Source organism: Schistocerca gregaria, chromosome 1 (genome assembly GCF_023897955.1).
Source record: "Schistocerca gregaria isolate iqSchGreg1 chromosome 1, iqSchGreg1.2, whole genome shotgun sequence".
In the NCBI taxonomy this organism is placed as follows: Eukaryota; Metazoa; Arthropoda; class Insecta; order Orthoptera; family Acrididae; genus Schistocerca; species Schistocerca gregaria.
The window spans coordinates 720,808,215-720,880,303 of record NC_064920.1 but is presented as its reverse complement, the minus strand read 5'-3'; positions in this window follow the sequence as shown (position 1 = coordinate 720,880,303).

The following is a 72,089-nucleotide window of genomic DNA, read 5'->3' as shown; positions in this document are numbered from 1 at the left end:
ACAGCTGCAGAATGAAATGTTGAATCATAAATACCTCAGTATACGTTGTAATATCGCAGCTTACCTTTGCCTGCTTAACTGCGACAGCTACGGCCATTAAACAGTAATTAACTGAAACTGCAGTCGTTTGGAGCACATACTAGATTTAGATCGTTGAACTTTGACCGTGTACACGGGTTACCACCGTTCGACTCTTGTATTATTAAGCTGTGTTCCCACGGGGCGTGGATGCGAAAGTGTGTCACGCTTTCGTACCAGCTTTCATGCAAAAGGTGACGGAGGTGACCCTACGTCTTAGGTCGTGGGTTGTTCACATGGACTGAAAAAATATCTACGAATACGTGACACAGTTGAATGCAGAATGCCGGCTGCGAACGAGTTCCTGATAGAAAGTAGTGCTGAGGTGGGTTCACTTTATCTGCAGAGAATTAATCGGTTGGTGCAACCAGAAAAGAGGTTGATGGATTAACAAGTGCATTCCCAATATGATATCAGGACAATTTAATGGGCACACAGATGATTTCAAGTACCTAGTACGAGTGCCTGAACATCAATTTGATTACCATCTGGAACGCGTTTCAAGACTAATTTCCGAATTAGACAGTAATATGACATTGCAGTGCCTGTGTTGATAAGAAGATCAATGCAACTCCATGCATGTCCGAAAGAACATTGCATTGTTCTTCTTAACAACACAAGCTTGCAATATCCTATTTCTCCGCCGATAACAGGCAGTGACTTTCAATTTAAATGTTCTCCCCTGTACGGTAATTACATAACGTGTGTGCGAGTACAGGTTGTGACGTAGGAACGAAGACTTACGGATGTTTGGGCCTGGCCGTGAATCGTGCACGGATAGCCATAGCGGTTAAAGACGACCGCTCGCGTAAAGCGTCATTCCATTATATAGCTGATGATTGGCCATATTAGCAGCAGCGAATACATTTAAGATATTAATTGCACAAGCTGTAAGTGCAAAAATAAAATTCCAGATGACCTAACGCTGGTTAAAGGTAGGAGACTGAAGAGTCCCAAACGATTATTTCTTGTTCCAAAAAGTAGAATTGGTAAAGTCATGCCGAGAAACCATCCAAAGGACAACTCATACACATATATGAATTTTTTTCACTCACCAATTTCGATTGTGTGAGTCTCTGCTAAATAAACGGGCGAATGAAATGATTCAATTGATGGAAGTAGAGCATTTGTAGTGTATAAATGTCATCAGTGAAGGATCTTAATCACTCGCTACCAGATATCGTCTTCAGTTCCCAAAACCAACCACAGAAGATTTTAAATTTTGAAATAACACTGGAAATTCTCTTTGCGCTGTCATATTTACGTCTCATTCTCTGTAACATTAATACACTACTGACCATTAAAATCGCTACACTACGAAGATGACGTGATACAGACGCGAAATTTAACGGACAGGAAGAAGATGCTGTGATATGTAAATGATTAACTTTTCAGAGCATTCACACAAGGTTGGCGCCGGTGGCGACACATATAACGTGCTGACAGGAGGAAAATTTCCAACCGATTTCTCATACACAAACAGGAGTTGACCGGCGTTGTAAGGAGGAGAAATGCGTACCATCAGGTTTACGACTTTGATAAAGGCAGCAGTTAAGTCCCATAGTGCTCAGAGCCATTTGATAAAGGTCGGATTGTAGCCTATCGCGATTGCGGTTTATCGTATCGCGACATTGCTGCTCGCGTTGGTCGAGGTCCAATGACTGTTAGAAGAATATGGAATCGGTGGGTTCAGGAGGGTAATATGGAACGCCGTGCTGGATTCCAACGGCCTCGTATCACTAGCAGTCGACATGAAAGGCATCTTATCTGTATGGCTGTAACCGATCGTCAGCCTCGTCTCGATCCCTGAGTCAACAGAAGAGGACGTTTGCAAGACAACAACCATCTGCACTAACAGTTGGACGACGTTTGCAGCAGCATGGACTATCAGCTCGGAGACCATGGCTGCGGTTACCCTTGATGCTGCATCACAGACGGAGCGCCTGCGATGGTGTTCTCAACGAAGAACCTGGGTGCACGAATGGCAGAACATCATTTTTTCGGATGAATCCAGGTTCTGTTTACAGCATTATGATGGTCGCATCCGTTTTGGCGACATCGCGGAGAACGCACATTGGAAGCGCTTATTCGCCATCGCCATACTGGCGTATAACCCGGCGTGATGGTATGGGGTGCCATTGGCTACACGTCTCGGTCATCTCTTGTTCACATCAACGGCACTTTGAACAGTGGACGTTACATTTCAGATGTGTTACGACCCGTGGCTCTACACTTCATTCGATCCCCCCGAAACCTTACATTTTAGCAGGATAATGCGCGACCGCATATTGCAGGTTCTGTACAGGCCTTTCTGGATACAGAAAATGCTCTACTGCTGCCCTGGCCAGCACTTTCTCCAGATCTCTGACCAACTGAAAACGTCTGGTCAATGGTGGCCGAGCAACTGGCTCGTCACAATATGCCAGTCACTACTCTTGATGAACTGTGGTATCGTGTTGAAGCCGCATGGGCAGCTGTACCTGTACACGCCATTCAAGCTCTGTTTGACTCAATGTGCAGGCGTATCAAGGCCGTTATTACGGCCAGAGGTGGTTGTTCTGGGTACTGATTTCTCAGGATCTATGCACCCAAATTGTGTGAAAATGTAATCACATGGCAGTTCTAGTATAATATATTTGTCCAATGAATACCCGTTTATCATCTGAATTTCTTCTTGGTGTAGCAATTTTAATGGCCAGTAGTGTATAGCACTGGTTGAGTTGTATATAATTCCAGAAAGCACACACTTTCATTTCCTTGACATTTAATCACTTGACCCTTTGTTGAGACGCTTGGCTGTGACGTCACAGGTTTTGCCACGACACTCCGTTCACGTGGGTCGCAGTCCGCGAAACGCTGCTCGCGCTAGCGTGGCATGTCCCGTGGGAACGCGCCTTCAGTGGGGTTCTTCTGTTTCTCGCCCACTTCTCCTTGTGGCATACTCGTGCTTTTGGTGTCAGAGGGTAGATACACTTCGACTGAGGCTACCCGCCGTTACATTAAGCGTCGTACACTGCAACCCGTGAGCAGCAGGCCAGCGGAGAAGAACAGGTGTTGGGTCGCTGTCCGCATCCGCCTTCCGCGAGGCGTGTGGCGTCTTCCCGGCAGGCTGGGTTGCGCCACGACACGCCGGCGACCCACTTGCGGGGGCGGCAGTGCGCGGTGCGCATGCGTGCCTCCGGACCGGCGCAGCGCCAGCCGAAGATGTGGCGGCTGCTCCTGGCACAGGCTCTGACGCGTCGGCGGCCCAGCCCACGTCTTGAGCGTGTCTTCCGACGTCGGCGGTATTACCAAATAAACTGCTCGAAGAGGTTTTGCCGTACCTGCATCTCCACGAACGCGTGTCAGGCAAGATTCAGGATGCAGCATGGAACGGAAAGAACATCTCTTATGAAACAAGAAAAAGGGAGACACAGGGTGGCGCACGAAATGTGTTACCATTTTGTTTTTTAATATAAACTTTATCGTCAATACAATCTGAAAGGGACATATACTGTAAGTAGGCTCTTTAGGTTTTTATATTGGTAACGCCACGTAGCGCTCTGTATGAAAATCACTGGCTGTGTGGCATTGTTGGAATTTGCCATTGTAGTGTAGGACAGTTGGCTGTTAACAGCGCGCAGCGTTGTGCAGTTGGAGGTGAGCCGCCAGCAGTGGTGGACGTGGGGAGAGAGATGGCGGAGTTTTGAGAGCAGATGATCTGGACGTGTGTCTATCAGAGACAGTGAATTTGTAATACTGGAGATCATGAGCTGATATATATAATGACTTTTGAACACTGTTAAGGTACATACATTGTTTGTTCTCTATCAAAATCTTTCGTTTGCTAACTATGCCTATCAGTAGTTAGAGACTTCACTAGTTAGAATCTTTTATTTAGCTGGCAGTATTGGCGCTCGCTGTATTGCAGTAGTCCGAGTAATGAAGATTTTTGTGGGGTAAGTGATTCATGAAAGGTATAGGTTATTGTTAGTCAGGGCCATTCTTTTGTAGGGATTATTGAAAGTCAGATTGCGTTGCGCTAAAAATATTGGCTGTCAGTTTAGTGTTGATCAGAATAGGTAAAGAGTGAAATGTCTGAGTACGTTCAGTTGTGCTCAGCTGTTTGAAAATCAAATAATGTAAGAGGCTTATCAGCACAGTAATTCATTTATTTTCCTAAGGGGACGTTGCAATACTATAATGAAGAGCCGTCCATGGAGATTTGTTCTAACTCAGCTCATGCTCAATATGTCCACCATTTCGTTTCCTGACTTCCTTCAAACGAACACTGAAGTTAGTGATTACCTTACGGCACAGGTCTTCCGTAATTTCACTGCAAGCTTGAAGAATAAGTCTTCTGAGCTCCATTAAATCACATGTACGTTTCGGGAAAATTTTCTCCTTTAGGTACCCCCAAAGAAAAAAGTCACATGATTCAGGTTGGACTATTGGCAGGGGGGCTGGGGGGGGGGGGGGGCAATTTTGTCCGTCATTGAAGCGACCTGGAAACCTGAGTGAAATGATCCGCATGTAGAAATACTCGTGTAAAAACTCCAACACAGTGTTTGCAGTATGTGGCCTTGCTCCATCTTACATGGACCACTGCGTGTTGAAGGGCGCGGCAGTAGCAAGAAGCTGTGGAATGAAGCTATTGCGAAGCATGCTCAAATAACGCTCGCTATGCACAGTTTCTTCAAAGAAAAAGGGTCCAATAAGTCCGTAACTGGAAATTGCTGCCCACGCTGATCTCCTCGGAGCATAATGTTGACGTTCATGAAGCTCTTGTGGGTTTTCAGTCGCCCAAAAACATAAATTTTGTTTGTTAAGCACACCGTCTAAATGAAAATGCACCTCGTCTGAAAACCAAACGTTGTTGAGAGTTTCTTCCCTATCCTCGTGCGGTAACGTTCAGGCGCCCGGGTGCCCGGGTTCGATTCCTGGCGGGGTCAGGGACTTTCTCTGCCTCGCGATTACTGGGTGTTGTGTGATGTCCTTAGATTAGTTAGGTTTAAGTAGTTCTACGTTGTAGGGGACTGATGACCATAGGTGTTGAGTCCCATAGTGCTCAGAGCCATTTCATGTCAACCTATCCTCTGCCCACTGAGCAAACAGTAGCCTCTGCTGCTTGTGTTCTTCAGTGAGCTTCTGTGCACACGCCATCTTGTATGGGTACATATGGAGGTTACTTTTAAGAATGCGCTGAAGGGAGCGTCTGGATATTCCCAGTTGCACTGCTGCCTTTCTACACGATTTCAAATGGTTCAAATGGCTCTGAGCACTATGCGACTCAACATCTGTCATCAGTCGCCTAGAACTTAGAACTAATTAAGCCTAACTAACCTAAGGACACCACACACATCCATGCCCGAGGCAGAATTCGAATGTGCGACAGTAGCAGTCGCGCGGTTCCGGACTGAGCGCCTAGAACCACGAGACCACCGCGGCCGGCTTCTACACGATTTCCAGGGACTTCTCTGTACAGCAACTCGTACCGCTTCAATATTCTCTGGCGAACAAACAGGCTTAGGACAAGGTCGCTTCGCTTCCAATACTGTACCTTCCTGTACAAATTTATCGTAAAACCTGTGGATGGTCTTCTTGCAAGGGACCCATCGTGTGTTGAACTGTTGTCAAAAACGCCTCTGAATCACAATAGGCTTTTTTCATTTCATGGAAAAGTAACACGATTGGCGATCGTTGCTGCCTCGTCAGTCTTCCATTGTCAGCCATTGCTGCTTACTAGTCTCCTAGCGGCAGTATCGTGAATTACACGTCATTTCGTAACTCATTTGTTTTTCAAAGCTCCGCTGGTACTGCTGTAGAGATGCCAGCGGGATATCTAATGTGCATCGTAAATTGTGAAAGAAACAATTGGTAATACGTTTCGTGCACCACCACGTAGATCGAAATGACACACCATTGCACATTTATTAAATAAAAATCTGCTGCTGGGTAACATTCAACACCATGGTGTTCCGTCCGTGTACAACGTGCATCGAACCGTGCTGGTATCTTCCTTGGCATGCTGTCCACAAGGTGGTCGATATATAACTGCTCAGCTCTACCCACTCTCCAACAAGGGCGGATCTGATATCGTCCGGCGTTCCTGTGACAGTTGGTACTGAGCACGCGCAGCAGGGTTTGTGTCTGGTGATCTGTGCATACGTATGAGCCCAAGTAGTATAATACACACTATTCTTGTTTTGAGAGGTTTAATGGCCTACTAAGATTCTTTCAAAAAAATGTGCAGTAATTTTTGTATTACTTCTTTGCCATATACGCTGTCAGAAAAGTTTTTCTAACTCACATTAACAATTTTAATTTTATAGAGATGATGTAAGGGTCCAAATGAAGTTAACCACTTTTTATGCAGTATGTCCCAGGAGGAACGGTCCGTAATCAGGATATAACAGGAGCGGTCATTCGAAGCAAAAAAATCGAGTAAATACGGGAACTATGAACGCTTCATCTTTGCTGCTGTGAAACACATCTCTTTTAGTGCAAGCTCGTTGCTTTTCGTATTTTGGGAGGAGGTAGTGTTCAAATGGCTCTGAGCACTATGGGACTTAACATCTGTGGTCATCAGTCCCCTAGAACTTAGAACTACTTAAACCTAACTAACCTAAGGACATCACACACATCCATGCCCGAGGCAGGATTCGAACCTGCGACCGTAGCAGTCATGCGGTTCCAGACTGAAGCGCCTAGAACCGCACGGCCACACCGGCCGGCGGAGGTAGTGTGGACCAAGCTAAGTAAAAAAAGCATAGTAAACGTGGGCTGTGAAATACACACCTTAAGAGCTACTAGCACTTGTTCAGTAGAAAAGATGTGTTTCGGAGTTTCGAAGATGAGCAAGTGCTCACAGCTTTTGAGATACGATGTGTACTTTAGAGCCCATGCCGGCCGAAGTGGCCGAACGGTTCTAGGCGCTACAGTCTGGTTGGCTCTGAGCACTATGGGACTTAACTACTGTGGTCATCAGTCCCCTAGAACTTGGAACTACTTAAACCTAACTAATCTAAGGACATCACACAACACACAGCCATCACGAGGCAGAGAAAATCCCTGACCCCGCTGGGAATCGAACCCGGGAACCCGGGCGTGGGAAGCGAGAACGCTACCGCACGACCACGAGATGCGGGCACTACAGTCTGGAACCGCGCGACCGCTACGGTCGCAGGTTCGAATCCTGCCTCGGGCATGGATGAGTGTGATGTTCTTAGGTTAGTTAGGTTTAAGTAGTTCTAAGTTCTAGGGGACTGATGACCTCAGTAGTTAAGTCCCATAGTGCTCAGAGCCATTTGAACCATTTAGAGCCCATGTTTACGGAAAGTTTTTCTTGTTGTGGTCCACACTACCACCTCTGAAAGTATAGAAACCGAAAAGTTTCCAGTAGAAGAGATGAAGAAGCGCTCTTAGTTTTTAAGGTATAGAGTTTAGAGCCCATGTTTACTAGACATTTTGGCTTCGAAGGATCGCTCCTCTCATAGCCCTGCATACTGTCCTTTCCTCCTGAGACGCTCTGTATAAACAACGAAAATATACGTGGCAGTCAGCAATAACATAGTTACACAGTTTTACACAATATTTGTTACTGATTGTCACTACTATCATTTCCTTCCAGTAGCGCAACATCTTTAGCGTTGTCAGAAGTAAGAAGACACTGGACGTAGTGGTGATGAACAGGCGGAATGAAGGGCAAAAGTTCTTCCGTGTCGCTCTTCGTCTCTTTTGTAACAGAACGTGTTACTGTGTACAGATTTTTCTGACGTATGGTGGAAAATTGTGGGTCCTTTTTTACATCCTGGCTTGAGTTCCAGCTTGTGAAATCCCATGACTCTTCAAAGAGTTCTCAGGAAAAAAAAACAATGTGAATGGATCTATTCTGATATCGAATCCACTGCATCCTTAGCCATGACACTGCAAGTTTTTCAGTGTTAGTTTTCCTTTTGCTGACTGACTTCAACAAGTTTTACTCCGGCAAGGAGGTCATTGTTTGTCATTACATGTGAGGGATTTTTTTCCCTGACTTGGCAATATTATTGTACCAACCATTGGGACGAAATGTCTGTTATGTTTTGTGGCAGTTTTCTATTGAGGCAAAATCACCGTCATTGTCCAGATAGGAGTGGCCATTTCTTCATGAACTTTTAGTGTATGAATTCAGTGCTATTCTTTTCACTTAAAACTAGTTGCATTTATCACCTGTTCTGTCCTGTACAGTATCAATGTACATTACCACATGTTTTGCGGACGGTGCTCTTGTTTCAATGTGTTTTACTAAATAGGCATAAATTTCTTGGGTACCTCGAGACTGTGTCACTTCATCCCAGCAGCACATGAATATTGATGACATCTCGTGGCAAACGAAATTGTTATCATATAACTTATGTGATAAGCTACACTACAGGTCAGCCTAGGAAAGGACAAAGGATTTTATAAATCAAAAGAAAAGGGACAGCAGGAGCTACCATATACTGATTTTTTAGTGTCCACTTCGATGGACTTCCAAGTTTTTTTTGTTTTATGCACACGCTTTCGAGGTCATGTTGTACATCTATTGCATATTCGAGATTGTTAGCAAACATATCATACTGTATACAAGTGTCCTTGTGAGGAGCATGGAAATGCAAGTTGAACCGTTAGAAATTCTACAATAAATATTATCTGCAAATGGCTCTTTTCCTTGAATTTCATCACATTACTTGCACAAATTACAGAGCAGGGAAACATTTAAGTTTCGTGGTAAATGTGTTATGATTCGGCTCTGAGATCTTCTATAGCATGAATGATAAGATGGGAATGATTCTGTGTGGCCACGCACTACGAGTATTAACATTTTTCTTCTGAAGTTTTGTTACTAGGAACTTTCTTGCATCGTTTATCTTCACGTGGAGTCTCCTTATAAGTTTTACCTTTTTTATGGCTCTGGTCATTCTACCAGAGATTTTGAATGTTTCTTAAAAGTACTTTTTTACACAATGCTTCACATCTTCTATCAACAGTCTCTTCAAAACATTAGTTGCAGTGTTTCTTTTTATTTTTACTGACGTTTATTGGAAGATGAAATTGTGGCGTTTTCTGTTTTATAAGGGCACATAACTGCGAAATTTTCTACTTCTGTTATATCTAAGATGTACTTTATTTTGGTAAAAACATCCAAACACAGCAAACTGTTAACTTTGACGTAAAGTAATAAGATAACAGAACATAAAAACACTGAGGAAAACTGGATGACTCTGAATGTTATTGAAGACATTCATCGCTGGATCCACTGTCATCCCAAATTATTGGTTCCATGACGCTGTCTTTATGAGCACAGCTCGTGGTAGATTAGACAGAACACAATTCAAACAGTTAATCAAACCGTACTACTGGAACAATCAGAAGATCGAACATCCACAATGAACTGAGAAAACTCAAAACAGTAACAACTACAGCTGTACAGCAGATAGGTGTCTCTACTTACAGCAGAAACTTGTGCCACTACATATGTCGTTGCTATGCCAGTTACGAATTACACCATTTGCACTGTTAACGGAATTCCACTTGTTGAACAAGATTCTGACATTATTATAAAATAATAAAAAGTGAGTTAACATCTTTGGTGTTTTATGGCATCATACACTGTAAGGAAAAAAAGGAAAGAAAGGAACGACGCACTACGAAGAAGTTATGCAAATTTGTCACAGATTGATGCACAGGTACCGACGGGAAACGCAAAAAAAAGGCTCTGAGCAGTACGGGACTTAAGATCTGAGGTAATCAGTCCCCTAGAACTTAGAACTAATTAAACCTAACTAACCTAAGAACATCACACACATCCATGCCCGAGGCAGGATTCGAACCTGCGGAAAATGCAAAATTGTAAACTTCGGCGGCAGACGAAGAAATGCGTCACGTTGGAGCCCAATTTTACCGCGCAGCTGGCCAGGATAGAAAACTAGGGGCATGCCGATATCAGGGCAGGAAGTCTTTGCGAATTTCACTCCGTGTACTCAGTTTGGCGGTAACTATGGTTTGCACACAGCCGCAAGCACAGAAGTCAGCGTTTGACAGATCTCAAACAATCCGGTTGGAGTAATCTGTGAGTCGCTCGACAACTGAATAACAGCGATACCACTATTCGACGACGTTGGCAGGAATGGCTGAGCCATGAACGAATACAGAGTCAAGAAGGAAGCTGTTCACCTAGAGAGACAACAGAATGAGAGAACAGGGTAATAGGAAGAAAGGAAGGAAGACTGGGTTTAACGTCCCATCGACATCGAGTTCATTAGAAACGGAGCACAAACTCGGATCGTGTCAAAGTTGGGGAAGGAAATCGGCTGTGCCCTGTAAAAGAAAACATCCCGGCATTTGCCTGGAGTGATTTAGGGAAATCACGAAAAGCCTAAATCGGAATGGCCGGAAGCGGGTTTGAACCGTCGTCCTACCCGAATGCGAGTGCATTGTGCTAACCACTGTGCCGTATCGCTCGGTGACCGAGTAGTAGTCAAAGGCACTTAGAGCCACCGATTCGTCATTATCATAGATCCAACCTGCAACTGGTACTTCAGCGACCACAATAATCTTTAATAGGTGGCTCACTAAAAGGCGGCTAAGCTCAAGGCGCCTACATTGACCTCTGTACACCAACAAACCTATTTTCAGCGGTTTCGGGCGCATTCGGCCTGGAATCTCATTGACTGTGGTAGAATTGTCCTCAGTGATGAGTCTCCTTCGATCTGAGCCCCGCTGACAGCGGAAACCTGTCTGGAGGCCCCAGTCAGTGGTGGGGTACCATACTGCCTATCGCCAGCCATAGAGACCGACAACGAGGAGTTATGGTTTCATTTCCTGACAGGACCCCTTTGGTTGTCATCAGTGGCATCCGTACAGGGCGGCGGTAAGTCGGTAACAGTCTACGCCCCGTTTCGTTGCTCTTCATGGCAAGCAGTCAAGATAATAACCGCTCTCACACTGATGTAGTTTGTAATGCTTGTCTTCGTGCTTGAAAAACCCTCTCGTCCATTAACGTCTTGAGAATTATGGACAGGGCCTCCAGCCACTTCTGGATTTTGACTATCTAACGTACCAGTTGGACAGCATCTGGCACGATATTCCTCAGGAGGACATCCCACAACTGAATCAATCAATGCCAAGCCGAGTAACTGCTTGTCTAATGACCAGAGGTGGACAAAAGCGTTATTGACTTGCTCGTTACATCGTGTCAATAGTACATCATACCAGCAGTGTCGATTTTCTTTCCTATTCCATCCGCGTTCTCAGCGAGAGCGAGGTTCAAATCAAATGGCTCTGAGCACTATGGGACTTAACATCTGAGGTCATTAGCCCCCTAGAACTTAGAACTACCTAAACCTCAATAACCTAATGACGAGAATGAGATTTTCACTCTGCAGCGGAGTGAACGCTGATATGATTGTCAGCCAGACCGAGACTCGAACTCGGGACTTTTGTGCTGTGAGGACGGGGCGTGAGTCGTGCTTGGGTAGCTCAGTTGGTCGAGCACTTGCCCGCGAAAGGCAAAGGTCCCGAGTTCGAGTCTCGGTCCGGCACACAGTTTTAATCTGCCAGGAAGTTTCATATCAGCGCACACTCCGCTGCAGAGAGAAAATCTCATTCTGGAAACATCCCCCAGGCTGTGGCTAAGCCATCTCTCCGCAATATCCTTTCTTTCAGGAGTGCTAGTTCTGTAAGGTTCGCAGGAGAGCTTCAGTAAAGTTTGTAAGGTAGGAGGCGAGGTACTAGCAGAAGTAAAGTATAGAGGACGGGGCGTGAGTCGTGCTTGGGTAGCTCAGGTGGTAGAGCACTTGCCCGCGAAAAGCAAAGGTCCCGAGTTCGAGTCTCGGTCCGGCACACAGTTTTAATCTGCCAGGAAGTTATTTTAACCTAAGGACATCACATATATCGATGACCGGGGCAGGATTCGAACCTGCGACCGGAGCAGTCGCGCGGTTCCACACTGAAGCGCCTAGAACCGCTCGGCCACACCGCCCGGCAGAAGGCACTGTTTGCATGACTCTGTACACGCACTAATCTTTCTTATTTTATTCTCATGATCCCTAAGATTGATAAACGATGGCTGAAGCGTAAAAGTAGCACACTCTTGTTGGAATAGTAGTTTCCTAAATTGACTCCACAGAGTTTCGCGACAATCACGTGGTAATTCATTCAAGGATTACGGAGCTCTACCGTTAGACTTTTGTGTGAGCTGTACTGACCTGCTACGACGCTAGCAACATCTGTAGTCGTGCCTGCCTAGTAAGATCTCCAATCGACGGAACAGCATTTTAGAATTGGTGGCAGCAGCGTCTTGTACGCTAAATACTTTACAGATGCATTGCATTGTTCCTACAGTTTCATTCATTTCCCTAATATTGATCATCTCACTTCAATTTTTTTTTTTTAGTACAGTCCCTAAATACTTGCACTACAGTCATCAAGTAAGCTTGGCGTCCAATTTAAAGATGGCAGGAAGAGAACATCCAGCCATGGAAAGGTAGTAGTTGTTACTGAGGTGGCTACCTAAGCACGCAGCAACTAAACAGCTCCGTCACAGCGAAAAGTAAGTATGAACATAAATATAATGCTACACAGATTAAGATAAACTCAGTAGTAATTTATTAATAATATTAATACGTCACTTGAGTATTAAGATATCAGGGATTTAAATTTGAACACCTATCTGGTTTTTGACTGCAGCGAACGATGAATAACTAAAGTAATAAAAGTCCGGTCTAGATCTGTTGGCTTGACGATAAACAGGTTGAACATTAATAGAACTGCCAAACTGCAGGGACAGATTTATGACTCGAAATGGAGGAAAGAAGGTCCTATGAAATGGAGGAAGGAAGGTCCTATGAACTTGTGTCCGGATATGCACCGTTGCCATGGTAGGTGGCGCTGACGAGTGACGGGTCGTCTGACCACGTGCCGTGTGCTCCTTGTGTGTTGCAGGCTGTGCACGAAGCAGCGTACTGTCAGCAGCAGAATGGTCCGGTATCCATTTCTGGGAGAAGTCGAGAAGATATCTGTGTACTGCGAAGCAAATGGAAACGGTCGAGAAGCAGCACGGCTGTACCAACACAGGTACCCTCACAGACGTCAACAACACCACATAACGTATGAAGCCCTTCTTCTGCGTTTGTGTGATCGTGAGTCCTTTCAGAAAGAGGCACATACAGAGAGGAGGCGGACTGTGCGTTCACCAGATTTGGAGTACCAGGTTCTACAGAGTACTGACTGTGAGACGAACGCTATTACCAGTTCAGGCAAGTCGCCCGCCAACATGGTATAAGCTACAGTACCGTCTTGCGTATCCTGCGTGACCCTGGATCCCATAGAGACCACTTTGAACATCTGTTGTGAAATGGATGCGATGCAGCTCTGTACTGTCTTCCGGGAAGTTATTTTTTTTCCCCACACCACTTCCGGTTCAAAATGGCTCTGAGCAATATGGCACTTAACTTCTGAGGTCATCAATCCCCTAGAACTTAGAACTACTTAAACCTAACTAAGGACATCACACACATCCATGCCCGAGGCAGGATTCGAACCTGCGACCGTAGCGCCTAGAACCGCTCGGACACTCCGGCCGGCTCCACTTTCGGACACATGTTCATAGGACCTTTCTTCCTCCATTTCTGGCCACAAAGACGTCGAAAACCTTTTACATGAGTCACCTGACTACAAATGACAATTCCTCCAATGCACTGCTCTTCTATACCTTGTGTACGCTATACTTTCACCATCTGTACGTGTGCATATCGCTGTCCCACGACTTTTGTCATCTCAGTGTAGACATTACCTTGCATATACCAACATTTAACGAGAGCTGCTATTCATTGCGCGAAGTGGAAATTTTGTCCAAGTCTCCCTGTAATTTCTTAGGATCGTCCAGATACTATTCTTTCCTGTACATAACAGCATCGTCAGAGAACAATCTTATAGCGCTCTGGTCCTGTCTGATAGCTACGGTCGCAGGTTCGAATCCTGCCTCGGACATGGATGTGTTTGATGTCCTTAGGTTAGTTAGGTTTAAGTAGTTCTTAGTCTAGGGGACTGATGACCTCAGACGTTAAGTCCCATAATGCTTACAGCCATTTGATCCTGACTCATAAATCTTTGATATATTTTGAAAGCATTAGACGCCCTACTTGCTTCCCTGCAGCACACCCGATGTTACTTTTGTTTCCGCGTAATATTCTTCGTCTGTTGTAATATACTAGGTACTATTAGTCTTCAAGCTAGTCACTTATTTACTTTGATTAATTTGTGCCTCTTCGAGAAAGATGTTAACAGGGTGTACCTGCTGTGCTCGTCGATTATCGTCTTGAAATACGAACCCATCGACAAAATGCTGAGTGTAAGACTGGTCAAGGCCTTTTGATATCCTGTCCACCACCTCCAATCCTCACATACCTCACGCTTGTTTTACAAGCTGCGAGATGGCCGCGATTAAAGCAATGATCCATGAAGTGTAGAATACATTTATTTTATTTCCTTCAATGATAACAACGTTTGGTCCTTAAACTGCCGGTTTCGGTCAGCAATGACCGTCTTCAGATCTGCAGCAAAACGTGGAAAATGAAATACAACTAGCGGGCAGGTTACATCTTAAAACATTAAAATGTGCTTTCATGGATGTCGAAACATGCGCTTAAAATATGACGAGGCATACAGGTATGCTTTGTTATACTTTAAGCGCATGTTTACATTTCTATAAAAGCAATACTTTTTTGTTGTGGTATATTTAATTATTTTAAGATGTAAACTGTCCGCTAGTTGTATTTCATTTTCGGTGTTTTGCTGCAGATCGGAAGATGGTTTTTGCTGACCGAAACCGGTAGTCTAAAGACCGAAAGTTTTTACTGTTGTTCGTAGTGAACACCTATCCGGTATTCACAAGTTGAACTGTAAAGTAAATGACGTTTGCATATAAATGCTGAATGTGGAGTTTTAAAACTATAAGAAGATAGCAACTCTGCTATCAGCTGACTTTGATATGACGCTTACAAAATCTAATTATTTTTGTGACACTTTTTGTTGTAGACATTCTTGTCTCCACGAGCCCTCAATTGCTCTTAACTCATTGTATTGTTCTGATGTAAATAGTGGTCACAATTGCTTCAATAACGCGACAGGTAAACATACGCCTGTAAACTATACAGCAAAATACCCGTCTCATTACGTGCCACCAGTCGTCTAGAAGCCCGTCTTGCATCGTCTATAACGTATTCGGGGCGTAAACGCTACCTATCGTTGAACAAATGGATAGGAAGCGTGAATAGTAAGTAACACTGAATGAGAATATTTGCAGGGTGCATCAGTATATGACATAGCTCCATACAGCAGTGCAAAACAGTCCTCCAAAACAGTGGCTTCAATTAACGATTTAACAACTCAAAATTTTAGCGAAAGCTTGCAATAGTTAGGCTGACATGAGATGTACGGGGAACCTGATACTAATTTAAAATTTAAGCTATTTCTTGATACCTTTGTGTACATTTTTGAAACAGTTTCCCTAAGAGAACAGTGAAATATAATTCTAAAAAACCGTCTAAAAATCCATGACTTACCAAATGTATAAAATTATCTTGTAAACAGAAAAGGACAGCTGAGAGTATTTCTATCGAACTCAATGTAAAGTTTGTAAGAAGACGGTTTAAGGCGCTCTAGTCATGGACTGTGCGGCTGGTCCCGGCGGAGGTTAGAGTCCTCCCTCGAGCATGGGTGTGTGTGTTTGTCCTTAGAATAATTTAGGTTAAGTAGTGTGTAAGCTTAGGGACTGATGACCTTAGCAGTTAAATCCCATAAGATTTCACACACTTTTTTTTGTAACAATGAACCTGAAGTAGAAAACATGTTAATAACCTTTTTTAAATGTTGTAGAGAAAATAGGAACCCGCTATTCATTAGAAAACCCAAGACAATATACGAAAGAGGCAATGCCTACTAAATTTAATAAAATTGAAATTCAGCCAACCTCTCATACAGAAATTAGGAAAATAATAAATTCACTCAGAGGTAAAAGCTCACATGGAATTGACGACATTTCCAACAGAGTACTGAAAGCTTGTTCCCAACAGATAAGTAGGATTTTCAGCCACATACGTAGTAGTTCACTGAAACAGTGCATTTTTCCATATAGACTGAAATACACTATTGTTAAACCACTGCATTAAAAAGGGGATAGATCTGACGCTAACAAGTACTACCCAGTCTCACTTCGGGAGCTTTATTCAAAATTCTTGAAAAAGTAATGTATTCAAGAGTAGCATCACATACTTGTAAAAATGAAGTACTTACAAAATGTCAGTTTGGCTTTCAGAAAGGCTTTTCAGCAGAGAATGCTATATATGCTTTCAATGATCAGATATAAAATGCATTGAATATCCGAACATCACCCACTGGGATATTTTGTGGTCTCTATAAGGCTTTTGATTGTGAGAATCATGAAATTCTTCTAGATTAGCTTAAGAATTATGATATGAGTGGGATAGTGCACAAATAGTTTAATTCATATTTAACTGGAAGTATTCTGAAAGGTGAAATTAACAGTACAGATAGTCTGCAAAAATCAGCACAGTCCTCTAGCTCGTAGGCATCAAGAATGGTGTCCTACAGGGTTCAGTCTTTTGACCCTTATTGTTCATAATATATCCAGTAATGACTTGCCACTCTATATTCACGAAAATGCAAAGATAGTTCTTTTTGTTGCTAATACAAGTATAGTAATCATACCCAACATACAAGAATCAACTGAGGAAATCGTAAATAATGTCTTTCAGCGAATTATTAAGTCGTTCTCTGCAAATGGACTCTCACTAAATTTTGAGAAAACACAGTACATACAATTCTGCACAGTAAATGGCATAACACTATTGATAAATGTAGACTATGAACAGAGATCTGTTGCTAAGGCAGAATATTCAAAATTTCTGGATGTGTGCATTGATGAGAAATTGAACTGGAAGAAACACATCGATGATCTGCTGAAACTGTCAGGTTCAACTACTTATGCTATTAGGGTTATTGCCAATTAGCCTACTATGCCTATTTTCATTCACTACTTTCATAGGCATCATATTTTAGGGTAATTCATCATTAAGAGATAAAAGTATTCATTGCACAAGAGCGTGTAATGAGAATAATAGCTGGAGGCCACCCAAGATCACCTTACAGACGTTTATTTAAGGAGCTCGGGATATTCACAGTACCTTCGCAATACATATATTCACTTACGCAATTTGTTATTAATAAACAATCCCAGTTCAAAAACAACAGCGAACTAGAAGAGAGGACGATCTACGCTATTCTGGGTTAAATCTGACTTTGGCACAGAAAGGGGTGAATTATGCTGCCACAAGAATCTTTGGTCGTTTACCACATAGCATTAAAAGTCTGATAGATAGCCAACCAAAATTTAAAAACAAATTAAAAGAATTTCTGAATGACAACTTCTTCTACTCAATAGACGAATTTTTAGATATGAAGTAGTAACAGTAAAAAAATTAATTATTTTGTGTAAGGAAAACTTACATTAAAGTGACACGTTCCACATAATTACGAAATGTCGTACTCATGATCTATGGAACAAGTATTAATGTACGTGTGTGTGTGTGTGTGTGACTAGAACGTCTCGAAGTTTTGGTGCTCTTTCGACTACTTCGTAACACAAAGCAGGTATCTATACGAAATAGGCACAGTTTAATACTCTCGATTGATGCTAGACGTCGAACGCGAGAGAGAGAAAGACGTGTGCGACACTGTACATAATTGAGCAGTATGGTTTTATCGTGTGTAATTACTAGTACACACCGTTTCACAATTCCTGTTACTGGCTTCTAAGGGTTGTAGAGGGTTCAAATGGCTCTGAGCACTATGGGACTCAACTGCTGTGGTCATTAGTCCCCTAGAACTTAGAACTACTTAAACCTAACTAACCTAAGGACATCACACACATCCATGCCCGAGGCAGGATTCGAACCTGCGACCGTAGCAGTCGCACGGTTCCGGACTGCGCGCCTAGAACCGCGAGACCACCGCGGTCGGCGTTGTAGAGGGGACTTAATAGTTTTGATAAGCATTCCTTATCATGGAACGTACCTTTTGGACGAAAAGTAAGTTGAAGAATGTGATCACTTTCAAAACTCCTACTCCATCGTTTGCGCACGGCTGAGACAATAAACTCTGACCTGTGTGCTCTACAGGAGCCCTTGGGATGAATACTCGTCGTCGGTTTCTCTTCAGCGTGACGGGGGACGTCCTCTTCAGAGTTGTGAGTGTGGTGCGTCCGTGGGGCACCACAGCTTAACCTCCAAGTTGCGAACGTACCAGTGTCTCGCAGGCCTCGTTGTAGTAGGATGAATATGGTGTGTGATATCATAATTCATACAGGGATTGATGTCGGCGCCCTCTTCTCAGTTTATGTGAGTACGTGAAGAGGGAGATATGAAAGTGAGTGATCTTCAAACTTATTTTACGCCTAAATGGTACATTCCTAGACATGGGCTCCTTGTTAAAACTTTACCTGCAAAGACCTTCTACCGCCCATATAGGTCTATAACAGGATTGTGAAACACTCTTTATACACATTCCATTAAACCGTTCTAGTGTGTCCGCAGCTCGTGGTCGTGCGGTAGCGTTCTCGCTTCCAGCGCCCGGGTTCGATTCCTGGCGGGGTCAGGGATTTTCTCTGCCTCGTGATGACTGGGTGTCGTGTGATGTCCTTAGGTTAGTTAGGTTTAAGTAGTTCTAAGTTCTAGGGGACTAATGACCATAGATGTTAAGTCCCATAGTGCTCAGAGCCATTTGAACCAACCGTTCCAGTGTGCTCGTCAGGGTGACACAGTGTACGTGTCACTTTCTGTGGGCCGTAATGAATGAGATCGGTGCAGACGCGGCGTAGTAACATCTCTGGAACATAGAGATGGTCATGTTGAAAATCACCTGCGAGGACATGGTGGTATTTAATACATAGTTTGAGGTTATTTTTGTGGTATGCAGCTGGAGGTGGTGATTAAATGGGGATGGATTACCTACAGGAAGTGTGTTTCGCGTTTTCATCAGCTATTGCAGCAACAGCTGTCTGGTGAACGTGGAGGTTTCGAAACCACTAAGCTGAATAACATGCATCACGCGCATGAATTTTATGTAGGCTCTGCCAACAAATCTGGCACATCAGACTTAGACCATACCACTCCCATTACTTACTGCAACCTACATCCTTCTGAATCTGTTTAGTGAATTCATCTCTTGGTCTCCCTCTACGATTTTTACCCTCCACGCTGCCCTCCAATGCTAAATTTGTGATCCCTTGATGCCTCACAACATGGCCTACCAAACCGGTCCCTTCTTTTTGTCAAGTTGTGCCACAAACTCCTCTTCTCCCATATACACTCCTGGAAATTGAAATAAGAACACCGTGAATTAATTGTCCCAGGAAGGGGAAACTTTATTGACACATTCCTGGGGTCAGATACATCACATGATCACACTGACAGAACTACAGGCACATAGACACAGGCAACAGAGCATGCACAATGTCGGCACTAGTACAGTGTATATCCACCTTTCGCAGCAATGCAGGCTGCTATTCTCCCATGGAAACGATCGTAGAGATGCTGGATGTAGTTCTGTGAAACGGCTTGCCATGCCATTTCCACCTGGCGCCTCAGTTGGACCAGCGTTCGTGCTGGACGTGCAGACCGCGTGAGACGACGCTTCATCCAGTCCCAAACATGCTCAATGGGGGACAGATCCGGAGATCTTGGTGGCCAGGGTAGTTGACTTACACCTTCTAGAGCACGTTGGGTGGCACGGGATACATGCGGACGTGCATTGTCCTGTTGGAACAGCAAGTTCCCTTGCCGGTATAGGAATGGTAGAACGATGGGTTCGATGACGGTTTGGATGTACCATGCACTATTCAGTGTCCCCTCGACGATCACCAGAGGTGTACGGCCAGTGTAGGAGATCGCTCCCCACACCATGATGCCGGGTGTTGGCCCTGTGTGCCTCGGTCGTATGCAGTCCTGATTGTGGCGCTCACCTGCACGGCGCCAAACACGCATAAGACCATCATTGGAACCTAGGCAGAAGCGACTCTCATCGCTGAAGACGACACGTCTCCATTCGTCCCTCCATTCACGCCTGTCGCGACACCACTGGAGGCGGGCTGCACGATGTTGGGGCGTGAGCGGAAGACGGCCTAACGGTGTGCGGGACCGTAGCCCAGCTTCATGGAGACGGTTGCGAATGGTCCTCGCCGATACCCCAGGAGCAACAGTGTCCCTAATTTGCTGGGAAGTGGACGTGCGGTCCCCTACGGCACTGCGTAGGATCCTACGGTCTTGGCGTGCATCCGTGCGTCACTGCGGTCCGGTCCCAGGTCGACGGGCACGTGCACCTTCCGCCGACCACTAGCGACAACGTCGATGTACTGTGGAGACCTCACGCCCCACGTGTTGAGCAATTCGGCGGTACGTCCACCCGGCCTCCCGCATGCCCACTATACGCCCTCGCTCAAAGTCCGTCAACTGCACATACGGTTCACGTCCACGCTGTCGAGGCATGCTACCAGTGTTAAAGACTGCGATGGAGCTCCGTGTGCCACGGCAAACTGGCTGACACTGACGGCGGCGGTGCACAAATGCTGCGCAGCTAGCGCCATTCGACGGCCAACACCGCGGTTCCTGGTGTGTCCGCTGTGCCGTGCGTGTGATCATTGCTTGTACAACCCTCTCGCAGTGTCCGGAGCAAGTATGGTGGGTCTGACACACCGGTGTCAATGTGTTCTTTTTTCCATTTCCAGGAGTGTATATATTCCTGGAAATGGAAAAAAGAACACATTGACACCGGTGTGTCAGACCCACCATACTTCCTCCGGACACTGCGAGAGGGCTGTACAAGCAATGATCACACGCACGGCACAGCGGACACGCCAGGGACCGCGGTGTTGGCCGTCGAATGGCGCTAGCTGCGCAGCATTTGTGCACCGCCGCCGTCAGTGTCAGCCAGTTTGCCGTGGCATACGGAGATCCATCGCAGTCTTTAACACTGCTAGCATGCCGCGACATCGTGGACGTGAACCGTATGTGCAGTTGACGGACTTTGAGCGAGGGCGTATAGTGGGCATGCGGGAGGCCGGGTGGACGTACCGCCGAATTGCTCAACACGTGGGGCGTGAGGTCTCCACAGTACATCGATGTTGTCGCCAGTGGTCGGCGGAAGGTGCACGTGCCCGTCGACCTGGGACCGGACCGCAGCGACGCACGGATGCACGCCAACACCGTAGGATCCTACGCAGTGCCGTAGGGGACCGCACCGCCACTTCCCAGCAAATTAGGGACACTGTTGCTCCTGGGGTATCGGCGAGGACCATTCGCAACCGTCTCCATGAAGCTGGGCTACGGTCCCGCACACCGTTAGGCCGTCTTCCGCTCACGCCCCAACATCGTGCAGCCCGCCTCCAGTGGTGTCGCGACAGGCTTGAATGGAGGGACGAATGGAGACGTGTCGTCTTCAGCTATGAGAGTCGCTTCTGCCTTGGTGCCAATGATGGTCGTATGCGTGTTTGGAGCCGTGCAGGTGAGCGCCACAATCAGGACTGCATACGACCGAGGCACACAGGGCCAACACCCGGCATCATGGTGTGGGGAGCGATCTCCTACACTGGCCGTACACCTCTGGTGATCGTCGAGGGGACACTGAATAGTGCACGGTACATCCAAACCGTCATCGAACCCATCGTTCTACCATTCCTAGACCGGCAAGGGAACTTGCTGTTCCAACAGGACAATGCACGTCCGCATGTATCCCGTGCCACCCAACGTGCTCTAGAAGGTGTAAGTCAACTACCCTGGCCAGCAAGATCTCCAGATCTGTCCCCCATTGAGCATGTTTGGGACTGGATGAAGCGTCGTCTCACGCGGTCTGCACGTCCAGCACGAACGCTGGTCCAACTGAGGCGCCAGGTGGAAATGGCATGGCAAGCCGTTCCACAGGACTACATCCAGCATCTCTACGATCGTCTCCATGGGAGAATAGCAGCCTGCATTGCTGCGAAAGGTGGATATACACTGTACTAGTGCCGACATTGTGCATGCTCCGTTGCCTGTGTCTATGTGCCTGTGGTTCTGTCAGTGTGATCATGTGATGTATCTGACCCCAGGAATGTGTCAATAAAGTTTCCCCTTCCTGGGACAATGAATTCACGGTGTTCTTATTTCAATTTCCAGGAGTGTATATGGACTATTTATCCACAACCGATACTGTCCTTCAAAGTAGTCACCAGCGTTGTGTAGAACCCGCTGACAGTGAATTGGTAGGCGTAGTGTACCGTTAGTCGAGCGTGTTCTGTTGATGGTGCGAATGGAGCGGTCTAGTGCCTGTCGAATCTCTGGAACTGTTCTGAAGCCAATGCCACGTATTGGTTCCTTCATCTTCGGAATCAGATCAGATCAAATCCAACTCACAAGGACGTCATTCCGGAGAGCACGGTGGATGGTACAGTACTCCCCGGTCCCACAGACCGAACAGAGCAGCCACAGCTTGCGCTGTATGCCTCCGCGCATTGTCGTGCAAAATGATGGATGGGATGCGCAGAAACGGTCGCCGCTCCCTTCGCAAAGCCGGTCGCAGGCGATGCTCCAAAAACGAACAGTAGTACTGCGCACTGACAGCCTACCGTGGAGGAACGTAATGTGTTAGGATAACACCATCACAGTCGTACACGAAAATCACCATAACTTTCAACATACTGGGGCTCTGACGCACTTTCGACTTTCGCGGCGACCCATAATGACGCCATTCGATGGATTGGCGTTTCAGTTTTGTCTTGTACGATGTCGCCCATGTCTCATCCAGTGTTACGATACGGCGTGAGAAAGCCTCTCCTTCTCGCTCATAGCGCTCCAAGTGCGTCTGAGCAGCGTCGTAACGCATCTATTTCTGCATTTCCGTCAGGTCACGCGGAACATGCAGTTTTTCGCATGTCCAGGCGTGCCTTCAGGATGCGAATCACAGTCTTGTGCGCTAATCCGGTTTCGTGGGCGAGCTCACGAATCGTATGGCGTCGATCACTGTCCACTAACGCGGCAAGAGCATGCACGTCTTCTTCAGAGACGCTAGGAAGACCTGCCGGATGCATGTTTGCAACAGTTTTCCGACCTTCGTTGAAGGCTTTTATCCAACGTGCCACTGTTCTGTACGCAATGCCGATTCCCCGCACGCCTCTTAATCACACTGTCGTGCTGTGCGACCTCTGGTACATTCAATCTTGATCCAATTCCTTTGTTCCTGTTTCGAAAACATAGTGACACCGTTACGTTAGAGCGCTCGCTCGACTGACCGCACGCCGGTGACTTGGGACAGGCGAGTATATCGAGTCCACTTGCTCGGAGGTAAGGTAGGTGTGTCAACAACGTGTGCTATCAGTGACAATATTAGATTCCATTGCATAGTGTCTCCACAGCAGTGTTGCCGCTATTTAAGATCCAATATACACTCCTGGAAATGGAAAAAAAACACATTGACACCGGTGTGTCAAACCCACCATACTTGCTCCGGACACTGCGAGAGGGCTGTACAACCAATGATCACACGCACGGCACAGCGGACACACCAGGAACCGCGGTGTTGGCCGTCGAATGGCGCTAGCTGCGCAGCATTTGTGCACCGCCGCCGTCAGTGTCAGCCAGTTTGCCGTGGCATACGGAGATCCATCGCAGTCTTTAACACTGGTAGCATGCCGCGACAGCGTGGACGTGAACCGTATGTGCAGTTGACGGACTTTGAGCGAGGGCGTATAGTGGGCATGCGGGAGGCCGGGTGGACGTACCGTCGAATTGCTCAACACGTGGGGCGTGAGGTCTCCACAGTACATCGATGTTGTAGCCAGTGGTCGGCAGAGGGTGCACGTGCCCGTCGACCTGGGACCGGACCGCAGCGACGCACGGATGCACGCCAACACCGTAGGATCCTACGCAGTGCCGTAGGGGACCGCACCGCCACTTCCCAGCAAATTAGGGACACTGTTGCTCCTGGGGTATCGGCGAGGACCATTCGCAACCGTCTCCATGAAGCTGGGCTACGGTCCCGCACACCGTTAGGCCGTCTTCCGCTCACGCCCCAACATCGTGCAGCCCGCCTCCAGTGGTGTCGCGACAGGCGTGAATGGAGGGACGAATGGACACGTGTCGTCTTCAGCGATGAGAGTCGCTTCTGCCTTGGTGCCAATGATGGTCGTATGCGTGTTTGGAGCCGTGCAGGTGAGCGCCACAATCAGGACTGCATACGACCGAGTCACACAGGGCCAACACCCGGCATCATGGTGTGGGGAGCGATCTCCTACACTGGCCGTACACCTCTGGTGATCGTCGAGGGGACACTGAATAGTGCACGGTACATCCAAACCGTCATCGAACCCATCGTTCTACCATTCCTAGACCGGCAAGGGAACTTGCTGTTCCAACAGGACAATGCACGTCCGCATGTATCCCGTGCCACCCAAAGTGCTCTAGAAGGTGTAAGTCAACTACCCTGGCCAGCAAGATCTCCAGATCTGTCCCCCATTGAGCATGTTTGGGACTGGATGAAGCGTCGTCTCACGCGGTCTGCACGTCCAGCACGAACGCTGGTCCAACTGAGGCGCCAGGTGGAAATGGCATGGCAAGCCGTTCCACAGGACTACATCCAGCATCTCTACGATCGTCTCCATGGGAGAATAGCAGCCTGCATTGCTGCGAAAGGTGGATATACACTGTACTAGTGCCGACATTGTGCATGCTCTGTTGCCTGTGTCTATGTGCCGGTGGTTCTGTCAGTGTGATCATGTGATGTATCTGACCCCAGGAATGTGTCAATAAAGTTTCCCCTTCCTGGGACAATGAATTCACGGTGTTCTTATTTCAATTTCCAGGAGTATATATATATATATATATATATATATATATATATATATATATATATATATATATATATATATACTGTATGTGTCCAGGGATACAGGTATTTAGACTGTTTGCACCCAGAATCCTGAATTACAGCTGCAGAACGAAAAATAGTGCAACGCTCTGAGAACAGAGCAGGGTGTCAAACAGTGTGTAAGTTGGTGTGACCCACTTTCGTCAGAGGCAAGACGCGTTTGCGTCAGGAAGTAAATTACGAGGCGCTGAAGCCAGAGGCAGATTGAGCGCAGATGGAACGGTTCCAGGCGAGGCGACAGCGGTGCGATAAACATACCAGCGTCAGTTCCGCTGAAAATCGTGGGAATATATGCAGTCCGTTTCGTAGTCCGTGAACCCAGAAAGTGTCCGTTTTGACACTTATCCATCGTCAACTCAATTAAACATGCCAAGTAGCGCTGCACGACTGTCGCAAACTTTTTACAAGCTTCTCGTGCGAAATGTGTTCCCTGGGATCAATGACCATTCGAACTGGTTCCGCCGCCATGTCTCTGGGAGTTTTCGCTTTCCGGTAACCACATTTTTCTGTTTACTGTGAGAAATGCCGCAGAAATTCTGACTTCCGTTGAGGCAGATACAGCTGCCAGAAACCATGTTGCTTCGATTCTTTCCCCAAGAAACCTCATCATATTTCACTCTGTAATAGGACGTTGAATTCAATAATGAAACATACTTGGAAAATTAAGCTGTGGGTCACATGAATCATCATTCACGATATAACTAACTTTTAATTCATCTTAAATCTCATATGTCCATTAAGAAACGGTATGACATTCGGTATTGGTACTGGTATTATTGAGTTATTGAGCACATGACATAAGAAACAAGAGGATACCTTTCCAACATCAAGGCTAGATACGTTGTCTGGCACCAGAGTACGATCGTGTCTGTCTCAACGTTATTTCGAAGTTGCGTGCCTGGGTGCAGGGAGACGAATTTTCAGAATTAAAAAATTTCTCTTCCAGAGAACAGCTGTGGGAGGAGTATGTGTTACTGCAGCAATGCCACAACGCTTTAGGGATGGGTTCAAATGGCTCTGAGCACTATGGGACTTAACATCTGTGGTCATCAGTCCCCTAGAACTACTTAAACGTAACTAACCTAAGGACATCACACATCCATGCTCGAGGCAGGATTCGAACCTGCGACCGTAGCGGTCACGCGGTTCCAGACTGAAGCGCCTAGAACCGCTCGGCCACACTGGCCGGCTCCAGTGAAGGATATTAATGCTACAATAATCAGTCCGCACACTGATTTGATGCAACTCTCCACCGATCACCGACTGACAATGATATCTGCGATTAGTTGAAAACACTGTCGACGATGCCGCCTGTCTCCCTTAAGCCGTCGGCACACGGACCGCGCTGTCGAACGTCAACTTTGAGCGTACCGATTTCAACGTGCTGCTGAACGCTGAGGAACGATGCGACCTGTGCATACGGTACGTGGTGCCCCAACGTGGTATACGCGATCACAAAGCACTCCAGAGGCAGTTGTGGTATGTTTCCAGTTCGTAAATCACACTGTTTACTCAATACGCTGCGTAAAATTCCCACGTTAGCTCTATTAAAACGCACATTTCCTCCAATGTTCATATCGTAGTCACGTTGTTCTATATGTAATATACACACAGAAAAACTTCAATATCGATGTACATGTTTTAAGACAAAAAGAAGAGTACCGTGTCCAATCAACAAGGACACAGGCCTATAAAAGTTCCATTACAAACAGTGGGACACAAATTTGCAGTGTTCTCCACATAAGACAAACACTATTTATCTTCCCCACATTTTAGTAAAACCCTAAAGTCATTCTTACTTGATCACTGTTCCTACCCAGTAGCAGAAACTTTACAACATGTAAATCACGAAACTCAAATGAAAAAGGAACAACATATTTTTGTACAAGTAGCGCAAGCTGTCCTGTAGATTAAGCCAATCGAACAAACTCAGTCCTAAAATAAAGGTGAACTTATATCTATATAACATCAAATATTGTAGTATGTACTTACATTAAACTAACAATAAAGCATGACAACCTATTATATACGCGAATATTATGAAAAAAATTTTTAGACATTGCGAGATACGAACCATCAATACATCGGTATTTGGTTTTGAACCATCAATCCTGCTCACTACCCTTTTTTTCTTTTTTTATTCTCTTTTGGTTTTTGTATTTTTATTTCCTTGCAACGAATCGCGCAGTTAACGACAGGTTTTCGCAAGATTCTCAATTTGCTGGTGCTCAGAAACGACATATATACGTCTAGGCTTGAACTGAATGCCAATATGGCGCCTCACAGATCAGTGCTGAAGGGAGATGGCGTGCATGCGACGTAGATGGCGTTGTGCCATCTGATTGGTCAACGCTCAGACGCACGCTCAGGATATCTGACATGCCAGATGTTGCCCTGCACGTTCGGAAAGACACCGGAACGTGCTGTTTCATGCTTTGACGTCAGAAACTCGGCACTATCAACGCTCAACGTTCGGATGCACGGTCCGTGTCCCGACAGCTTTAGGGTCGTTTCACATTTGACCGGCTGCCGGCACACGGTTGTCGGGAAATATGTTGTATGGGACATTTCACACTTGGTACGCCGCCGGTTAAACGTCACCCGGCTGCCGCGTCGTTGCTGTGCCGAAGCCAGAAGCCGCCATTGCCACAGCTAGCTGCCGGTAACGGAAGACCGAGGTGACCAGTGGAGCAGCATTGTTGACGCTCACATCTGACGGGATTTGATGCTCGTCTTTCCTGCTTGCGTGTCCTTCCGAGTGATATAATACTCGTTGTAAACAATTTTTATCATGATGGAAGCAGACATGGAGGTACTGTACTAATTACTTTAGTACATGTTCGACCTGTTTTATGAGACAAATCTCAAGATTTTTATAACGACAGAATATTTACAAGTAATGCCTGGTCAGAGGTACTCAGAGAGTTAAGTGATGGGTTTGAAGACATGCGTGAAAACTGAAAAAATGACATATCTGTAACAATAGCGAATATCTATGATTGAACAACTGCTGGCTATAATCTGAATCAAATATTCCAAAACACTATGAAACGAAATTTATCTAACCTTGTCAAACTGGCAACATACGATGGTTATATAACAGAATTTTTATTTCGTTGAATAAACTCAAAACAAGTGTTATCACGCCCATCACAAGCAATAACTAGTATTTTTTTTCCTGGGAAAGATGCTATGAAGAATTGAATAATCGTTCGCGACTCATTTTAAAAGGGTGAAAGAAAGCAAATGACATACAAAAATCCTCTGGAACCCAGAACTTTCCAGACGATGCTCTATCGCCTACTGCACATAGTGAACACCGCAAAGAAGAAATACATCATCCCACTACAAGCGAAACGCTATTGGAAGAAGCTGAAACATTCAAAAGCCAACATTGCTTCAAACAAAGGAAAGGAAACCAGATCCAGCTGAACTTGAAATAATTAGCGCCTTGAAGCAAAAGCGACATCGGTGTACATCGTTTTCCAGTTGAATAATTGCATCCTTAGGCGATTTTGACGACGATGAAGTAGATGAAGTCAAGCTGAGAGTGTTACAAATCGCTTCTGATTTTTTTTTTTTTTTTTAAAGCGCAAATAACCATCAGAAAATAGTTGTGCGGCAACTTACCCTAAGCATCCCAATGCACAACATACATCATTAAGCAGCCACCACCCTATCCTATAGTAGTATTACCAAGACTTTAGAGACATTTTGCACATCCTCCACTATCTCACTCTGAAACTTCATCACTTGATTGACTTAATATCTAAAGTTTCTTCTTAAATGTCGTGTTTCTTTTGAGATTTTTGTCTGTTACAATATTGTATTTTAATACAGACGTCTTTGGTTCTCAAATATCTTTCAGATACATAATATTATTAAACTCCTTCTAAACAGGTACAAAAATTGCAATAAAATTTAAACGAACTGTTACCTAGAGACTATGATATTCTCTTTCCTTATCCATCGTCATCTTCTGCCATTTGTATGGAATCATCGAGCGAGATGCCTTCGAGTGGACTCTTATTGAGGAGCTCTGGCGTTCAAAACACCTTTTCTGTCGTTATCCTAAATGGCTCACGGCAGCTGCCACGATGGGTCCTTGAAAAAGACAGACTTTATTTCCTCCCTCATTCTTTCTCATTCTGAGCTTTTGCTACGTATCTAAAGATCACATCGTAGACGGACGTTAAACCCTAATCTTCATTCCTTCTTTCTTATCGCAAAACCTGCCGCTATGACTGATTATCTTGTACTCACCAGACCACTCAGCAAGCGTCTCTAAAGATCACGTCGTAGACGGACGTGAAACACTAATATTCATTCCTACTTTCCAGTGGCAAAACCTGCCGGGATGACTGACTATCCTTTGCTCACTAGATCATGCAACAAGCCGCACGTTTCACGCCGACGAGTCACTTCACTTCTCACATAAAAATCAGTAGCACTGGAAAGCAACCCCTTCTGGAATATTAATTCTTGGTCCTTGAACCCTCAAAGGTATATCTTGTTATTAATGTCTGCAGTTAAATATCTAAATGAGGGGAACAACGCTCTTCCAGTTCCTGAAGAGATGTTAACAGACTGCACACCGCATTAAATCCGACGAGAGTGGTTTCGTGACATTTAAATACAAATCAGTATTTCCAATTTGTTCAAGTCGTTCACATGGCTCTAAGCACTATGGGACTTAACATCTAAGGTCATCAGTCCCCTAAACTTAGAACTACTTAAACCTAACTAACCTAAGGACATCACACACATCCATGCCCAAGGCAGGATTCGAACGTGCGACCGTAGCAGCTGCGCGGTTCCAGACTGAAGCGCCTAGAACCTCTGGGCCACAGCGGCAGGCCATTTCCAATTTGTAGTTTCAAGATAGAGGACAATGGCGTACATGATACTGATTTTTTTATATTCGTGTGTGTGTTTTATGTTTTGTGCTCTACGGAATGAGCCTGAATTTACCCGGACAAGAGAGAAGAACCTAGAACCTCCTAAAAAGTGTGCTGTGGCTGACAGGAGGAATCAGACTAGAGGTCGGTAATCCGATCCTCGTATATCGTCCGTATCCGGCTCATTTCCTCTCTCGCAAGTTAATGCTGTACGACTTACATTACAAGAGCAGGGCGAAAATGATTTGCTATTCTACAACAGGATCTACACAGCTCAGATAAACACACTCGGTTTAACTCATAAAGTACTTTACAAAATAATTTTGTTTAACTCGATACTTAAGGAATACCAACATGCGATAGCTGGTAGAAAACAAGTAGCTATCAATATACTAACAAACCTCAAGTTCGTTTGTATACGATAGCATTTTAAGTTGTGCAACCTCATGTACTTTTGGGTGGCACTACGCTCGTAATCGTATCAAGTGTTATGTCTTGTGTATATGCAGTATACGTTTATCCACAGATAAATTCGAACTTCATTTAATTTCGATTCATTTTCATGTATGTAAATCGTATTTCGCTAAGGGAAAAATTATGACTGCTGTGAAAGCAGTCGGACGGCAGTTTGATCTCGCCGCTTGCGGATACGTATCCAGTGCCTTAACCAGTACACCAAACTTAACGGTGAGACAGGCACTATTGCCTGCCAGAGGAGCAATGTGTACAATCTTCAATAGCTAACGTAACGAAATCTTATCGGAAGTCCTCTACAAAAATCGTAGCAAATGTTGATCGTATGGATAACAATTGTTCATAAGTCAGGTGCGGAAACAGACATAATTTGTTGTAATCCAAATTTTTCGTACAAAACACAATAAATTGCGACAAGCTATTTTCAGTTAAAAAGTGTAGTAATACACAGTCGGATCAAACGTCCAAAGACTGGTACCTCTACAGTTCACGAAATGTAAATGTGCAGTGCCCTTTGACCACAAAGTAAATGAATTACAGCTGGAACTAGTCGAGTCAGACAAATATCTGGGAAAAACAATGAGCGGAGACAGGATCACATAGGCTCAGTGGGAGGTGCAGTAAATGACATTACTCGGTTAAGAGACGGCTGACAAAACGCTATAAGACCTGTAAGAGACGACTCAAGTGTGTGTGATCCGTATCAGATTGGTCTAAAAATGGCTGTATGCAAAATATACAAATTATTGTTTATTTACTTTAGTGGAGAGTGTAACATGAACGTTGAAAAATTCCAGCTGAAATATGAATTAGGAACTAATATGTCGCGAATTACAGTTTACCTTGGCGCCAGTAGCACACTGAGGCGACAGAAGTCATGGGACACTTCCTAATTTTGCGTCGGATCTCCATTTGCCCAACATACTGCAGCATCTCGGCCTGGCATGGACTCAACAAGTTGTTGGAAGTCCCCTGCAGAAATATTGACCCATGCTACTCCTACTACATAATGGCGAAAATGTTGCCAGTGCAGCATTATGGACAAGAATTTTATTCAAACCATTCAAAAACAATTGTGATCCGCTGACATCTTTGGGAATATGAAGGCCATGAATGGCTGCAAATGGTCTCCACATAGCCGAACATAATTTCTAGTATCGATTCAAATGGACCAGAGAATCCAGTCCATTCCATTTAAACACAGCCCATACCATTATGGAGCCACCACCAGCTTGCGCAGCGCTTTGTAGACAACTTGGGTCGGTGTCTTCATGGGGTCTGTGTTCCACTTGAACCCTACCATCAGCTCCTACAAACTGAAACTGGCTCAGATCGGCCCATGCCACGTTTTTCCTTTCGTCTGGGGTCCAAACGATATGGTCACGAGCACAGGAGAGGCGCTGCAAGCAAAGGCACTCGCAGCGGTCGTGACTGGCATAGTCCATTAACGCCGAATATCGCCACACTACCCTAAAGGGTAAGTTCGTCGTACATCCCATTTTGATTTCTGTGGTTATTGTAAGCAGTGCTGCTTGTTCGTTAGCACTGACAACCCCACACAAACACCGTTGCCCTTGGTCGTTAAGAGAAGGCCGTTGGCAACTGCTTTGTTCTTGGTGAGAGGTAAGACTTGAAATTTGATATTCTCGGCACATTCTTGACATTGTGGATCCCGGAATATTGAATTCCCGAACGATATCCGAAGTGGAATGTCCGATGCGTCTAGCTCAAAACTATCATTCCGCGTTCAAAGTCTGTTAATTCCTGTCGTGCGGCCATAATCACGTCGGAAACTTTTTCATATGTATCACCAGAGTGCACGTGACAGCTCCACCAATGCAGTGGACTTCTATGCCTTATGTACGTGATACTGTCGCCATCTGTACATGTGCTTATCTCTATCCCAAAACTTTTGTCAACTCACTACGAGTCGTCTTCATGCAGTTGCCGCTAATGGTCTCCCTATTGCAGCTATCTCGAGCTCGTTCATTACCCACTGTACGTCGAGTCTAGACAGCGACAACACAGCAACAAAACTCGTGGTCGAGGTCATATAGTAAACTCATGTTTGTTTCACTGGGTAAGTCGCGACTGCAGAGTCCACACCTTCCGTCGCGCCTGATGTGCTGTCCATCTGTCACTGGCTCCAGTCGGCGCTCAGTTGCCTCCGACTGGACAAGCGAGTTCATCGGAACCCAGAGAGAAGACCCAGCTCATTGTTGCTCACCAGCTTCTCTCTGTCTCGCAGTATCTCACGCTCAGTTTGCCTTGATAGGCTGACGCTGTTGTCCAAACGTGGCTATGCTGAGTTCGAGTACGGGGGGGGGGGGGGGGGGGGGGAAATCTCTTCCATTTACGATTGCTGAAGCAGCTAGATGCACAACTACATCACTGTTAATAATGAATTTTATCTCACTAAACATAGGAGACGAGTACTGAAAGACTGAAGTGCTGAGTCATTGCTGGGTAGGCATGAGATCTGGTAGCAATTTGTCAGAACATGTACGACATGTTTACGAGTGATTATTTGTTAAAATTTAGACGCAATGTTTTGCAAACCTTTAAAGTTGGTCTTGGCTTCTTCCACCTTCGCATCCAAAAATCAATCGGATTCTAGAAACTAAAGTAAGCATAAGAAAGATTTCTCCCAAGATGCATTTGACTTAAATTTGGTATCGGTTTAAAGAAAAAGAGGGGAAGGTTATGGTTTAGCAGACAGCCCTATCGACGTAATTAGTGGTGGCATACTAAACTAATACGACAAAAGTAGTGTACGAAATAGGCACTGACGTAGCAGGGGGCCCCTATCTGTAATTTGCGATTAGGAAAAGCACAGAAAGCATTATCATGACGCAAGGAAAGTAATTTTAATTTCTCTCTGCCTGGATGCGAATCCAATGTCTTAAACACTGCACCACATCCTTGGGTCGCATCAATACTAGCGATGAAGTTCCTAGGTGATGACACAATACTTCCCTCAACAAACTCGTTGGGTACCTCAAAAGGAATGCAAAAAACTTATTTCCGCCTGAGTTGGGTGTACGAAATGCGACCAACAAAGAATACTCATGGCGTATAGCGTTTAACGTGAATTGTACTGTAGATTTCTGAATGCTATTTAGAATTGCATCTTTAGTCAGTAGATCACTTTACTGTGTGTGGTGGATGTTGTTAATCTCGGGTGTCATTTTTAACAAACTCTACACGTTCCAAGATACAGCTATACATCCCATATATATATATATATATATATATATATATATATATATATATATATATATATATATATAGCAAGTGACTCATATTTGGCATTACATTTCTATTTTTATATGGTTTTTAGTTACTCGATGTCACATCATTTTTGAATACATATATAGTCATCACATTGATTCTAGAATTGATTTTATTTTATTTTATTTTGATTCTGTATTTTATGACATACGAAACCAATGTTGATTATGATTTATATTGTAACTAAGTATCAATGGCCGGGTGATCTGGCGTAGTATTAATAAATTTCAGAAATATCCCTCGTGAATCAGTTTATCTCTTAGTGCAAACCGCATCAAAACCTGTGCGTAGTTCCTGGGATTAACCTTCACATACAGACAAAAAAAAAGCTGTGGGGGGACTTCAATTTCTAAAATGTATCGATATGTATAGTGTTTGGTTAAGTTTTGCAGACCCTTGGAGTTTATTTACTACTTTTCCCACCAGATGTCGCCTCCTCTGTAGCTGACTAGGTCTTAGATCCCGTCATTGCCACGAAATGTCACTCTAGACGTAAATTAAATATGAAACACATAACGATGCGTTCAAGATGTCCCTGAAAAGAGTCGTCAGGCATTTTTTCTCCGATGTTTCTGCAGATAGTTGCAACTTAATTTGTACACTGTGTAGTTGGATCAGCCCAAACAAATACTGTACATCACGTCTTCATGAGTCAGTCAGTGACGACGGAAAGAGTCGGTCTACTTACCACTACACACAAAAAGACTTTTAGAAGCGTGGTTTAATGCGCGCGTTCGATAGAGCGGTCCCAGCTTAGTCTAGTGTCATATTTGTTTTTTCGATATGTATCAACAGGACAGTAAAACACGAAGAATAACCGGTAATACAGCAGCGATAGAACAGATCTGTTGGAGAAAAAGACAAGATTGAAAACGAGATTCAAAGTTTGGAATTCCAGATTCCACAGGGAAGGTAACGGGAAACGAGAAAAAGCAAGTGGAAACAACGCGGTAGTGTTCTCGCTTCCTGCGCCCGGGTTCCCGGGTTCGATTCTCGTCGGAATCAGGGATTTTCTCTGCCTCGTGATGGCTGGGCGTTTGTGTTGTCCTTAGATTAGTTAGGTTTAAATAGTTCTAAGTTCTAGGGGACTGATGACCATAGCTGTTAAGTCCCATAGTGCTCAGAGCCATTTGAACCACACACACACACACACACACACACACACACACACACACAAACACAAAGGCGCGCGCGCATTCTTCCGCACAGAATAAAATAAAGTTATATCCCAGTCGTACATTTTCGACGTAAATAACTTTCTTCGTTAAGTTTCCTATGGGTACAGATATCAGTGTGTGAAAAAAAGTAGTTATAACGCAAAATACAGAAAACCATAAAAACCACACCATGTCATAACAAAAGTAGATCATCATCAACATCACCATCATCATCATTTATTCCACACGCGGCGGGGCGTGTTGGTCTCTCTCTCCATCCTTTAAACAATCTGTCCACCTACCTGGATAAGCTTTAGGCTGAACATTGTTAGATGTGCTTGCGATGATTTGTAGCCACGCGCATGCTCTTCGTGGCATTACGTCAGTCACACTGGACAGTTAAGCACAGTTAGAAGCTTCTGTTCAAATGTGTGTGAAACCTTATGGGTCTTAACTGCTAAGGTCATCAGTCCCTAAGCGTACACACTGCTTAACCTAAACTATCCTAAGGACAAACACACACACCCATGCCCGAGGGAGGACTCTAACCTCTGCCGGGACCAGCCGCACAGTTCGTGACTGCAGCGCCTGAGACCGCTAAGCTAATCCCGCGCGGCTAGAAGTGTCTCGCATGTCGCGCTTGGAACAATGCTCCCTGTGATATTCGGTGACGTCAGTGTCTCCAGGTATCACATCAGCAATGGTAAGGTTAGTGGAGGTAGTTCAAGTGACCTATTTTCCCGCCATTTTCTTAGGTGTGTTGCATTTTCCTGATGGAATTTGAACTTCCCGCCATTTTCTGGGGGGAGGGTGGGTTAGATTGGTGGAGGTAGCCCAATTGTCCTACTTTCTCACCAAAATTCGCCATCTTGGATGCCGTCACGACCGTCATCTTGGATGACGTCATGTGCTACACGCTGCCAACTTGAGTGACGTCATCGCCACCTTCTTGGATACATGGATTGTGGGGCTGCACCCCTGTAACCCCACTGCTAGAGTGTCTAAGACTTTCAGACTGACCGGATTACTTCCAAACACATCCTGACGATTGTCTGGTTGAAAGCATACGTGACATTCATCAATGAAGAGAACGTGATGTCAACCAATCCTGAGTGGTCCATCTGTCATACTGTTTGGCCCATATGTACCTCGCTGCATGGTGTCGTGCTTGCAAAGACAGACCTCGCGATGGACGTCGGGACTGAAGTTGCGCATCATGCAGCCCATTGCGCACAGTTTGAGTCGTAACACTACGTCCTGTGGCTGCACGAAAAGCATTATTTAACATGGTGGCGTTGCTGTCAGGGTTCCTTCGAGCCATAATCCGTAGGTAGCCGATCATCTACTACAGTAGTAGCCCTTGGGCGGCCTCAGAGAGGCATGTCATCGACAATTCCTGTCTCTCTGTATCTCCTCCATGTCCGAACAACATCGGTTTGGTTCACTCCGTGACGCCTGGACACTCCCCCCATTGAAAGCCCTCCCTGACACGAAGTAGCAATGCGGACGCAATCGAACCACGTTGCTGACCGTCTAGGCATGGTGTAACTACAGACAGCACGAGCCATGTACCTCCTTCCTTGTGGAATGACAGGAACTGATCGGCTTTCGTACCCCCTGCGTCTACTAGGTGCTGCTCATGCATGGTTGTTTACATCTTTGGGCGTTTTTAGTGACATCTCTGAACAGTCAAAGGGACTGTGTCTGTGATACAATATCCACAGTCAGCGTCTTCAGGAGTTTTGATGTGTGTATATTTACATGCTCACACAACTTTCTCCTTCCGTATACTAAGTGGTATTGACATGTATTTTATAGCACCACTTACTACACTGAAAAAGAAGATCGTATAATGATGTAAACATAGATCCGAAAATGGCAACAGAAAATTACCTTGACGGGTCCTGTACATGAATAAATAATTTTAGCGGTTTTGACAGTTGAAAATTTATTCATTATTCACTCTTTAACTAACATTTCCATTTGGCAACTAATCGCCGACATGCCTCGTACCAAGTTACTCTCCAAGATTCCTTGCAGGCAGTGGTAGAACGACGTATGTAGATGTTGAATATTAATTTCTACGTATTAAAAGTTGCATACGACGTAGCCAAGGAACATTTAAATCGCGCAGATCAGAAAAACAATGAGAACGCTACGACAATGCGCAGACATTGGTGACCTCTCTCTCTCTCTCTCCCTCTCTCTCTCTCTCTCTCTCTCTCTCTCTCTCTCTCTCTGTCGCCCAGTAGTCGAATGCCCGACCACCCAAAGAGCGGCCGTGTTGCGAAAGGCGGGCTCACATACACGCAGAGGCACTGACCCGTACCAGGTTTGCCAACCCTGCGCGTTCCAGCCCGGGACTTTTCAGACATGGAAAGCAGCAACCATGACAGCAGGGCAGCATAAATACCAGAAGTGTGAGTGGCGCTACTGAAAATGATCCTCCCGCCGCTTGCAGACTTTGCTCTCGATAATCCCCTTTGCTCTATTCGAGTGGAGGAGGCTACGTGCTGACGCCACTTATTATCTCCACGCTGCTATCTCAGTACCATCAACATGCAAACGAAATTCTACTCGCGCTGCGTGTGTAGCTACAATGCACAGGGCGAGCAGGTCATTGGCTTTATACTGTACACATGGAAGCCACTGCACTTTCACTTACACTAAGCCTTCATGTTTATTGTCTGGGACACATCGCCCCGGAACTGAAGTAGTTTCCGTCGCATGATTGTCTCAAAGGTTGCCTGGAGGTTTCGCTTTGTTGTAAGGCAAGTGATAGAACTGCAAATCCTCGCCTAAATATTCCAGTTGGGACTCTTCCTGCTCCGCTAGCAGTTCACATGATATTTGGCTGAAAAGTCACTGACTCTGTCATGAGGCAGTGCTCGAATAGCTGTCTCTCCCGTAGCTAGAAAATTTAAAACGTATAAAAATAAACTAATCACACCCGTCATAGTTACGAAATAGTAAACATTTAAATTTACGACACAACATTCAAACGAGGTATGCCAGAGACGAAGCCTTTCCAATCAGGTGGCTGAATCCTGCACATCTCTTTAATTTACGATTACTATAAGCGTTATATCACTGCACTCCTCTTTTCAGCAGAAGTCGCTTGGCGTCTAAACAAATACGCCTTTCTGTTTCTAAGCAGACGAAATAATAGCTAAGTATCGTTAATGTTGTGAAATACTCGTACTTTTCCTTGTTTTTTGTTTGTCAGAAACTTTCTTTCGATATACAAAGTCGTTTACGTAATATTAAGAACATTCGTCGTACGCAGAACATTGTGTTTATCACAATCTGAAGAGAATTTAGGCAATGGACACGTCTTAGACAATCGCTAGCAGGGCCCGATCCATGTAACTTGGTCACCTGTCAAAATATCGTGCAGAAACTTGAATTCGTCACGTCTGTACGCTTGGAAATTCATTGTCGGAAACGGAAGGTGTAAGGACATGAACACATGTGATCGAACGCTAGCAAACGGATGTTCCAATATTTTCGTGTCTGTGGGATATGTTGATTATAATTTCATCCTTATGCTTATATTTTCAGTGCAGTGACAAGCCATTCCTACATATGAAGAATAGGTGAGTACGTGTTGGCTGTTTGGTGTGTTTAATGTTACAGAACATTTTCAGGTGGAGATTGAGACACACAATGCGCGGAGAACGTGTACGTGTAGTTCATCACTGTTCTTCTGACAGAGAAACCAAATCACTGACATCAAAGACATGGGGACGTTATGTCGAAAGATCGTGCAGGCAGTTGGCTGTAGCGCAATGACTGCAGAACGAGTGGTGGCCATGGAAGGTTGCATTGTGACGAGGTGGAACTAGTCCCCTGATTGAAATCTGTGTCTCAATAGTACCAAGATACTTACCACCCCCAGAAAGTGTCACTCTTCCTATTCTGCGCAAGGATGTCTGAGCGCAAAAGAGTCTATTTGGCTCCGTTAATGACGATTACCAACGGTGTTGCCACTTTGGTATCATCGGTTCCGACCCGATGACAGAAGTTAAGCAACGTAGGGCCGGCTAATGCTTGGGTGGGTGGTCGTCCGGGGAAAACCGGGTGCCGTTGGTATTAAGAATACGCTAGTCGTCGAAGTAGCGTCCAATTGAAAGACTTGCACCAGGCAGTGGTGCCACACGAAATTTATGTATTTAATGACACTTCATGAGTTGACTCGTTCACATAACTTATAATGTATTGAATAGGCTTCCCAAAAATGTGATTAAGTACAGGTTGGTCTAATGTGGTTCTATTAGGACTACAACTTTGCTTCCGTCGTTTTGCAATAGACGGCAGTCGCTGCAACTGGGGCTCATGTGGTTGGTTATAGGTGTAATACAATATGCGTAGGCATCTGTTAACATAATGCCATAAAAACATTAGTCGATTTGTGATTGCATCATAAGGTTACTCTCGATTAAGTACGTAAATTTACGTACCCATTTCTTTCCATTTGCGAGAAGTTTTAATTTTCTGCTTTAACATGAAGAAACCTGCGGCTGTGCTCTTAAAATGCTGGGTAAGACCAATGAAGAGGGAACTATTAGCGGAAGAACGTGCAGAGAATGTTTCCAATGCTTTATGAACGGTGATTTTGATGTCGAAGACCGGCATGGCGGCCGAAAAATGGTTCAAATGGCTCTGAGCACTATGGGACTTAACATCTGAGGTCATCAGGCCCTAGCACTTAGAACTACTTAAACCTAACTAACCTAAGGACACCACACACATCCATGCCCGAGGCAAGATTCGAACCTGCGACCGTAGCAGTCGCGCGTTTCCGGACTGGAGCGCCTAGAACCGCTTGGCCACCGCGGCCGGCTGGCGGGCGAATACAGAACGTTTTCTTAGCTACTGAAACAGACGAAGACAGTCACAGGACATCATTATCGAAAGCAATTGATGCGTTCGAGCAGGGCACTGAAACACAAACGGCCACAATACAGCGATAGACACGTAAAGGTAATGTTGCAGCAGGTCAGTGCTCGACCCCATGTCGCAAAACCCGTCAAAATATACATGGGAACGTTGAAATAAGAAGTCGTATCCCTCCCGCCGTATTCTCCCTACGTTGCTCTCTCCGACTACCACCTTTTTCGATCAGTGGCGTACAGTCTGGCTGACCAGCACTTCCGATCATACGGACAAGTGCAAAATTGAATCGATTCATGGATCCACACAAAAAACGCCCAGTTCTTCCGCCACGGGATTCGTATGCCATCCGAAAGATGGGAGAATGTAGTGGCCAGCGATGGGCAGTACCATGAATCATAATCTTTTTATAAATTTTTCGCAATAAAGCCCCGAATTTCGAGAAAAAACGGCGGAACCAAAGTTATAGACCTAATATAGTTACTGATATGATAGCGGCATTTAGTATCACGATAATATTTATTGATTTAAAGCACAAATGAATCCAGCCTTCAAATATTATGGCAATACGTGACTATTCGAATACATGACAAGTGCAACAAGTAATAGTTGGCAAAGAACAAGTGGTGGCCTTCCTCTACTGTGAGTGAGCTGTATCCTGACAGACTGCTAATTCACTAACTTCTCGCGCTGTGATCGAGTAACAGGCTCATCTATAAAATCCCACAAGTAAATTAGATCTGCTGTGGCACTGCGTGGACAGCTGCAGTGCTGCGGATATCATAGTAACTGATTGAGTTTCAACTTTGCCGCAGCTACCAAATACTTTCCCAAACGCCATGCTCGATTCGTGTGGGATGCACTGCATGCTGCAGTCAGCACTGCTGACCACTTGGCGAGCTGTGGCAATGGACGACATTCCGATAAGTCGCAATGTCGAATCAGAGTTAAGCTGACCAACGACCTAGATCAGTGGTTACAAAGACTCTGTCTGGGCTCCTGAGATACTGAATACTCTTAACTAGACCGATCTCCACAATTACACATCTCCTCTCTCTAGCGGCCCTGACTCGACTTCCGCGAGAAATTCTGTTGTATAAAATTAAGATGCGCCGACCCCACCAGGCTGCATGCTTGCCATACGCAGCTAGTGGACGATCTTTGCGGATCTTAGCGCCAATCATACATAGGCGTACAAATAACCGCACACAACCCCGCCAAAAGCACGTCGAAAAATCCTACTCCAACCGAGAGATTTTCCGCCAAAATCCAGCGGCGCCTACTTGCATCAGCAAGTATCACTAATTAGGCCGATCATCTTGCTCTTTGAAAGGAAACGCAGGAAGACAGTGGCATGGGAAGAGGAACCAACGTAGCAGCTTTGTGGACGCCCACAGTCCCCGAGCCGTGATTTTAAGAACTCAACGGTTCAAAGTCCGACTGGCTCCTCAGGCGCCGCAGCGTCGTGCTGGCAGATTCCGTGCAATTCTCATTGCCTTCCCACCAGCCGCGAGAAAGCTGAGGGCGCCTTTTAAAGAGAGCACCCACGACCACGGCTATTTTAACCTGAGCCCAACCTTCCTGGAAGCTGGTAGATGCAGCTTCACACATCTCCCCTGTCCCACGCTCCTCTCCCACACAGAATGCCCATCAACAGATCTCGAAAAATATATCAAATGGAATAAGGTTCATCAAATTATTTCATTTGAGCAAAGAGTAATTGAGCCCCTTGATACCCAATCACTTTCCTGTCAACACTCCGTGAGAGGACAGTTAGAGAAAATAAATAAGAGAGGAAAAGCCAAAAGGATTTGGTATCTCTCAACCAGAAACGTTCTGAACACCGATGTGACAAGAAGAGTTGGCACGGGGCCTTACAGAAGGACTGCGCCACAGACAGATTGTAGGATTCCTCTGCTGACTGATGAACAGATCAATGACAAGAGCTGAAATCTGGGCACAGCTTACATGCAAAGCATTGCCTCGAACCGACGGGAACAGTTGAGTTGATGCGGGGTACCCCTTGATTTTGATTAGTAATCAAAACGTCCTTGGTCCATGGTTCGAATCCCGCCACTGCTTAAATTTTGATTAATAATCAGCATTGGCGGCCGAAAACTTCCGCCATAAAACGTCACCCTCGTTCTGCCAACAGTGTTGTCAAAGAGGGCGAAGGACAGAGGTTCAGGGCACTCTCTTGCCCTAGGGGCGGGAAGCTGCCCTATAGGTCGAAGAATCAGCAGTCTTGTCAAAGAGGGCGAAGGATATAGGTTCAGGGCACTCTCTTGCCCTAGGGGCAGGAAGGTGCCCTACAGGCCGAAGAATCAGCAGAGATAGACGGCATGAGGATGCAGAAGCCAATGGAAACTAGTGCATTAAAGACACGTAAGGTGTATCCACAGGACATGTGGCATGCAATTGAAAAGTGTCGTGATGGTCTCTCCATTGGTAAAAGATTCCGGAATAATCACTCATTCGGATCTCCGTGAGGGGCTGCCATGGGGAGGTGGTCAAGAGAAAAAGACGTTATACGAATCAGGGGGTCGAATGTCAGAAGCTTTAACGTGCTAGGGAAATTAGAAAATCTGAAAAGGAGAATGCAAAAGCTCAATCTAGATATAGTAGGGGGCAGTGAAGTGAAATGTGAAGAAGACAAGGATTTCTTGTCAGATCAACAGCAGCAGAAAATAGTATAACGGGAATAGGATTCGTTATGAATAGGAAGGTAGGGCAGAGGGTGTGTTACTGTGAACAGTTCAGTGATGGTGTTGTTCTTATCAGAATCGACAGCAGACCAACACCGACAACGATAGTTCAGGTATACATGCCGACGTCGCAAGCTGAAGATGAAGAGATAGAAAAAGTACATATGCATATTGAAAGAGTAATACAGTAAGGGAGAGAAAAGCCTAATAGTCATGAGAGACTGGAATGCAGTTGTAGGGAAAGGAGTAGAAGAAAAAGTTACAAGAGAATATAGGCTCGGGACAAGGAATTGGAGAGGAGAAAGACTAATTGAGTTCTGTAACAAGTTGTTAGTGATAGCGAATACTCTGTTCAAGAATCACAAGAGGAAGATGTATACTTGGAAAAGGCATGGTGAGACGTGAAGATTTCAGTTACATAAAATAATGGTCAGACAGAGATTCCGAAATCAGATACTGGATTGTAAAGCGTACCCAGGAGCATATATAGTCCAAGATCACAGTGTAGTAGAGATGGAAACATTAGTAAGGAAGAATCAATACGTAAAGAAGTGGGATACAGAAGTACTAAGGAATGACAAGATACGGTTAAAGTTCTCTAAGGCTATAGATACAGCAATGAGGAATAGCTCAGTATGCAGTACAGTTGAAAAGAAAAGGAAATCTCTAAAAAGGTCCATCACAGGCGTTGGAAAGAAAAACATAGGAACAAAGAAGGTAGCTACGAAGAAACCATGGGTAACAGTAGAAATACTACATTTGACCGATGAAAGGAGGAAGTAAAAAGTGTTCCGGGAAACTCAGTAAGAGAGAAATACAAGTCGCTGTGGAATGAAATAAATAGGAAGCGCAGGGAAGCTAAAGGAGACGAAATAGCTCTATGAAAAAGGTTAAAAATCGAAAAAGAAATGATTGTCGGAGGACAGACTCAGCATACAGGAAAGTTAAAACAACCTTCGGTGACATTGAAAGCAAGAGTGGTAACATTAAGAGTGCAGTGGGAATTCCACTGGTAAATGCAGAGGAGAGTGCGGATAGCTGGAAAGAATACATTGAAAACCTCTATGAAGGGGAAGATTTGTATGATGTAGAAGAGGAAACAAGAGTCGATTTAGAAGAGATGAGGGATCCAGTATTAGAATCAGAATTTAAGAGCTTTGGAGGACTTAAGATCAAATAAGGTAGAAAGAATAGGTAACATTCCCTCAGAATTTCTAAAATCTTTGGGGAAGTGACAACAAAACGAATATTCACGTTTGTGTGTAGAATGTATGAGTCTAGCGGCATACCATCTGACTTTCGGAAAAATATCATCACACAGTTCCGAAGACGGCAAGAGGTGACAAGTGCGAGAATTATCGTTCAATCAGCTTAACAACTCATGCATCCAAGTTGCTGACAAGAATAATATATAAAAGAATGGAAAAGAAAATTGAGGATGTACTAGATGACGATCAGTTTGGCTTTAGAAAAGATAATGGCACGAGAGATGCAATTCTCACGTTGCGGTTGATAATGGGGGAAAGACTAAAGAAAAATGAAGACACGTTCATAGGATTTGTCGACCTGGAAAAAGCTTTCGGCCATGAAAAATGGTGCAAGGTGTTCGAAATTCTGAGAAAAATAAGGAAGATGGGTAAATTCCATATGTACAAGAGTCAAGAGGGAATAATAAGAATGGACGAAGAAGAACGAAGTGGTCGGATTAAAAAGGGATAAGACAGGGATGTCGTCTTTCCTCCCTCCAATTTGTACGTCGAAGAAGCAATGATGGAAATAAAGGAAAGCTTTAGGAGTGGAATTAAAATTTAAGGTGAAAGGATATCAAAGATACAATTCGCTGATGACATTGTTATACCGTGCGGGAAGAAGAGTTACATGATCTGCTGAACGGAATGAACAATCTAATGAATACGGAATATAGATTGAGAGTAAATCAAAGAAACGCGGACGTAATGAAAAGTATCAGAAATGAGAAGAGCGAGAAAATCAGGATTCATGGTCACAAAGTAGACGATGTTAAGGAATTCTGCTGCCTAGGCAGTAAAATAACAAATAACGGACGCACCAAGGAATACATCAAATGCAATGGCAAAAAGGGCATTCCTGGCCAAGAGAAGTCTACTAGTATGAAACATAGGCCTTAATTTGAGGAAGAAATTTTTGACAACGTACATCTGGAGTACAGCATTGGATGGTAGTGAAACACGGACTGTGGGAAAACCGGAACAGAAGAGAATCAAAGCATTTGCGATGTGGTGCTACAAATGAATGTTGAAAACTAGGTAGACTGATAAGGTAAGGAATGAGGAGGTTTTGCACAGAAGTGGAGAGGAAAGGGATATGTTTAAAGCACTGATAATAAGAAGGGACAGCATGATAGGGCATCTGCTGAGACAAGAAGGAATTACTTCCATGGTACTAGACGGAGCTGTAGAGGCAGTCATGCTACATTGCACCATGATCCTGTAACATATCAGTAGAAGTAGTAGCTGAAGAGATTAATGTCTTTCGGTAGCTGGGAAGCCTCCACACAAAACTGCCACACAACTATTAGGTCGGAAGGACTAAGAACTGCGCAACGCCTGATAAGAGGAAAGCTTCCATTCAAAGCAACTGCGAGACAGACATAGGACAGAAAATATCCAAACAATGCTAGTTTCCCCAAGGACAGTGGCAACATGACACGAGCGTGTATAAACGACAACTTAACCGCCGATGAGGAATCGGTGGTGGCCTGCGTCGCTCTCACTACATTTCTTTTCAGAGACGGGAATTATTTTCCGACACCAAGTTGCACGGAGTAGTAGAGTTCTAGTAACGCGTCGCACACAAAAATGGCTCTGAGCACTATGGGACTTAACTTCTGAGGTCATCAGTCTCCTAGAACTTAGAACTACTTAAACCTAACTAACCTAAGGACATCACACACATACATGCCCGGGGAAGAATGCGAACTTGCGACCGTAGCGGTCGCGCGGTTTCAGACCGAATCGCCTAGAACCGCTCGGCCACTCCGGCCGTAACGCCTCGCAGAATTATGATATTAGTGCCTCGTACGCTTGAAGTACATTGTAATCCAATGTCCTTATTTCTTCTTTAGAGACTTAATTCCTAACGATGCCGAGTCCCCTTTTCAGAAACTATTCCAGCTTACTGCTCCTACATCAGGACAACGAGTTGGACGAGCCCATCCTGCTACTGAAAGATTAGTGCCAAGCCCCCTCTTCCTGATTGACTCACACTAAATTAATCAGACATGACAACAGGAATTAAAGATTCTCGACATCCGTAATTCACCAACAGCTGAAATCATGGTGTGGAGAGTTATTGGATATGACAACAGTTTGTTGAAGGGAAGCTGACATCTCGCCAGTGTGTGGCAAGAATGGCAAACCTTGTCGTCATTCCATCATGACCAGAGTACCGAACGGCATATCCCAGCAGGATAATGGAATTCCTGACTGTACCGTTCACTTCACAGTCGTCTTGAAGAATTTCCAGAACGTTGACTAGCCTGCCTGGTCGCCTTATTTTTTTGTCACCCATATAGTATGTCTGGCCTGCATTGAGAAGAAATGTACTTTGACAGTGGCAAAAACTTTATCAAGATACCATGAAGATACCATTTGAAGGTTGTTTGACCCCATTCCATAACGAATGCAACTGAGCAATCGTGTCTGCCCTGGTTGATGAGGAACATCGGTCCTGAATGGAATGAAACTTACTCATGTGACACCCGTATACGATTAACATTTCCACAGAGACTGACTATCTGATCCAAAGTATCTGCACATTCCTAAGTAATGCAGAAGTGGCCACTAGATTTCACCAAAGGCGAATCTACCAGTAGAGCAGAATTCGGGAATATTGTGGTGTCAGCAGTGAAACAGTGACAGCAGAACGGGTCGGTCTCAGGCAGTGACTGTGAACGTTTACTAGATATTCGATGTCAACCACATAACAGATCAATGAAGGACATTTCAAAAACCTTCGTAAGGGGAGATTTACTATCTTGGGCCGAAGAAAAGCATGTTCTTCGAGAATTTTTTTCTCGGGATGTGTTGTAGATGTTGTTTTTTGTTGTTGTTGTGGTCTTCAGTCCTGAGAGTGGTTTGATGCAGCTCTCCATGCTACTCTATCCTGTGCAAGCTTCTTCATCTCCCAGTGCCTACTGCAACCTACATCCTTCTGAATCTGCTTAGTGTATACATCTCTTGGTCTCCCTCTACGATTTTTACCCTCCACGCTGCCCTCCAATACTAAACTGGTGATCCCTTGATGCCTCAGAACATGTCCCACCAACCGATCCCTTCTTCTGGTCAAGTTGTGCCACAAACGTCTCTTCTCCCCAGTCCTATTCAATACTTCCTCATTAGTTATGTGATCTACCCATCTGATCTTCAGCATTCTTCTGTAGCACCACATTTCGAAAGCTTCTATTCTCTTCTTGTCCAAACTATTTATCGTCCATGTTTCACTTCCCTACATGGCTACACTCCATACAAATACTTTCAGAAATGACTTCCTCACACTTGAATCAATACTCGATGTTAACAAATTTCTCTTCTTCAGAAATGCTTTCCTTGCCATTGCCAGTCTACATTTTATATCCTCTCTACTTCGACCATCATCAGTTATTTTGCTCCCCAAATAGCAAAACTCCTTTACTACTTTAAGTGTCTCGTTTCCTAATCTAATTTCCTGAGCATCACCCAACTTAATTCGACTACATTCCATTATCCTCGTTTTGCTTTTGTTGATGTTCATCTTATATCCTCCTTTCAAGACACGTTCCATTACATTAAACTGCTCTTCCAAGTCCTTTGCTGTCTCTGACAGAATTACAATGTCATCGGTGAACCTTAAAGTTTTTATTTCTTCTCCATGGACTTTAATACCTACTCCGAATTTTTCTTTTGTTTCCTTTACTACTTGCTCAATATACAGATTGAATAACATCGGGGATAGGCTACAACCCTGTCTCACTCCCTTCGCAACCACTGCCTCCCTTTCATGCCCCTCGACTCTTATAACTGCCATCTGGTTTCTGTACAAATTGTAAATAGCCTGTCGCTCCCTATATTTTACCCCTGCCACCTTTAGAATTTGAAAGAGAGTATTCCAGTCAGCATTGTCAAAAGCTTTATCTCAGTCTACAAATGCTAGAAATGTAGGTTTGCCTTTCCTTAATCTTTCTTCTAAGATAAGTCGTAAGGTCAGTATTGCCTCACGTGTTCCAGTATTTCTACGGAATCCAAACTGATCTTCCCCGAGGTCGGCTTCTACTAGTTTTTCCATTCGTCTGTAAAGAATTCGTGTTAGTATTTTGCAGGTGTTGTAGATATCAATGTTAAATTCGGTCAAAATGTTTATTGATATCTCCACTACAAACTCGAATTTTCTCGACCGGAAATGTTGAAGAGCAAAGGCGGGAGTGACGTCGCAACAAAACAAAATTTCGATGTTGACCTCCACGCGCAGTATGTCACAGGTCAGCTGGCTCGTCTGAAATCAAAATTGAGTTGACGTTAGCAAAGTATATAAGGTTCTTTAGGAGTTGTACCTCACTTACGTTATTCGGACCATAGGAAACAAAACGGCTGCCATTTGAGAATAAGTAGGGTTTTTGTCATCGGTTTTTCGGCTTCGTCGGCCAAGTAAATATATTTACAGTTGATGGATCGGAATGAAAGTGGTACAACTCCTAGACAATTTAATTAGCTTCGTTGGAAACAAAGAATCATGCCAATTGGTTCAGTAAATTTGAAGTTACCATACCGCGCGATAAAGAAAAGTCTTTTCGAGAAAAACGCGATTGAAGTTTTGACTACATGTAAATGCACTATTATGCAACTTACGTTCAATATGCTATTCCGGGTCCATAAACTAGTCCTACCTCTTCTTTGTAGAGCGCGTTCTGCTCGATCTGGGCCATGCTCCGCTGCTCCAGAGCCGCTCGCACGGCCGGTGACAAGAGGTTTTCGGCTGCTTCAATCCGGTGGTCGTCCGAATGTTTGGCGAACTGCGTCGAATAGAGTCCCAGGTTGACGTCCATCGTTGTCATGGTCTTCAGAATTCCTGAATACCCTTCGTTGAAGCTGCTCACTGCCGGGAAAGTCGCAATCTCCACAGTCTTCGCACCAGAATGCAAATGCTTGGGGGCTAACTTCTAAACACATACATTCAAACTTTCATGTGAATTTTGTGTGTTTCCTCCCAAGCAACAGTACAGTAACTCGTCCTCCGAAAGGTCCTCGTAGATCGGATGAACCACTTTTTGAACTTCTTTGGAGAGCGGCTGGTCTTGTTGATATTTGTCCAGATGTCCGGTAGCCTCTGCATTGCGCCACTTGCACCAACTAGTTTCCCCAGCTGGACAATTTTGGTGTTGTGGGTGGTCATCCGTCGAACACTTGTGGAAATACGTTGCCCAAATTTCCTTCTTCATCTGTTCCACCGAATTGGAATGCCGTCGGATTGCCAAGCCGTAGTACGTCGTAAGTTCTTTGATCACTTTATCAGCTTTAGTCATGGAAAAGCACACAGAATTATTTTTCGCGGCTAGTCGAAATTCCCGAAAAACACTGCTGAGTGAAAATGGCCGATTTCAGGCAGGTGCATTTTTTTGTTCATCCGCCAATAACAAACATTTCCGTTCCGTATTCGGAATTACCGTTTCAGGGATCGATTCTAAACACTTTTGTAGATCCAAAAATGGAATTTACAAAAAAAAAAGATTTTTTGAACCAAAAAGTGGTAAACCTCCCCGTAAGCTGCCTAAGTGATGTGACTGTCAAGTGGAAACGGGCAATGAGCACAGCTGAAAATGCCAGGCCTGTCTCATTGACAGACAGGGACTGCCGAGTATGGCGGAGGGTGATTGTAAAAATCACATGAAATCTGCATAAAGAATCATTCGTAATTTCCTAAGTGCCACCAGCAATTCATCAAGCACAACGACTGCGCGTAGGGAGTTAAAAAGTATAGGATACAGTGATCGAGCAGCTCTTCGTAAACACACATTTCTGTAGACAGTGCTGAACGACGAGCGACAACACTGGACAGTGGATAACTGGAAACGAATGTTGTGGAGTGATGAATCATACTACATCGTGTGGCAGTCCTATGGTTGGGATTTAGGTTTGGTAAATGCCTGGGGAACTTTACGTGTCATCACGTGTACCACCAACAGAGAAGTACGGAAGACGTGGTGTTACGGTAAGTCTGGATACTTTGGATCAGATAGTGAATATCAGTACCTGTGGAAATGATCATCACATAACGGGTGTTAAATGATTAAGTTTCTCCTTATTGCTCTTAAGAAAACGCTAATGTGGAAGGATATGAACTCATTTTACAGCATTGTGCACTGCGTCCGGTAGATGGTAGACGATGATTGCTTGTATCAGCATTACAATGCACCCTGCAATAAGGCGGCTTATGTGATGAAATGGTTTGTGGCCAATAACACTCCTGAAGTGGAGTAGCCTATCCAGAGTTCCGACCTGAACTCAGTGGAACATCTTTTGAATAAGTTAGAACTTTGCTCATGGCCCCAGCGTCCTACATCATTAACTTCTCTGTTATCTGCTCTTTAGAATAAACGAGATGCCATTTTTCCAGAGACATTCAGTCAGCTCACTGAAAGGCCCCCGGCAGAATTCAAGCAATCATAAAGAGATAGGCAGGACACATTAATGCCCACTAATACATCTCTGGCTACTTTTCATCAGTTTTTGTTTACATCGGACTGGTGATTTAAGGTGTAACAATTTTCATTTTTCCCGAGGGCATGCAGCTGTACTGTATGATTAAATGATGATGGCGTCCTCTTGGATAAAATATTCCGTAGGTAAAATACTCCCCCATTCGGATCTCCGGGCGGGGACTACTCAAGAGGATGTCACTATCAGGAGAAAGAAATCTGGCGTTCTACGGATCGGAGCGTGGAATGTCAGATCCCTTAATCGGGCAGGTAGGTTAGAAAATTTAAAAAGGGAAATGGATAGATTAAAGTTAGATATAGTGGGAATTTGCGAAGTTCGGTGGCAGGAGGAACAAAACTTCTGGTCAGGTGACTACAGTGTTATAAACACAAAATCAAATAGGGGTAATGCAGGAGTAGGTTTAATAATGAATAAAAAAATAGGAGTGCGGGTAAGCTACTACAAACAGCATAGTGAACGCATTATTGAGGCCAAGATAGACACGAAGCCCACGCCTACGACAGTAGTAAAAGTTTATGTGCCAACTAGCTCTGCAGATGATGAAGAAATTGATGAAATGTATGACGAGATAAAAGAAATTATTCAGGTAGTGAAAGAAGACCAAAATTTAATAGTCATGGGTGACTGGGATTCGACAATAGGAAAAGGAAGAGAAGGAAACGTAGTAGGTGAATATGGATTGGCGCCAAGAAATGAAAGAGGAAGCCGCCTGGTAGAATTTTATAACTTAATCATAGCTAACACTTGGTTCAAGAATCATGAAAGAAGGTTGTATACATGGAAGAACCCTGGAGACACTAAAAGGTTTCACATAGCTTATATAATGGTAAGACAGAGATTTAGGAACCAGGTTTTAAATTGAAAGACATTTACAGGGGCAGATGGGGACTCTGACCATAATGTATTGGTTATGACCTGTAGATTACAACTGAAGAAACAGCAAAAAGGTGTGAATTTAAGGAGGTGGGACCTGGATAAACTGAAAGAACCGGAGGTTGTACAGAGTTTCAGGGAGAGCTAAAGGGAACAATAGGCAGGAGTGGGGGAAAGAAATACAGTAGAAGAAGAATGGGTAGCTTTGAGGAATGAAATACTGAAGGCAGCAGAGGATAAAGTAGGTAAAAAGACGAGGGCTAGTAGAAATCCTTGGGTAACAGAAGAGATACTGAATTTAATTGATGAAAGGAGAAAAAACAAAAATGCAGTAAGTGAAGCAGGCAAAAAGGAATACAAACGTTCCAAAAATGAGATCGACAGGAAGTGCAAAATGGCTAAGCAGGGATGGCTAGAGGACAAATGTAAGGATGTAGAGGCTTATCTCACCAGGGGTGAGATAGATACTGCCTACAGGAAAATTAAAGAGACCTTTGGAGAAAAGCGAAGCAGTTGCATGAATATCAAGAGCTCAGATGGAATGCCAGTTCTAAGCAAAGAAGGGAAAGTAGAAAGGTGGAAGGAGTATATAGAAGGTCTATACAGGGGCGATGTTGTTGAGGACAATATCATGGAAAAGGAAGAGGATGTAGATGAAGATGAAATGGGAGATATGATACTGCGTGAAGAGTCTGACAGAGCACTGAAAGACCTAAGTCGAAACAAGGCCCCGGGAGTAGACAACATTCCATTAGAACTACTTACAGCCTTGGGAGAGCCAGTCCTGACATAACTCTACCGTCTGGTGAGAAAGATGTATGAGACAGGCGAAATACCCTCAGACTTCAAGAAGAATATAATAATTCCAATCCCAAAGAAAGCAGGTGTTGACAGTTGTGAAAATTACCGAACTATCAGTTTAATAAGTCACAGCTGCAAAATACTAACGCGAATTATTTGCAGACGAATGGAGAAACTGGTAGAAGCCAACCTCGCGTTAGATCAGTATGGATTCCGTTGGAACAGGTGAGGCAATACTGACCTTACGCCTTATCATAGAAGAAAGACTAAGGAAGGGCAAACCTACGTTTCTAGCATTTGTAGACTTAGAGGAAGCTTTCGACAATGTTGACTGGAATACTCTCTTTCAAATTCTTAAGGAGGCAGGGGCAAAATACAGGGAGCGAAAGGCTATTTACAATTTGTACAGAAACCAGATGGCAGTTATAAGAGTCGAGGGGCATGAAAGGGAGGCAGTGGTTGCGAAGGGAGTGAGACAGGGTTGTAGCCTATCCCCGATGTTATTTAATCTGTATATTGAGCAAGCAGTAAAGGAAACAAAAGAAAAATTCGGAGTAGGTATTAAAATTCATGGAGAAGAAATAAAAACTTTTAGGTTCGCCGATGACATTGTAATTCTGTCAGAGACGGCAAAGGACTTGGAAGAGCAGTTTAATGGAATGGACAGTGTCTTGAAAGGAGGATATAAGATGAACATCAACAAAAGCAAAACGAGGATAATGGAATGTAGTCGAATTAAGTCGGGTGATGCTGAGGGAATTAGATTAGGAAATGAGACACTTAAAGTAGTAAAGGAGTTTTGCTATTTGGGTAGCAAAATAACTGATGATGGTCGAAGTAGAGAGGACATAAAATGTAGACTGGCAATGGCAAGGAAAGCGTTTCTGAAGAAGAGAAATTTGTTAACATCGAGTATAGATTTAAGGGTCAGGAAGTCGTTTCTGAAAATATTTGTATGGAGTGTAGCCGTGTAGGGAAGTGAAACATGGACGATAAATAGTTTGGACAAGAAGAGAATAGAAGCTTTCGAAATGTGATGCTACAGAAGAATGCTGAAGATCAGATGGTTAGATCACATAACTAATGAGGAAGCATTGAATAGGATTGGGGAGAAGAGACGTTTGACCAGAAGAAGGGATCGGTTGGTAGGGCATGTTCTGAGGCATCAAGGGATCACCAATTTAGTATTGGAGGGCAGCGTGGAGGGTAAAAATCGTAGAGGGAGACCAAGAGATGAATACACTAAGGAGATTCAGAATGATGTAGGTTGCAGTAAGTACTGGGAGATGAAGAAGCTTGCACAGGATAGAGTAGCATGGAGAGCTGCATCAAACCAGTCTCAGGACTGAAGACCACAACAACAACAACAACAACAACTTTTCATGCACATCAGTTTTCGTTTTCTGTCAGCCACGCCGTGAAAATTATCAAAAATGTCCTCGATTCTGGAAACTGCATGATGTATGATGCTACGCTAATTTCTCCTCGATAGAAGTGTCGTTATTCGTTACTGGTAATGTATGTACGAGATCTGGGCGGATGCTTGCAGAGTGCTAGCAAGTATCTTTGGAAAGCGGGGGCAGTGCTTGTTGAAGAAGCGCCGCATGTGGCACAGGTGGAGCGTGCCGGCGGCCAGCACAAGGCGGGCTGTGTGAGCGTGTGGTGTATGGCGTGTGGTGTGGCGCGCAGCGGCACAATGAGTTCTCTGTGAGCGGCGCAAGGCCGGAGCCTGCACCGAGCCGCCGCGCGCTCCCCACCACAAGACCCTACGTCATCCGCCGCTTCCTCGCACCTTCCACAAGACGGCGCGCCTTCTACTGGGGGATCACAGCAAATTGTGGAAACGAGGCTGTCGTCTTTGGACTAGGTAGGATATCTCGATAAGCACTGCTGACTGCTTATTTTTTCCTGTTGCACTTGGTCGGTCAATACAAGGACGGTTAATGCTGATTGTGGATGTCGTTAGAGTAGTCGTCCAATGATGTTCCATAAGTGCTCGACTGGAGACAGATCCGGTGAACGAGCAAGCCAAGGCAACATGTTGACACTGTAGAGCATATTGGGTTACAACAGTGGTATGTGAGGGAAGCGTTACCCTTTTGGAAAAAGACCCTTGAATGCTCTTCATGAATGGCAGCGCTCGACAGGTCGAAGCACCATATTGACAGTCAGGGTACGTGGGATAGGTACGAGAGTGCACTTGCTGTCATATGAAATTGCGCTCCGGGCTATAACTCCAGGTGTATGTCCAGCACGTCTATCGTGCAGGCAGGTTGGTTGCAGACCCTAAACTGGCCTCCTAATCAATGCACGGCCATCATTGGCACCGACATGACATCCAGTCTCACAAATTTCGTTTTTCTGATGGACACACGTCAGCTCTCAAAACTCTGCCACCTCTCTTCCCACGTCCACCACTGCTGGCGGCTCACCTCCAACTGCACAACGCTACGTGATGTTCACATCCAACTGCCCAACAGTTGTTGTTGTTGTTGTGGTCTTCAGTCCTGAGACTGGTTTGGTGCAGCTCTCCATGCTACTCTATTCTGTGCAAGATTCTTCACCTCCCAGTACCTACTGCAACCTACATCTTTCTGAATCTGCTTAGTGTATTCATCTCTTGATCTCCCTCTAGGTTTTTTACCCTCCACGCTGCCCTCCAATGCTAAATTTGTGATCCCTTGATGCCTCAGAATATGTCCTACCAACCGATCCCTTCTTCTAGTCAAGTTGTGCCACAAACGTCTCTTCTCCCCAATCCTATCCAATACCTCCTCCTTAGTTATGTGACCTACCCATCTAATCTTCAGCATTCTTCTGTAGCACCACATTTCGAAAGCTTCTATTCTCTTCTTGTCCAAACTATTTATCGCCTATGTTTCAGTTCCATACATGGCTACACTCCATACAAATACTTTCAGCAATGACTTCCTGACACTTAAATCTATATTCGATGTTAACAAATTTCTCTTCTTCAGAAACGCTTTACTTCATAATATATATATATATATATATATATATATATATATATATATATATATATATATATCAGTTCATGACATCCAGTCTTACAGACTTCGTTTTCCTCTTCTCCTCCCCTCTCCTCTCCTCTCTACTTCGACCACCATCAGTTATTTTGCTCCCCAAATAGCAAAACTCCCAACAGTACAATAGCGAATATTCTAACAATGCCAACCACCCACTGACTGCATACAGCACAACTAGTGATTTTCATACAGAGCACCACGTGACGTTACGAACATAAAAACCTAAACAGGGTTACTGGAACGCATGCTACTGGGTTTGTGGCACGGAGCTGTTCTTATAGTAAGCGATTTGTAACAGTTCGTCACTGGGGTGCCAGTGCTGTCTAAATTGCTGCTGCAGACGCAGCATGATGCTCCAGAGCCATGTGCAGAACTCGATGATCTTCCCTCTTGGCTGTGTCACGTGGCAGTCGAGAGCCCAGTCTCCTTGAGATCGCACATTCTCGTGACTATCGCTCCCAGGAATTATGCACAATGGTTACATTCAGCCAATTTTTACTGCAGTAGCGCAGTAGGAACGTCCAGCTTCTCATAGCCTTATTACATGACGTCTTCAAACTCAGTGAGGTGTTGATAATGGCGTCTTTGTCGCCTTAAAGCCATTCTTCATTAACATCAACTCACCACCTCCAATCTTAAAGGTAACTAGCACTCACTACTGTTACAGCGTGTATTTCAAGCTAACTTGATTTGCATCCTTGTACATTTATGCTTCAGGTGTGAAGTTAGAAGACATCGTCTTTCAGATGTAGAAACACGCCTACCAACTTTAGTTTCTGTCGCGTAACTCCTTGGCGTTCCGATTTTTACCGTCAAAGTATATCTCAAATATACATTTCTTCATTCGGCTTTCCCGGGCAACCACAGCTTACTCCAGTATGAACGATTTCTCAGCATAATCAGTGACGAATAATCCGATATCTGTGCATACGAAACATGAGGTCAATACCTTCAGTGTTCATGCCGTGACTGATCGGAATGCATTTTTGATGAGTAACAGTAGAAAACAAACTGCTGCGCATAGTTTCATAGCGCCATCATTTTCTGTTTTAACAGTAAGCAGTGAAGTGTTCGAACTGTAATTTTCTCCTGGAAACAAAGGAAAGACCACAAGAGTCTCTTCCAGTTATTACCGTGCTGGTTCATGCAGCATATTGTCGCTTGCGTTTTTATTGCGTTCCTGGTCAAAGATTGTGGAGGCGTGACTGCCAGATAATATTCATTTTGTGCAGTTCACAACACAATTTAACAGCAGAATCAGTATATTTGAGATGACCACTGGACTCAGACATGACATGCGTAGGAGTTGCATTCCTCTGCTTGTGCAGCCTATCACTGGTGACATGTTTTTGCCTAAAGATACTTTACCTTGCTGTTGTAACAATTATGCCTCCCTCGCATAGATGAGCCCAGTTACATTAGACTTCCCGACTCACTTGCATATATTATATATTGCTAATTGTATGAACATATACGTAACGTGTTACATTCGGAATTCGGGCTACTTCTTCCTTCTGCGCATAAACAAAGTACATTTTCAAACCACATGAAAGATCAGTGTTAACGCACGACTAAGGTGATGTAGTAGATGAACGTACCTATTTCTGTCATGCTGATATCGATTTTTAGTGTACGTTACACATTCAGAGCCACACCGAAGATACTGAGAATTTCTGCTGTTCACAACATACAAACGCGTGACCGGCAGATATCTGAGATTGTAGACAGTCGAAGCCGGTGTTTATAGAGCAGAGATATGCAGAGAAGCGCTGAGTCTATGCAAACGTGTGAAATTTTGTAAGGATTCACTTGAAACTACCAATATCGCACCAAGTCGTCAGCAAGGAGTATCTTGAAACTCTAACCTTCGTGATGTTCACATGTGACAATTTCTTTTAAGGTTTCTAATTGACATATGTTAGAGAGATCTGCTGTACGATAACAGCTATACATCCTAGGTGGTCACAATTCGTTATTTTTCTTGTTGCTAAAGGAATTGATAGCGTTTGCCCTACCAGCAACCCCCCCCCCCCTCCCCCTCTTCATCTCTAAGGAAATAATTCTTCACCTCGAGGGATTTTGAGGAATAAGATTTTGAGGAATAACCATCCCAGAATTCGCATGAACTGGTTTAGGAACACAATAGAAAAACTACCTATTTAATTCTGGGACCTGGGGCATTGAGGGGGGTGGGGTGGGGAGAGGTATGGCCAAGCCCCAAACGAAGATGACTCGAAGGCAGGGTGTTGATCACAGCGCAGTTTCGGCGTATGTATCTCTATCGTTTACTCTGAGTCAGATCTGAACAACAATTTTCGAAATGTGACACGCGCCCCCGAGCCGAAGGCCGGTGCTCCCACGCTGTATTAACATGCGTTGCAGTAGAGCAAGTATGAATTATTCATACTCATATCTTCGTAGTTGTCGCAGTTTCAGCAGCCAGGTTCCGCCTTTCCCCTCACACTAGTAGGAATGTGACATCACGTATGTGCTTCATTTGTATTTCATGGCTGTAATAGCAACAGCGCTTTTTTTCTGTTCCCCTGATGAGAACTTTTTTGCAGTCGATTTCGTGCAGCACTCTCTTTGAAATTCTGAAGGCAGCAGGGCTACAGCGAGTGAGAGACTATTTAAATTTTTACAGGAACCAGACGGCGGTTATAAAAGTCGCGGGGCATGAAACGAAAGCATTGATTGAGAAGGGAGTGAGACAGGATTGTAGCCTATCCCAACGTTATTCAGTTTGCATACCGAGCAAAGCAGTAAAGGAAACGAAAGGAAAATTTGGAGTAGGAATTAAAGTTCAGGAAAAGGAATATAAAGTTCGAGGTTCGTCGATGACATCGAAATTCTGTCTGAGACAGCAAACGACTTGGAAGAGCAGTTAAACGGGATGGACAGTGTCTTAAAAGAGGGATTTAAGATGAAAATCAACAAAAGCGAGACAATACAATGGAATGAAGTCCAATTCTGTCAGATGATTCAGAGGGAATTAGATTAGGAAATGAGAGTTCTGCTGTTTGGGCAGCAAAATAACTGATGATGGTCGAAGTAGGGAGGATATAAAATGTAGATGGCAATGGAAAGAAAGTGTTTCCACAGAAAAGAAATTTTTTGGCATCGAATATAGATTTAGGAAATGTTTTCTGAAGGTATTCATCTGATCTATGTACATGTGTGGAAGTGATACGAGGATAATAAACAGTTTAGACAAGAAATGTGGTGCTACCGAATAAAGATGAATTAGGTGGTTAGGGGTATATCACGTAACTAATGAGGAGATAATGAATAGAACTGATGAGAAAAGAGATCTGTGGCACAAGAAGAAGATCTCGGTTGGTAGGACACAGTCTTAGACATCAAGGGATCACTAGTTTAGTACAGGAGGGAAGCGTGGGAGGTAAAAATAGACTTCATTGGTCTGTTACATCACCAATGTTGTTCATTGACAGAGTTATGTGAATCACCTGTAACGGCCATTTTATTTCATCAGCCATGACATGTTTCTCAGACGTTAAACTGTAGGTCCCAACGTAACTGACTGGGTTAGTCAATTGCAGAGTCGCAGGAAATCAACGGTATACCACCACCAACAGAAACGTATCTAATAAAGTACTGCAATCTTGAAAACAAACTTCGGGTTGATGACCGCCTTATCCTTAAGAGTCGACTACGGTATGTAAGCAACAGAGAACTGTCTTTCCCTTTTTCTCAGCCCCGAATGAACTTTTTTGACCAAATAATAAACGCCGAACGAAAGATGGTATTAAAATTCCTGTATCTGTACTACCAAAATGGTTTTTGAATGTGAACTTTTGCAGCATTTTATAATTGACAGAAGTCTATGGAAAACACTATCTGTGCACTAAAATGGGCATCAAGTTGGAGGTGAAAGGCAAATAAATTTCTCTCTCTCACTCCAGCCTTTATCCCATCGCCTGAGGACATGTTTTTCTTGATTTGGAAATTTCATTTTTGCTTTACGGCCGGAGGCTTTTCCAGTCGCAACAGTCGTCAATTGGCAAGGTGCGGTGTAGATCTAATTCTTTGTGTTATGGTATTTTGGCTGTTTGTTTGTCGTGTTTTCAGAAGCGGGAGATTAGGGATCTGCCGAGGATTTGCCTAAACGAGCGTGGACAACCTCCTAAAAACAATACTGTGTTTGCAAGTGTACCAGATCAATGATCGTAAAACTACTCGAATTCTAAATGGATATGTTGTGCCAAGCTACAGCGATGCATGTTAAGCTGTACGAAGAGATCAACTGGAGAAATAAGTAAACAAAACAAAATAAGCCTGAGAACATGGATAATTATTCTCAATGGAGAAATGGAGCAGGCAAGAGAAGAGGACATTGAAGATCTCAAAAGAAGACTAGTACAGAAGAGAAATGAAACACCCAGTCTATCAAGATGTTACCTGTACTCCTGGACGGTTCTAGGCACTACAGTCTGGAACCCCGCGACTGTTACGGTCACAGGTTCGAATCCTGCCTCGGGCATGGATGTGCGTGATGTCCACAGGTTAGTTCGGTGTAAGTAGTTCTAAGTTCTAGGGAACTGATGACCTCAGAAGTTAAGTCCCATAGTGCTCAGAGCCATTTGAACCATTTGTAATTCTGGACATATCATAATAAAGGAAGAAGAAGAAGAAGGGGAGGAACAGCTACTTGTGATCAACCATGTGAGTTCAAGATGGTTCTGCGGACAGGGATTGATTCGATGGTGGAGACTGATGGCGAGTAACGATTGCATGCAAACAACGGAGTAGAGTTAAGTGATACCACGTGTCGTCAGTGGGTGAACACGTTTGAAAATGGTTCTACTTATCGCCAAATCGCTATTGCCATGAAGGAAGACTGCTATTGCAAGTTTCAATGATAAACATCAGAACTCTTTTTGTCCAGGGTGCCCTAATAGTAACTAATCGTTCCATAAAAAAATATCGTTACCTCAGCATCATAGCGTACAACAAAATTACTTGTCTTAATCAATCAGAAAGATACTTTTAGTTCTCGTTAACGCTGATTTGGTATCTTGAACGGGTGCATAAGCTTTTGCCACGGTAGCTGGGCCGCCTGCATATTTTCACTGAGATATTTTTGTATGCACGAAGGATCTGCATTCAGAGAGTTGGTTTGGAGAAGAACAACAATGGATAAGCATTATTTATGGACTCGAAGACCAAATGTCAGTCTTCAACTTCTGCTTATAAAGGTCGTTCACAGAGCCTCCTCCATGCTTCTCTTCTCTCCCCATCATGTAGCAGCTCGTCTCAATGCAGTCCTCTTCTGTTCACGTCATCTTCCACCGATCTTGTTTATGGTCTTCCAATTGGTTTTCGTTCAGATTTTGCCCATTCTACGGCTCTTATAAATGCCAGTACCGCTGGAAATTCTCTAAAATGACGATGGGACGAGGCTGGTCCTCACCCGATGACTATTTGTGGCGCTAAAACGAGAAGTACTTGGGTAACTGAAGTAAGGGAATGTTGCCTTAACAGCGTCACGACGTGGGACGGCGCCGGTAAGCCGTCGCTTGTTGCGCAACCTGAGTGGTGCTCAGCTGAATGGCGCTGAGTTGACGCCATAACGAGTCGTGGCGGGGCGGGCGATTAGTTTTTACGACGGCGACGCCATGCGCCGTCGACCCGCGGTGACGCCGCCTAAACAGGACGCTGCTGCTACCCGGTGGCGGACAAACAGGTAGTTTTTGTTCGTTAGCCCTCTCGGCTGTCATTAAACTCGGAACCATGTTTATTTCCTAAGGCGGCTCGCCAACACTTCCACGCTCGGAGTGACTGGCTTGTGAATACTCTGCACAGCCCATTCACTCTTTCTTCCCATTAATGTAAAGCACGCGACACCAGAGACACGCCAGTGGTCGAAAAAATAAACGTTCACAACGATGGGCGGTAAACAAGAGTCTGGACAAGTTGCCCCCCTCACTGAACTGTTTTTCAGCCGATATGAAAGGCTGTGTGATCTTTGTAGAACATCAATACATAAAAAGACATCATTCGAGGCTGACTTTTCGCTCGATAAGTTGTATTTTGAAAAGTCACGAATAGGTATTGAAACGTACATGATTGTGCTTAAACTGACACACAACATTTTTGGCGCAACGCAATCTGTCTTTCAAAAATCCCTACAAAAGAATGGCCCTGACTAACATAAAACTATACCTTTCACAAATCACTTACCTCACAAAAATCTTCGTTACTCGAACTACCGCAATATAGCGAACGCCACTACTGCCAGCTAAATAAAAGATTCAAACTACTGAAGGCACTAACTACTGATAGGCATAGTTAGCAAATGAAAGATTTTGATAGAGAACAAACAATGTATTTACCTCAATAGTGTTCAAAAGTCATAATGTATATAGCAGTTCATGACACCCCGTCTTACAAATTTCAAAACTCTGCCATCTCTCTCCCCACATCCACCACTGCTGATGGCTCACATCCAACTGCGCAACGCTACGCGCTGTTAACAGCCAACTGCTGATTTTCATACAGAGCGCTACGTGGTGTTACCATTAAAAAAACCTAAACAGCCTACTTACAGTATAACCCCATGGTTGTGATGTTTCTGAACTTAGGTAAAAGCTAAGTATCAGGGACTATCTGAACAAAATCGTTTGGTACTAAATATAGGTTGACTCTTACACAGAAGACTACAGCAACAAGTCACTTTTTAAAATGCTATTTATTTATTTAAACAGCGCCGCTACCGCTTTCGAACCGATAGGTTCATTTACAGACGGCTAGTTCACATTTTACATTACATTTCGTGTTTTTTCCCCCACTTGACGAAACTTCTTTGGAGTGGCGATGCGGTACACCCAAAACAAGATGTGAGACAACGTCTTTTTAATTGTAAATGTGCCTAATGATGATTTTAAGTAATGTAAACAAACTATTATTATTAAATGGAAGATGTTTCGGTTACTTACAACGACATCTTCCATTTAATAGTAACAATTTGTTTACATCACTTAAAATCATCATTAGGCACATTTACAATTAAAAGACGTTGTCTCATATCTTGTTTTGGTAGTAGGCAATCGCCACTACAAGGAAGTTCGTCAGGTGGGAAAACAAAACACGAAATGTAATGTAAAATGTGAACTAGCCGTCTGAAGATGAACCTATCGGTTCGAAACCGGTAACGGCCCCGTTGAAATAAATAAGTAGCATTTTGAAAAGTGGCTTGTTGCTGTAATCTTCTGTGTAAGAGGCAACCTCTATTTTGTACACAGCCACAGGCTCAATAAGTCAGTTTTTGGCAAAATAGCATTTGTTCGAGTTTTTTGTGGACCGTTTTAAGACTGGCGTCACGACTCCTTAAAAGGAGGCCGCAACACGATATCTAGATTGTCACCCGCAGGTGGTGACCTAACTTCTCATCACTGTGTTCACGTTTCATATTAGTGCTTTACCTGTACAGTGACAGCAGTTAAAACAGTCGAAGGACATGAATGGCGTGCAGCAATTGGGAACTGGGTAAGGGAGGATCGTAGCCTGTTCTCTGCTCTTTGATACTGCCGTTATCCCGCATTGTGCGCAGGGTCGGTCGGGTTAAGTACGGATTTGGCATGGCTAATGTTAAGGGGTGGCCGAATGCCCTTCCTGCCGCCACCTTATACCCCCCCCCCCTCCCCACCTGGGACGGAATTAGTGTACCCTAGCTGTCTGCGCCTAGTGTAAATCGTGAAATAGTGTGAATGTCTTTCAAATGTATGCGAGTCGTGTAACTGAGGTGGTACGTGGGGACCAGCAAGGCATTCACCTAGGAGGATGCGGAAAACCGCCTAAAAGCCACATCCAGGCTGGCCGGCACACAGGCCGTCGTCGGGCGGAATCGATCCGGGGCCGGCGCGCCTACCCGAATCCAGGACGCAGCGCGTTAGCCCTCTCGACTATCCTGGCGGGTAGGGAGGATCGTAGCCTATCCCAAGTGTTATTTAATCTGTAGACTGAGCAATCAGAAAAAAATTAATGTTTAGAGAGAACTGAGATGACTCTGTAATTATATAAGGGCACCAAAGGACTCAGAAGACCACTTGAGCGGAGGAGTTAGCGCCGTCATGAGAGTGTACAAGATGAACATCAGAAAAAAGCGAAACAATCACAACCGAGTGTAATCGAATTAAGTTGTGTGTGGGTGTCATATAGGTCGATGATCCACATTTTGTTTCTTCGCGACGATGGCGGTGGCTGTTGCCTCGAAGCGGGAGAAGCTGATTCGCCTGCTGGAGCACGGAGCGGGAAGAGAAACTACAATTTTTATTTGAGTGATAAAAGGCAGTTATTTGGCGGCGCGTATGCGTGTGTGCCGCACAATAGTGCAGCAGTTAGTGAATGGCGTAAAATCACAAAGGGAGTCCCACAGGGTACAATTTTGGATCGCTTCTTATTGCTTTCATATGTGACTGACCTTCCACTATTCAACAAGCAAAATTGTTATTTTTCGCAGGCGATATCAGTGTTATTATAAATACCATTAAAAAGAAAGCAGCAGAAGTGTTAGTAAACGATATGTTCCAATGAATTATTGTCTGAAAATGACACTCCCTAAATTTTGAAAGAAAATGCACTACAGTCAGTTCTGTACAATAAATGTATGTAGCATATGAGAAGGAGTCAGTAAGTAGGGTACAATGCACAAAATGTGTTCACATTGATGAAGACTTGATCTGGAAGAAGTTTATCACTGAGCTTCTCAAACAATTTCACCTAGTTTCGATCTTCTAATAATGGCTAATTTTGGAATCAAACGCACCAACACCCTGGCATATTTTGGACATTTCCACTCAATGCTGTTGTATGGAATAATTTTCTGGGGTAACTCATCGGTTAGAAAGAAAGTACTGATTGCAAGAAAGCGAGCAGTAAGAATAGTATGTGGTGTTAGTTCACAGACAACATGTAGATAGGGCATCTCTTCAAGGAGTTAGTCATTTCATCTACGCCGTCACAACACATATTTCTGCTAATGGAATTCGTCCCAAATAGTACATCACAATTAGAAAAGAACAGTGATGTATATACCTACAACACTATACGAAAAAATAACTTTTATTACACATTGTTAAAACTGTCAGTTGCTCAAAGGGAAGTTCGATATGCAGCAATAAACAATTTTGATAATTTGCCCAACAACATATAATGTCTATCAGGTAGCGAAGCAAATTTTCAATCTAATTTAAAATCATTTCTCCCGGACAACTCCTTCTTTCCCGTTGACGAATTTCTATTTAAAAACTGGTAGCCAGAAAGAAAACTTGTTTTTAAGTGTAGTTACGTGAGTAGGGATAAAATTATGATGTATTCACTATTGTTAAGACTAATCATGCATACGCATCCTGTAAACTGATTCGTCCATATCATTTCGACAAAAGAATCGTTCAAACGATCTACGGAACATGTAACTAAGTAACTAACTTAAGCCGAATGGTATCAGCTATAGACTGATATTAGCTGTACATCTGCCACACCGCGCTGACCAAACCAGGAAGATCATAATTATGCTCACAAAGTGGTGATAAGTAGACTTCAGTGGTTTGCCTACGAAAGTAATCACATTCTGCATGAAGATGAAGCGTGAACTGTGCAGCCCTTGAGAAAGAAGCGTTTCAGAATTGATTTTAATTTTATTGAAACCGTGTTGCCGCAGTCGGCATAACAGCACCCATTCATCCTTCCTGCTGAGACAATTCAGTGCAGCTGCGTCGACAGCACCAGGCGGAAAGGGGCGACCAGCGCCAGAGCAATGGATAGGGGAACTGGGCTACTGTCGCAAAGCATAAAATTTCCTACCGTCTTTACTCCAGCTGGTGCACTTCCAAAGCGAGACGTTAAAAGCAGCAGATGAGCTTTGCTACTTGGTCTGAAAAATAACTGACGCAAAAGAGGGTGTAAAATTCAGGTAGAGAAGAAAATGAAAAAACTTTTCAGAGAATTCAAGAATGTTAACATCAATTACGATTTTAGCCGTACCGGAAGCCGTCATCCACCAATGGAACAGAGCATGAAATTCATAGGAGACAAGACCGGTCTGCGCAGCAGCTATCTTCTCTGCTGGCGATCATGGTAATTAGTAGCCAGCCGGAGTGGCCGTGCGGTTCTAGGCGTTACAGTCTGCAGCCGAGCGACCGCTACGGTCGCAGGTTCGAATCTTGCCTCGGGCACGGATGTGTGTGATGTCCAGAGGTTAGTTAGGTTTAATTAGTTCTAAGTTCTAGGCGACTGATGACCTAAGAAGTTAAGTCGCATAGTGCTCAGAGCCATTTGAACCATTTGATAATTAGTCTTGATCATTTAATAACAAACAACACTGCGAGACGTTCCGTCTATGGTTCGTCAGTGTACAAAGTAGCTTCGACGCTCTGTAGCGTCATTGACGTTTACGGACGTAGCTACCAATATTGGATTGTACCTCAAGACATCCTCTACAACTCCTCGATGTTTGTCATAACATTTCTGGGAAAGCCTGCTTACAATTTTAAACAAAAAATTGTATACTCAACAATGTGCTGTATTGTTTTCCTCCTCGCTGTCGGTTTTGACAGAAATCAGGAATGAGGTACTTACAGCTTATTGGCTTGTGATTAGAATGCTACTGAGGAATCTGTATTGCACAAAACTTTGTGAGCTTACCCTTTCCTGAATTAAATCTTTGCGAGATACCACCAGGTGGGGAGGTCTCTGTCAAACCTCATATGCCAAGGTTCTGACTGATTTACCCATTTATTTTAAGCGACTTCAGGCACTAATTGAGGTTTTCTTTGGAATCACAGTAAATGGAGGTCAGAGAGAGCGGGGAGAGGAGATGGACAGAGAGGGGGAGAGGAGAAAATTGGCATTCAGTGGAGGAAGGAGGAAATAGAGAAAGAAGGGGGAAAAGGAGATAAGAAAGAGGGGAGTTTGGGGAGATGCAGAGACAGAGCGAGGAGCTGATGCACAGGGAGGGGGGGGGGGGTCGGGGAGGAGGGTAGCGAAGAGAGAGATGAGGGAGCAGATGGACAGAGAGAGGCCAGAGGAGGAGATTGGGACGTATATCCAATTCGAATACACACATGTAGTGACGTAACTATTGCGTTTTGTTTGTTACAGTTACGTCAATTTACGTGCTACCTGTTAATGATATCGCTGTGCAAACTTGACTTCGGTGGACCTTGTAGATGTAGCTATTGTTGGCTCAGTTTTAGCCTTATTTTATAGCTGCTGGCATTTAATATAACCCCTAATCTCGCTCTAGTTGGTTTACTAAGCCTTTGGGCTCTCGCCGGCGCTCGTAACACATAATTCACTTATTTCAGACACATTTGAAAGGTGATTCGAGCGTGGTCACTTGTCGATACTCCTGCTCGTCTGATGAACCATGTACGGCAGATGCGCCACCTTTTAACTTACTTAGACACGCACACTTTGCACTGATTTTGGATATGTAGAATATTGCCTATATATTTTGCTTTTCTACTACTGGTAGCCACTCATCATCTTATTGTTCAGAGCAATTTTTCTTTTTTAATTTTTTTTAAATTTACAGCTGCGCTTGAAGATGAGACTAAGTCCCCGAAAGCGGGTTGTGCCAGACTTCAGGGAAAAAAGTTGTACATCTGTAGCGTACGTTTCAATTATGAAAGAACAGTGAACTGTTCTGTTTTCTTCCTCGCATTTGTTATCAAAGAAAACAGAAAAGTTGTATTTATAGCTTATCACGTTATAACTGAGATTACAAAACCAATAAATAGGGCTCCAGATCAGGGAGAAAGGAAGGAGTAGATGGAGAGAGAGAGAGAGAGGAAGAGTTTGGGTAGAAAAAGAGAGGGAGGAATGAGGAGATGGAAAAGAGATGGAGAGGAGGAAACTGACAGAGAAAAGGAAAAATGAGGAGATGGATAAAGACAGGGGGAGGAGGAGGTGGCCAGGGGAGGAAATTGCACAGAGAGAGAGAGAGAGAGAGAGAGAGAGAGAGAGAGAGAGAGAGAGAGAGAGAGAGGGAGGCATGAGGAGATGGATAAAGAGCGGGGTAAGGAGGAGATGGACAGAGAGAGGGGGAGAAGGAGATGGACTGAGAAAGGGAGAAATGAGGAGACAGATAAAGATAGGGGTAGTAGGAGATGAACAGAGAGAGAGGGCAGAAGGAGATTAGAACGTATATCGAATTCCCGTTCGTGTTTAGCAATTATAAACCATTGAAGGATTCTGAAATTCTGATTTGGAACTTTATTGAATGGCTAACATTAGAAGAACAAATATTTTATACAAACAATGAAAGGTTTATAGGTGTGAAGTTTCTAATCAGGTCTAATATGATGTGCTACATTGTGAACAGATAAGGTATTTGTGCACTGAATAGAATCATTACTGAACATGGGCATTAGATGGCTATCTACAATGAGTTTACGAATTCTAAACGAATTTTTTTTATTTCTTTAGTGCATTAAATCAGCAACGAGAGTAAAACGAGGTCCCAGTTGTATCTGGTTAGCTTACGGGTCCTTTTGTACCGAAATAATGACCAGAACCGATAGTGTATAATCTTCTATGAGATTACGCAAAAATAAGCAGCTCACGGTCTCTCATTTACCCACAGCAAGTGTGTCCACTGTATTGTGAGCTAATTGACGGGGTGTCGGGACGAACGATTTTACTTAATCCCATAGGTGATCACGAACGATCGGTTTTGATCACCCGCTAGCTAAGCAAATACTGTTGCTCTTGGTATCGCGGGAGCGTCCTACGTTATTTTCTGCTATTTTACATCTGACTGCCGCTACTTAGCGAAAAATTGCTGACTATGAACGGTGGGTCATTCCATTCTCTTTCGGATCTTTCTCGATCGGAACATGATTTTATTACATCCAATGATGCAGTTAAAATGCTGCAAAACCGGTCGTGACTATAAATATTACAATTTCGAAGCCGTCAACCACATTAAAATAAATGTTAGTAACCTTATTTCCATTTTGGTTTGGTGAGCGTATGGTGACTGCACGATGCCAGGCTGGCTATTCCAGCCTCAGGAAGCGGTCATGCCATGAGCGGAATTCCTCAGCTTGCCTTGCCTTGCCTCACCTCGCCGTGCCTCGCCTTTCTGAGGCTTTCCGGGTCCGGAGTAGCTGCTGAGTGCTGGGAGCGGCCTCCGCAGCCAGGGGGCCACCTAAGGCTGCCGTCTAAGGCTGCATGCAGGTGGTCTGCTGAATTAAGTTCCACAACGTAATGAATAGCAGGAAGGTGGAAAGATCGTGGCTCTGGGCTTGGTGAGGATGTAGAAAATATTTGCACATATGGCATGTACTACTGACAACAATGAAATAATGTTACATTGCAGTGGCAGGAAGAATATGCCCTCTTGGATGGTGAGTACAGTGATATAAACACAAAATCAAATATCGAGTAGGTGTAATAATCATCATCTCCTTCCAAGGATTAAGTGTTACAGTCACCTGTTCGGGTCTCTATCATCCGTCCATCCATCTCTTACGAGGTCTTTTCAGTTGGCTGATGATGCATTATCTATTTTGTATCATTCTGTCAACATGATCCTTCCATTTCGTTATTTTCTTCTTGCCATTAACTGAAAAGATTTTTAAATCTGATCTTATTGTTTCATTCCTTATTTCATCCATTTCATTACAGACTCTTACGTATCTCATGAACTTCATCTCTGCTAGCTTTAGAGTTTCAGTTGTGTCTCATTTCTTGTTTTTGTTCCCAAAGTTCTTCCAATTGTTCCGCAGGTAACTTGATATTTATTAACCTTCCTTTCGATGTCTTTCTCATAGTGCAAACTACTATCGCAATCTGAAGTGGGATACTTGTTACAGGCCTAATACTGAATAACAAAACAGGTGAGCTATCTTAAAATTACCTCAAGATAATACACTCAACGTGAAGGCAATATTTCAGAAATAAAACAGGACGTAGATGAACATGAGATACAGTGAGAAGAATTTGACGAAGTACTGAAAGACGTAAGTTGAAAGAAGTCCCCGGAGCAGAAGACATTCCCTCAGAACAACTGATAGCTCTGGGAGAGCTACCCGTGTCAAAACTCTTCCCTGGGTGAGCAGGAAGCACGAGACAGGAGAATTACCCTCAGACTTCAAGAAGAACGTAATAATTCCAATCCCAAATGAGGTAAGGTGTAAAAATTACCGAACTATAAGTTTAATACGTCACAGCTGCAGAATATTAAAACGATGGAGAAACGTAGCAGCATGCGAGGGAATACTGACCCTACGACTTATCCTAGGATAAGTTGAGGAAAGGCAGACTTACGTTTATAGTATCTGTAGACTTGAACCATGGACCTTGCCGTTGGTGGGGAGGCTTCCGTGCCTCAGCGATACAGATAGCCGTACCGTAGGTACAACCACAACGGAGGGGTATAAGTTGAGAGGCCAGACAAACGTGTGGTTCCTGAAGAGGAGCAGCAGCCTTTTCAGTAGTTGCAGGGGCAACAGTCTGGATGATTGACTGATCTGGCCTTGTAGCAATAACCAAAACGGCCTTGCTGTGCTGGTACTGCGAACGGCTGAAAGCAAGGGGAAACTATGGCCGTCATTTTTCCCGAGGACATGCAGCTTTAATGTATGATTAAATGATGATGGCGTCCTCTTGGGTAAAATATTCCGGAGGTAAAATAGTCCCCCATTCGGATCTCCGGGCGGGGTAATGCGGGAGTAGGTTTCATAATGAATAGGAAAATAGGAATGCGGGTAAGCTACTACAAACAGCATAGTGAACGCATTATTGTGGCCAAGATAGATACGAAGCCCACACCTACTACAGTAGTACAAGTTTATATGCCAACTAGCTCTCCAGATGACGAAGAAATTGAAGAAATGTATGATGAAATAAAAGAAATTATTCAGATAGTGAAGGGAGACGAAAATTTAATAGTCATGGATGACTGGAATTCGAGTGTAGGAAAAGGGAGAGAAGGAAACATAGTAGGTGAATATGGACTGGGGCTAAGAAATGAAAGAGGAAGCCGCCTGGTAGAATTTTGCACAGAGCACAACTTAATCATAGCTAACACTTGGTTTAAGAATCATGAAAGAAGGTTGTATACATGGACGAACCCTGGAGATACTAAAAGGTATCAGATAGATTATATAATGGTAAGACAGAGATTTAGGAACCAGGTTTTAAATTGTAAGACATTTCCAGGGGCAGATGTGGACTCTGACCACAATCTATTGGTTATGACCTTTAGATTAAAACTGAAGAAACTGCAAAAATGTGGGAATTTAAGGAGATGCGACTTGGATAAACTGAAAGAACCAGAGCTTGTACAGAGTTTCAGGGAGAGCATAAGGGAAAAATTGACAGGAATGGGGGAGAGAAATACAGTAGAAGAAGAATGGATAGCTTTGAGGGATGAAGTAGTGAAGGCAGCAGAGGATCAAGTAGGTAAAAAGACGAGGGATAGTAGAAATCCTTGGGTAACAGAAGAAATATTGAATTTAATTGATGAAAGGAGAAAATATAAAGATGCAGTAAATGAAGCAGGCAAAAAGCAATACAAACGTCTCAAAAATGAGATCGACAGGAAATGCAAAACGGCTAAGCAGGGATGGCTAGAGGACAAATGTAAGGATGTAGAAAATGGTTAAAATGGCTCTGAGCACTATGGGACTTAACTTCTAAGGTCATCAGTCCCCTAGAACTAAGAACTACTTAAACCTAACTAACCTAGGGACATCACACACATCCATGCCCGAGGCAGGATTCGAACCTGCGACCGTAGCAGTCGCACCGTTCCGGACTGAGCGTCTAGAACCGCTAGACCACCGCTGCCGGCTAAGGATGTAGAGGCTTATCTCACTAGGGGTAAGATAGATACTGCCTACGGGAAAATTAAAGAGACCTTTGGAGAAAAGAGAACCACTTGTATGAACATCAAGAGCTCAGATGGAAACCCAGTTCTACGCAAAGAAGGGAAAGCAGAAAGGTGGAAGTAGTAGTATATAGAGAGTCTATACAAGGGCGATGTACTTGAGGACAATATCATGGAAATGGAAGAGGATGTAGATGAAAATGAAATGGGCGATACGATACTGCGTGAAGAAATTGACAGAGCACTGAAAGACCTGAGTCGAAACAAGGCCCCCAGAGTAGACAACATTCCATTGGAACTACTGATGGCCTTGGGAGAGCCAGTCCTGACAAAACTCTACCATCTGGTGAGCAAGATGTATTTAACAGGCGAAATACCCTCAGACTTCAAGAAAAATATAATAATTCCAATCCCAAAGAAAGCAGGTGTTGACAGATGTGAAAATTACCGAACAATCAGTTTAATAAGCCACTGCTGCAAAATACTAACACGAATTCTTTACAGACGAATCTAAAAACTAGTGGAAGCCGGCCTCGGGGAAGTTCAGTTTGGATTTCGTAGCAAAACAGGAACACTTGAGGCAATACTGACCCTACGACTTATCTTAGAAGAAAGATTAAGGAAAGGCAAACCTACGTTTCTAGCATTTGTAGACTGAGATAAAGCTTTTGACAATCCTGACTGGAATACTCTCTTTCAAATTCTAAAGGTGGCAGGGGTAAAATACAGGGAGCGAAAGGCTATTTACAATTTGTACAGAAACCAGATGGCAGTTATAAGAGTCGAGGGGCATGAAAGGGAGGCAGTGGTTGGTAAGGGAGTGAGACAGGGTTGTAGCCTATCCCCGATGTTATTCAATCTGTATATTCAGCAAGCAGTAAAGGAAACAAAAGAAAAATTCGGAGTAGGTATTAAAGTTCATGGAGAAGAAATAAAAACTTTGAGGTTCGCCGATGACATTGTAATTCTGTCAGAGACAGCAGAGGACTTGGAAGAGCAGTCGAATGGAATGGACAGTGTCTTGAAAGGAGGATATAAGATGAACATCAACAAAAGCAAAACGAGGAAAATGGAATGTAGTCGAATTAAGTCGGGTGATACTGAGGGAATTAGATTAGGAAATGAGACACTTAAAGTAGTAAATGAGTTTTGCTATTTGAGGAGCACAATATTACAGATGATGGTCGAAGTAGAGAGGATATAAAATGTAGACTGGCAATGGCAAGGAAAGCGTTTCTAAAGAAGAGAAATTTGTTAACATCGAGTATTGATTTAAGTGTGAGGATGTCATTTCTGAAAGTATTTTATGGA